This window comes from Musa acuminata, chromosome BXJ2-3 (genome assembly GCF_036884655.1).
Source record: "Musa acuminata AAA Group cultivar baxijiao chromosome BXJ2-3, Cavendish_Baxijiao_AAA, whole genome shotgun sequence".
In the NCBI taxonomy this organism is placed as follows: Eukaryota; Viridiplantae; Streptophyta; class Magnoliopsida; order Zingiberales; family Musaceae; genus Musa; species Musa acuminata.
The window spans coordinates 12,604,405-12,676,493 of NC_088340.1; positions in this window are offsets into that span (position 1 = coordinate 12,604,405).

Here is a 72,089-nt window from a genome sequence, read left to right on the forward strand (position 1 = left end):
CTGATCCCCATCAGACTCCTATGACGCTCAAAAACAATCTGAGACAACGACTTTGTCAGTGGATCTGCAATATTATCTTCGGATGGAACTCTTTCCACTACTACATCTCCTCGGGTTACGATCTCTCTTATAAGTTGGAACCTCCTCAGAACACTTCTGATGGGACCCGAGTTCCCTTATTTGAGTAATCACCCCATAGTTGTCGCAATATAAGGAAGTCGACTTGTCGCTATTTGTATCGACTCCCAAATCTGTGATGAAATTCTTCACCCAGACTCCCTCCTTTGCTGCATCCGATACAGCAATGTACTCCGCCTTTGTGGTCGAGTCAGCAGTGGTATCTTGCTTGGAACTCTTCCAGCACACTGCTCCTCCATTCAAGGTGTACACATACCCTGAATTCGACTTGCTATCATCGACATCAGACTGAAAACTTGAGTCAGTGTAGCCTTCAACCTTAAGGCTATTACCTCCATATTCTAGCAAAAGATCCTTAGTCCTTCTCAAGTACATAAGGATACACTTTATTGCTTTCCAGTGCTCCAAGCCTGGATCCGCCTGATACCTGCTCGTGACACTCAGAGCATACGCTATATCAGGCCTAGTACATAGCATGGCATACACGATAGACCCTATTGCTGAGGCATAAGGTATCATATTCATGTTTGCCCTTTCTTCTGGTAGTTTTCCATGTCAAACCTTTTGACAATGGTTTCTATGTACCTGGACTGGGACAAGCCAAGCATCCTCTTGGATCTATCTCTATAGATTCTAATCCCCAAGATATAGGATGCTTCCCCTAAGTCCTTTATGGAGAAGTGTCTAGATAACCAAGTCTTTACTGTGGATAGCATTCCTACGTCATTCCCAATGATGAGGATGTCATCCACATATAACACCAAAAAGGTAATAGCGCTCCCACTTACCTTTCTGTATACACAAGGCTCATCTTCGTTCTTAACGAAGTCATAAGATCTGATTGCCTCATCAAATCTTATGTTCCAACTTCGGGAAGCTTGCTTTAGTCCATAAATGGATCTAAGCAACCTACACACCTTATCTGGGCAGTTCTTGGACACGAATCCCTCAGGTTGCATCATATACACCTCCTCCTCCAGGTTCCCGTTGAGGAATGCGGTTTTCACATCCATCTGCCAGATCTCATAATCATAGTGTGCTGCAATAGCCAATAGAATTCTGATGGATTTTAGCATTGCTACGGGTGAGAAAGTTTCGTCGTAGTCAACACCTTGCCTTTGACGATACCCCTTAGCCACTAGCCTTGCTTTATAGGTCTCTACCTTTCCATCTACTCCGATCTTTTTCTTAAAGATCCACTTGCAACCGATGGGTACAATACCTTCGGGTGCATCAACTAGGTTCCAAACCTTATTGGAGTACATAGAATCCATCTCAGAATTCATGGCTTCTTTCCACTTCCCGGAGTCTATACTCATAATAGCCTCCTCGTAGGTCTGAGGATCAATATCCTCTATATCCTCTGCTCTAATATGTCCCACATATCTCTCAGGAGGATGGGATACTCTATCAGACCTGCGTAAAGTTGAAACTTGTGTATTAGATACCTGAACAGACTCGGGCTGTAGAGTGGTGCTTGAGCTTGGTTCCCTAACTTCGCTCAACTCTATCATTCTCCCACTGTCTCCGCCAAGAATGTGTTCCTTCTCAAGGAACACTGCTCTCTTAGCTACAAAGACCTTTTGGTCCTCGAGATGATAGAAATAATACCCACAAGTTTCCTTGGGGTATCCCACAAATTTACATCGCCCTGTCCTTGATTCTAACTTATCGGGGTTGTGTCTTTTAACATGGGCAGAGCAGCCCCAAATCTTAACTACTTTAAGATCAGGCTTCTTCCCTTTCTATATCTCATATGGTGTAGACACCACCTACTTAGTTGGAACTCTGTTCAGAAGGTAAGCTGCGGTTTCTAGGGCATATCCCCAGAATGAGATGGGTAGGTCAGCGAAACTCATCATGGACCGTACCATATCTAATAATGTACGATTTCTCCTTTCAGAGACACCATTGAGCTGAGGTGTATAAGGAGGTGTCCATTGGGATAATATCCCATGGTCCTTGAGGAAGTGAGTAAACTCTGTACTTAAGTACTCACCTCCTCGATCTGATCGAAGAGTTTTGATACTCTTTCCAGTCTGGTTCTCCACCTCATTCTTATACTCTCTGAATTTCTCAAAGGCCTCGGACTTGTACTTCATTAAGTACACATATCCATACCTTGAGAAATCATCAGTAAATGTAATGAAGTAGGAGTAACCTCCAATGGCATGAGTTGACATGGGTCCACACACATCACTATGTATGAGTTCCAACAACTCAGTGGCTCTCTCTCCAGTTCCACTAAATGGAGAGTTGGTCAGTTTTCCACGAATGCAAGGCTCACAAGTTGCATATGACACATAGTCGAATGGATCTAGATATCCATAATTTAGCAACTTTTGAATCCTTCTTTCATGGATGTGACCTAGCCTACAATGCCACAGGTATGCACTGTTCAACTCATCTCGTTTCCTTTTGGACACATTTATATTCATGATATGTGGAGTGGTGTCTAACATAAATAAACCATTATGCAATGTTCCTTTCGTGATGATCTTATCATCTAATAATATCGAACAACCATTGTTCTCAAAAACAAATTTATATCCACTAACTGTTAAACATGAAATGGAGATAATGTTTTTGATAATAGAAGGAACAAAATAACATGCATCTAATGCAATAAAAGCTCCACTAGGCAGATGTAGGGCGACCTCGCCAACAGCTAATACAGCAACTTTTGCTCCATTACCCATCTTGAGGTCCATCTCGCCTCTCTCTAGTCTCCTAGGCCTTGCCAGAACCTGCAACGAATTGCATATATGATAAGCACTACCGGTATCTAATACCCATGTGTTATCATAAGAGTCTGACAAATGGAGACTGATCATGAATGTACCTGAAGCTTCATCAAGCTTTTGTTTCGCCCTTTCTGCAAGGTACTCTTTGCAGTTTCTCTTCCAGTGCCCATCTTTACCACAGTGGAAGCACTGGCCTTTGTCCTTTGTTGGGTCTTTCTTAGCAACCTTTGCTTTACCTTGTTTGCCCTTGCCCTTTCCCTTCTTAAGGGACCTTTCTGCTTTCCTTTTCTTTCTGGTCTCACTAGTGTAGAGAACTGGCTTCTCTTTCTTAATAGTACTCTCTGCCTCCCTCAACATATTGAGGAGCTCTGGGAGAGTCACCTCAAGCTTGTTCATATTAAAGTTCATTATGAACTATGAAAAGGAAGCTGGTAGGGACTGAAGCACAATGTCCACACACAAGTTATCCTCTAGGACCATTCCTAGACCTGTGAGTTTCTCTATCCACTCAATCATCTTTAGGACATGGTTCTGAACCGGTGTCCCCTCAGTCATCCTAGCGCGGAAAAGGCTCTTGGATATCTCATATCGTTGAGTCCTTCCCTGTTCCTCAAACAATTTACGGACATATAGGAGAATGGATCTGGCATCCATCTTTTCATGTTGTCTCTGTAACTCTGGAGTCATAGAGCCCAACATATAGCACTGAGCAAGAGTGGAGTCATCAATGTACTTCACGTAGCGAGCGATCTCATCCTCGCTTGCCCCTTCTTCGGGCGTAGGCATCACTGTATCAAGGACGTACACGATTTTCTCCGCTGTGAGAACAATTCTCAAGTTACGGAGCCAATCCGTATAATTTGGACCAGTGAGGCGGTTGACATCAAGTATGCCACGTAAGGGATTTGAAAGCGACATTTTCTGAAAATAAAGATGTAGCAAAAATGAATAACATGCAGATTTTGCAAGAAATAAACTATCAAGATATGGACTTCTATCTTAATATGCTCCCACTATTTTACTAACGAGTCACGCGACACCCTCAGCACGTGAAACGGAAGTCTCCGGTAGACTTCTAGTGGGGATCAGGATCCAATCAGCGTCTTAGTGTAACCTCGAGGGACTCGACCAATCACACTAAGCCTAAAAGGTAGACAACTCTTGCCGATCACAACTCCTTGTGATTCCCGTCCTGTTCGGCCTCCGAATCACCATGGCCTCGAGGGACTCGACCAACCATGATGCTCGATTAAGTCAACACCTTCGTTACAAGATGAGTCTGATTTGATGATATACCCTCGAGGGACTCGACCAAGCATATCATGCCCTCAGGTCACCGGTGACATCTCTATGTCGTAAGCAAGATAGCGAATCGCGATATAGGTGAGTCTCGAGGGACTCGACCAACTCAACCTACACCGGGATTCGGTTCCTACTCATAACGATGGAAGGCCACGTGGGTCAATCTAATTGCCTCACGTTTACTGACTTAATATTATCGAGAGATGTTTCTATGATTTGGTCTCCTAATATGACATGTCACACATATACATATTTAATATATATCTACATCGCATGCAAATATATATACATATCTAGTATGTGTATAAGCAATCACACCAGATGATCATGGACCACAACCTAATATGATTAGGCCCGAGCCAGTAGGCCTAATCACTCACATCAAGATCTATGTGTGCAACGGTGCATCTCCATGCCTTGTGATCGTCCATCTCGTCCTCGTCGGTTCCGTCGACATCTTGATGCATCTCCATGCATCACGATCGTCCGTCTCGTGGGTCCCGCTATGGCTTCCACGCTCCCGCTGCGCCTCCTCATGTGATTACAACTTAATCATAGGCACGCAGGCCCGACAATAAACGAGAAATATAATGGAGGTTCGCAGACCTCAATAATAATAATCACAAGTACACACATCACACGGTCCATGATCATCCGTCCACTCATCATACATCACATGTATAAATAATCATCATCATGTAGGACTACTAGATAATAATAAAAATAATAATCAACTAAACCTTTTAATTAATTAATATTTTCTGAAATCAGGGATATATAGGGAATTTCTCAATTCCTAAGGGTATTTTCGTAATTTGGACAAAAGATAGAAACTGGAATTTCTCAAATTCCGAGGGGCAAAACTGTCTTTTGCACAGAAAACCCTAATACCCTTTCCCCTTTTCGCTGCTGCCGCCGCCGCCACCCTGCCGGCGGCGGCCTGTGCGGCGGGGCGAGGGCACTGCCCTCGCCTGCAGGCGGCACACCCGCTGGCGGCGATGCCGCTGCGGGTGGGCGCCCTCTTCGGGCGCCGCTGCCTCCGCAGGCGGTGCTGTCCCGCCGGGCGGCCGCCCCTATGGGGGGGGTTTCGCCCGCGGGAGCAGCGGCGGCAGGCGTCGCGCGTCGCTGCCCTGCGGCGGCAGGCGCCGCTTCCTTTCGGCGGTAGGCGCCGCTGCCCTGCGGCGCCTCTGCCCGTGGGTTGCCAGCCCCGCCGGCAGCAAGCCTGCTGCAAGCAGGCCGCCGGCCGGCTGCTGCAGGCACAGCGCTTGCGCATGCGCCGGCGCTGTGCTGCCTGGCTGCGGCTGCGGCTGCCGCTGCAGGTGGCTGCAAGCATGCAGATCGAGGGCAGCAACTGTTGTTGCCCTTCCTTGCTTTTGCGTCAACGATTTTGACGTCAATATTCTTCCTAAACACAACACACGCAGTTCAAAAACCAATCATTCGCACGAACAACCTGGCTCTGATACCACTGTTGGGAAATCATAGGGGGCGGCATCATATGCGCAGCGGAAGAACAAGAAAACAAAAATCCCCGATTCCCAAAAAGATGTTCATCGTCGTGCGAAGATTGGTGCGCAAAATCCGCAAAAACACAAAACTGCGTATAGAGATTGTGTTACCTAGGGAGATCGTATATCCCTGTTTCCTTGCAGATCCTTAGGAGAGGGTGAAGGAGGTCAAGCGTCCTCCTCTCTAGCGGTGATCCACACAGCAGGGTTGCGACGACGCTCCTCAAAACTCCAGGCCTACTCTGAGGTGGAGAGGGAGAGGAGAATAGGAAGGGCAAGCAAAGACTCTAGCCTATGAGGCTGTGAATCCCTCCTATTTATAGAGATCCCGTGTCAAAACCCTAATGGGTCCTTTCCCTAGTGGGTATTGGATCTGCATCCAATAAGACAAGGGCTCCGTCGGATATCTCATATCCGAACCTCTACTCATCGCAATGCCTACCATATGTGTGTGACCCTCTAGGCCCAATATCGAGCTGGCCGTGAGTCATACCTGTCAGAACTCCTTCTAACTCAGTGAATTATTATCTCTGTAATAATTCACTCGACTCATCGACTACGGAAGTACTAGGCCACTACGCCGTAGTCCCCAGACGATACAGGGGAATCCAATCCATTGGACCTGTCTGTCCTCAGTTACCATGTACCTATAGTCCCTCATCCATCTAATATCCCAGAGACCGTATATCGAGCATGGTGCTGTCAGACCCATACGGTTTCTACTCGAGTCTCGCTCTAATCGGATTCTCCCGGAGAACTCTTTCTCTCTCAACCCGAATGACCCTGGCCAGGGATTTGTCTGAGCAAGAACACATGGAATATTCCTCTCATGATACCGAGAGTGGATGATCCTCTATCGACACTCAATAGCCCTCGTAAGGTCGACTACCACTCCCAATGACCAGCTGTACTAGATCTGGGAACAGCCAAACCTATAAGTCTGGTATCAAAGAGTGGAGCACTCATACAGGACATCCTTGGTGTCTCAAGTCTAAGAACCAGATACACCACTAGGACTACGGAATCGTTGTCTGACAATAAGGCATCATCAACCATCCAGCATTCCGTAAGCGGATCAATCAGTGAACTCATTCTCCAATGAGCACCTGTACTGTATCCCTAGTGTCCCTACACGAGCAGCTATGAGACCAGCTGCATCCATCATATGGACGGGTATACAGCACACCAGTCTATCCGGTTATCACGATGTCCCTCTCGAGTAACCTATGACCGGGATTATTTAGGATATGTGTTTAAAGGTGAATCGATCTCATTATCGTGATCTCATCACGATCCGATTCCCATTGCACAAATCCAAGGACATCACAATATATATGCATTTATGCAATAGTTATAAAGTGATATACGCCAAAATATAATAAGCAAAAAGATTCTGTATCAAGTCACACGTGCCATCACTCACGTGATTGGCTTGCTGGGCACCTATGACTAGCAGTGTCATCACAGCCCTACTATGTGGAACACCGCTAGAGAGGAGGACGCTTGACCTCCTTCACCCTCTCCTAAAGATCTACAAGGAAATAGGGATATACGATCTCCCTAAGTAACACAATCTACTCTATATGCAGTTTTTCAGTTTCGCGGATTTTGCGCACCAATCTTCGCACGACGACGAACATCTCTTTGGGAATCAGAGATTTTGTTTTCTTGTTCTTCCGTTGCGCATCTGATGTCGCCCCCAAGATTTTCCAATAGTGGTATCAAAGCCAGGTTGTTCGTGCGAATGATTGGTTTTGAACTGCGTGTGTTGTGTTTAGGAAGAATGTTGACGTCAAAATCGTTGACGCAAAAACAAGGAAGGGCAGCAACAGTTGCTGCCCTCGATCTACATGCCTGTAGCCACCTACAGCGGCAGCCACAACCAAGCAGCATAGCGTCGGCGCATGCGCAAGCACTGTGCCTGCAGCAGGCTTGCGGCCGGCGGGGCTAGCAGCCAGCGGGCAGAGGTACCGCAGGGCAATGGCGCCTGCAACCGCTGCTCACGCGGCGTGACGCGCCGTAGGGCAGCGGCGCCTATGGCCGCTCCTCCCATGGGCAAAACCTCGGTGAGGCAGCACCACTTGCGGGCGCTGCCTCGCGGGCAGAAGCGCCCGTGGATGGGGTGGCACCCATAGGGGCGCTCGCCCGCGGGGGCAGCTCTACCCACGGGGGCGCCCACCTGCAGGGGCGGTGCCTCGGCCCCATTGCACCTGCCACCGACGGCAGGGTGGCTTAGGGTTTTGGGCAAAAAAGATAGTTTTACCCCTGTGAATTTGAGAAATTCCAGTTTCTATTTTTTGTACAAATTATGAAAATACCCCTATAAATTTAAAAATTCCCTATATATCCCTGATTTCATAAAATACTAATTAATTAAAAAGTTTAGTTGATTATTATTTTTTATCATTATCTAGTAGTCCTACATGATGATGATTATTTATACATGTGATGTATGATGTGTGGACGAATGATCATGGACCGTGTGATGTGTGTACTTATGATTGTTATTCTTGGGGTCTGCGAGCCTCCATTATATTTCTCGTTTATTGTCGGGCCTGTGTGCCTATGATTAAGTTGTAATCATATGAGGAGGCACAGCGGGAGCGTGGATGCGATAGCGGGACCCACGAGACGGACGATCGCGATGCATGAAGATGCATCGAGATGTCGACGAAACCGACGAGGACGAGATGGACGATCACAGGGCATGAAGATGCACCGTTGCACACATAGATCTTGATGTGAGTGATTAGGCCTACTGGTTCGGGCCTAATCACATTAGGTTGTGGTCCATGATCATCTGGTGTGATTGCTTATACACATACTAGATATGTATATATATTTGCATGCGATGTAGATATATATTAAATATGTATATGTGTGACATGTCATATTAGGAGACCAAATCATAGAAATATCTCTCTCGATAATATTAAGTCGGTAAACGTGAGGCAATTAGATTGACCCACGTGGCCTTCTATCGTTATAAGTAGGAACCGATTTCCAGTATAGGTTGAGTTGGTCGAGTCCCTCGAGACTCACCTATATCGTGATTCGCTATGTTGCTTACGACATAGAGATGTCACCGGTGACCTGAGGATATGGTATGCTTGGTCGAGTCCCTCGAGGGTATATCATCAAATCAGACTCATCTTGTAATGAAGGTGTTGACTTAACCGAGCATCATGGTTGGTCGAGTCCCTCGAGACCATAATGATTCGGAGGCCGAACAGGATGGGAATCACAAGGAGTTGTGATCGGTAAGAGTTGCCTACCTTTTAGGCTTAGTGTGATTGGTCGAGTCCCTCGAGGTTACACTAAGACGCTGATTGGATCCTGATCCCCATTAGAAGTCTGTCGAAGACTTTCGTTTCACGTGCTGAGGGTGTCGCATGACTCGTTAGTAAAATAGTGGGAGCATATTAAGATAGAAGTCTATATGTTGATAGTTTATTTCTTGCAAAATCTGCATGTTATTCATTTCTGCTGCATCTTTATTTTTAGAAAATGTCGCTTTCAAATCCCTTACGTGGCATACTTGATGTCAACCGCCTCACTGGTCCAAATTATACGGATTGGCTCCGTAACTTGAGAATTGTTCTCACGGCGGAGAAAATCGTGTACGTCCTTGATACAGTGATGCCTACGCCCGAAGAAGGGGTAAGCGAGGATGAGATCACTCGCTATGAGAAGTATATTGATGACTCCACTCTTGCTCAATGCTATATGTTGGGCTCCATGACTCCTAAGTTATAGAGACAACATGAAAAGATGGATGCCAGATCCATTCTCCTATATGTCCGAAAATTATTTGAGGAACAGGGAAGGATTCAGCGATATGAGATATCCAAGAGCCTCTTCCGCACTAGGATGATTGAGGGGACACCGGTTCAGAACCATGTCCTAAAGATGATTGAGTGGATAGAGAAACTCATAGGTCTAGGAATGGTCCTAGAGGATAACTTGTGTGTGGACATTGTGCTTCAGTCCCTACCAGATTCCTTTTCACAGTTCATATTGAATTTTAATATGAACAAGCTTAAGGTGACTCTCCCAGAGCTCCTCAATATGTTGAGGGAGGTAGAGAGTACTATTAAGAAAGAGAAGCCAGTCTCTACACTGGTGAGACCAGAAAGAAAAGGAAAGCAGAAAGGTCCCTTAAGAAGGGAAAGGGTAAGGGTAGACCAGGTAAAGCAAAAGTTGCTAAGAAAGACCCAGTAAAGGACAAAGGCCAGTGCTTCCACTATGGCAAAGATGGGCACTGGAAGAGGAACTGCAACGAGTACCTTGCAGAAAGGGTGAAACAAAAGCTTGATGAAGCTTCCAGTACATTCATGATCAGTATCCATTTGTTAGACTCTTATGATAACACATGGGTATTGGATACCGGTAGTGCTTATCATATATGCAATTCGTTGCAGGTTCTAGCAAGGCTTAGGAGACTAGAGAGAGGCGAGATGGACCTCAAGATAGGTAATGGAGCAAAAGTTGCTATAGTAGTTGTTAGCGAGGTCACCCTACATATGCCTGGTGGAGCTTTTATTGCATTAGATGCATGTTATTTGGTTCCTTTTATTATCAAAAACATTATCTCCATTTCATGTTTGATAGTTAGTGGATATAAATTAGTTTTTGAGAACAATGGTTGTTCGATATTATTAGATGATAAGATCATCATGAAATGAACATTGCATAATGGTTTATTTATGTTAGATACTACTCCACATATCATGAATGTTAATGTGTCCAAGAAGAAATGAAATGAGATGAACAATGCATACCTGTGACATTGTAGGCTAGGTCACATCCATGAAAGAAGGATTCAAAAGTTGCTAAATGATGGATATCTAGATCCATTCGACTATGTGTCATATGTAACTTGCAAGCCTTGCCTTCGTGGAAAACTGACCAACTCTCCATTTAGTGGAACTGGCGAGAGAGCCACTAAGCTGTTGGAACTCATACATAGTGATGTATGTGGACCCATGTCAACTCATGCCATTGGTGGTTACTCCTACTTCATTACCTTTACTGATGATTTCTCAAGGTATGAATATGTGTACTTAATGAAGTACAAGTCCGAGGCCTTTGAGAAATTCAGAGAGTATAAGAATGAGGTGGAGAACCAGACTGGAAAGAGTATCAAAACTCTTCGATCAGATCGAGGAGGTGAGTACTTAAGTATAGAGTTCACTCAGTTCCTCAAGGACCATGGGATATTATCCCAATGGACAACTCCTTATACACCTCAGCTCAATGGTGTCTCTAAAAGGAGAAATCGTACGCTATTAGACATGGTACGGTCCATGATTAGTTTCGATGACCTACCTATCTCATTCTAGGGATATGCTCTAGAAACCGCAGCTTACCTTCTGAACAGAGTTCCAACTAAGTCGGTAGTGTCTACACCATATGAGATATGGAAAGGGAATAAGCCTGATCTTAAGGTTGTTAAGATTTGGGGCTGCCCTGCCCACGTTAAAAGACACAACCCCGATAAGTTAGAATCAAGGACAGAGCGATGCAAATTTGTAGGATACCCCAAGGAAACTTGTGGGTATTATTTCTATCATCTTGAGGACCAAAAGGTCTTTGTAGCTAAGAGAGCAGTGTTCCTTGAGAAGGAATATATTCTTAGCGGAGATAGTGGGAGAATGATAGAGTTGAGCGAGGTTGGAGAACCAAGCTCAAGCACCACTCTATAGCCCGAGTCTGTTCAGGTACCTAATACACAAGTTTCAACTTTACATAGGTCTGATAAAGTATCCCATCCTCCTGAGAGATATGTGGGACATATTAGAGGAGAGGATGTTGAGGATATTGATCCTCAGACCTACGAGGAGGCTATTATGAGTATAGACTCTGGGAAATGACAAGAAGCCATGAATTCTGAGATGGATTCTATGTACTCCAACAAGGTTTGGAACCTAGTTGATGCGCCCGAAGGTATTGTACCCATCGGTTATAAGTGGACCTTTAAGAAAAAGATCGGAGTAGATGGAAAGGTAGAGACCTATAAAGCAAGGCTAGTGGCTAAGGGGTATCGTCAAAGGCAAGGTGTTGACTACGACGAAACCTTCTCACCCGTAGCAATGCTAAAATCCATTAGAATTCTATTGGCTATTGTAGCACACTATGATTATGAGATCTAGCAGATGGATGTGAAAACCACATTCCTCAATGGGAACCTCAAGGAGGAGGTGTATATGATGCAACCTGAGGGATTCGTGTCCAAGAACTGCCCAAATAAGGTGTGTAGGTTGCTTAGATCTATTTATGGACTAAAGCAAGCTTCCCAAAGTTGGAACATAAGATTTGATGAGGCAATCAGATCTTATGACTTTGTTAAGAATGAAGATGAGCCTTGTGTGTATAGGAAGGTAAGTGGGAGTGCTATCACCTTTTTGATGTTATATGTGGATGACATCCTAATCATTGGGAATGACGTAGGAATGCTATCCACAGTAAAGACTTGGTTATCTAGACACTTCCCATGAAGGACTTAGGGGAAGCATTCTATATCTTGAGGATTAGAATCTATAGAGATAGATCTAAGAGGATGCTTAGCTTGTCCCAGCCCAGGTACATAGAAACCATTGTCAAAAGGTTTGACATGAAAAATTCCAAGAGAGGTCTCATACCGATGAGACATGGGATATCGCTTTCTACGAGTATGTCCCCAAAGACTCCAGAAGAAAGGGCGAACATGGATATGATACCTTATGCCTCAGCAATAGGGTCTATCATGTATGCCATGCTATGTACTATGCCTGATATAGTGCATGCTCTGAGTGTCATGAGCAGGTATCAAGCGGATCTAGGCTTGGAGCACTGGAAAACAGTAAAGTGTATCCTTAAGTACTTGAGAAGGACTAAGGAATTTTTACTAGTATATGAAGGTAATAGCTTTAAGGTTGAAGGCTACACGAACTCAAGTTTTCAATCTGATGTCGATGATAGCAAGTCAAATTCAGGGTATGTGTACACCTTGAATGAAGGAGTAGTGTGCTGGAAGAGTTCCAAGCAAGATACTACTACTGACTCGACCACAAAGGCGGAGTACATTGCTGCATCAGATGCAGCAAAGGAGGGAGTCTGGTTGAAGAAGTTCATCACAGATTTGGGAGTCATGTCGGGTAGCGAGGAGTCGATCTTCTTATATTGCGATAACAATGGGGCGATTGCTCAAGCGAAGGAACTTAGGTCTCATCAGAAATCTAAGCATATTCTGAGGAGGTTCCACCTTATCAAAGAGATCGTAACCCGAGGAGATGTAGTAGTGGAAAGAGTTCCATCCGAAGATAACATTGCAGATCCACTGACAAAGCCGTTGTCTCAGATTGTCTTTGAGCGTCACAAGGGTCTGATGGGGATCGGACATATAGGTGATTGGCTTTAGGTCAAGTGGGAGATTGCTAGTTATAGGTACCCAGCAAGCCAATCATATGAGTGATGGCATGTGTGACTTGATACAGAATCTTTTTGCTTATTATATTTTGGCATATATCACTTTATAACTATTGCATATATGCACATATATATTGTGATGTCCTTGGACTTGTGCAATGGGAATCGGATCGTGATGAGATCACGAAAATGAGATCGATTCACCTTTAAACATATATCCTAAATAATCCCAGTCATAGGTTACTCGAGAGGGACATCGTGATAACCGGACAGACTGATGTGCTGTATACCTGTCCATATGATGGATGTAGCTGGTCTCATAGCTGCTCGTGTAGGGGCACTAGGGATATAGTACAGGTGGTCATTGGAGAATGGGTTCACTGATTGATCCGCTTATGGAATGCTGGATGGTTGATGATGCCTTATTATCAGACAGCGATTTTGTAGTCCTAGTGGTATATCTGGTCCATAGACTTGAGACACCAAGGATGTCCTGTATGAGTGCTCCACTCTTTGATATCAGACTTATAGGTTTGACTGTCCCAGATCTAGTACAACTGGTCATTGGGAGTGGTAGTCGACCTTACGAGGGCTATTGAGTGTCGATAGAGGATCATCCACTCTCGGTGTCATGAGAGGAATATCCTATGTGTTCTTGCTCAAACAAATCCTTGGCCAAGGTCATTCGGGTTGAGAGAAAAAGTGTTCTCCGGGAGAATCCGATTAGAGCGAGACTCGAGTAGAAACCATATGGGTCTGACAACACCATGCTCGATATACAATCACTGGGATATTAGATAGATGAGGGACTATAGGTACACGGTAACTGAGGATAGATAGGTCCAATGGATTAGATTCCCTTGTATCGTCTGGGGACTACGACGTAGTGGCCTACTACGTCCGTAGTTGATGAGTCGAGTGAATTATTACAGAGATAATAATTCACTGAGTTAGAAGGAGTTCTGATAGGTATGACTCACGGCCAGCTCAATATTGGGCCTAGAGGGTCACACACATATGGTAGGCATTGCGATAAGTAGAGGTTCGGATATGAGATATCCGACGGAGCCCTTGTCTTATTAGATATCCAATAAGCCCCTGAATTATTGGATCCCATGGACGAGATCCAATAAGAGCCCATGAGAGATTATTGGATAGAGATCCACTAATCTAAAAGGCTTAGGTTATTGGATGCAGATCCAATACCCACTAGGGGAGGATCCATTAGGGTTTGACAGGGGACCTCTATAAATAGGAGGGATTCAGAGCCTCATAGGCTAGAGCCTTTGCTTGCCTCTCCTATTCTCCTTTCCTCTCTCCACCTCAGAGCAGGCTTGGAGTTTTGAGGAGTATTGTCACAGCCCTGCTGTGCGGATCACCGCTAGAGAGGAGGACGCTTAACCTCCTTCACCCTCTCCTAAAGATCTGCAAGGAAACAGGGATATACGATCTCCCTAAGTAACACAATATACTCTATACGTGATTTTTCAGTTTCGCGGATTTTGTGCACCAATCTTCGCACGACGATGAACATCTCTTTAGGAATCGGGGATTTTATTTTCTTGCTCTTCCATTGTGCATCTGATATCACCCCGAAGATTTCCCAACAAAAGCACACAAGCACAAAGTATTCAAAAGTGAGAAAACGCTGCTGCAATCTCTTTAGAAGTTTCCTCCTCTACTCTAAGTTTAGAATTCTGTAAGAGGAGTGTGAGTGCTTGCAAGGGTTGTCTCCTAAACCCGTGAAAAGGAGAAGAAGGTTGTAAAAGGTGGTTGGTCTTCGCCTATTGAAGGAAGACCTCTAGTGGACGCCGGTGACCTCGTCGGAGGAGGAAGCCGAAAGTGGATGTAGGTCACGCTGACTAAACCACTCTAAAATTTGGTTTGCATTTCTATTGTTGTCATTTACATACTGCAAACTACTTTACTTAGTCACTATGCTTCCATATGCTTTTAAGTTAAATTTCTGAAATCGTTTTCAACGTAAACAGATTTTATCGTATGAAAGTTTTTAAAGACGTGATTTTTTTGCTGTGCTAATTCACACCCCTTCTTAGTGCCGACCTCTTAATCCTATTAGGGGGGTGGGGGGGGTGAATTAGTGCAGCGGTAAAATAACGTCGGTTTCAGAAAATTCTTTTATACATTGAAAACCGAGTTCGGAAAGATAGCTTGAAAGCGTATGCAAGTGTAGGCATAATAAAAGCACAGTAAAGAGGAGAGACAATTTGCTATAAAAGTAAAACGCTCAAAAGAAATGCAAACCAGATTTTTATATTGGTTCATCGTCGTGACCTACATCCACTCTGCCGATTCCTTTTCCGTCGAGACCACCGGCATCCACTATCTTTCTTCCTTCAATAGGCGAAGACCAACTACCTTTTACAACTCGATTATCCTTTTACCAGGTTTAGGAGATAACCCTTACACCCCTACTTGCTCCTCTCTCAAACTATTCTAACACTTAGAACTTTTGAGAGGAGTTCACACAAGATTGCAGCAGCGTTTCTTGTTGAATCTCGGATTTTGATGATGAAGTCAATTGTCATTTGTTGATCTAATCTATATGTTGAGAAAAGTGTACAAGATTAACTATGATGGCAGTAAGAAATGCAGTAGGTGTTATGCCGGAGTCAAGATCAAGATCAGTTGGGAGTTCGAGAGTTCGTCGGAAGTTCGGACGTTCGTCAGAAGTTCTACGGGAACCAACCGAGAAGTCCAGGAGCTTGCCATAGAAGCTCATTGGAACTCACCAAGAGGATCATCGTGAAGTCCAGGAGCTTGCCAAGAGTCCGCCGGAGCATTGCCGAGAGTTCGTCGGATGTTCACCGGAAGTACGTCGGAAGCTCGCCGAAAGAAGCAAGTGACGTGCAAGGATCGGAGCGGCACTAAGAGAGGGGGGGGGGGGGAATTGGTGCAGCGGATTGAAACTTGTAAGTTTGAAATCGATTTTGTAAATGTGTAGAGATTTCGATTCGACGAAGGATGACTTAGTAAAAATAGCTCGAGTAAAGGAAGGAGATGAAAACCGAAAGTTTGCTGCTAAGTAAATAAATATTTTAGAAAGTTAAACACTCACACATTCAAGGAACATCGTAATTTAAAGTGGTTCGATCAAATGACCTACATCCATTTACGAAGCCTTGTTCGATGAGGCTCCCAACTTCCACTAGCAAATCACTTTGAAGGAGAAGGACAAATACCTCTCTTACAACCATTTACAAGTGGTTCATACAGATTTTCAAAGAGAAAGAGAGAGGTGAACGCTTAAGCTATTAAAAATAAGACTTGCTAAAGACTTTGCTAAGGCTTTATCTCAATCTCTAACTTCTCAAAGGTTATATTCTTTGCTGAGAATTGAGTGGTATTTATAGACCCCAAGAGGATTCAAATTTAGGCTCCAAATTTTGAATTTCTTTGGGTTCTCGGAGCAGGCGGTGCCATCGCCTGTCGGTAGCAGTGCCACTGCCTGTCAATGTCACATTGACCGTTTACTAGCGGTGCCACCACTTGTAGGTGGCGGTGCCACCGCCCGACCTTTCGGGTGTTGGGTGGTGTCATTGCCCAGTCCGGCGGTACTATCGCCCGATCCTTCGGGTTTTGGCTGGTGCCACCGCCCAATCTGGTGGTGCCACCACCCGTCCTTACGGGTCACTAGTTGGGCTCCAAATTTGGCCCAAACTAGTTCATATTAGGGCCTAGTTGGCCCCTGACCAGGTTATAGGATTTACTCTTAATCCTAATCCTAATTACATGCAAACTATAAAATTAAGACATAGTCCTAAGCAGGTTTTTAATCGGCAACGTCGAGTTTCCTTCCGGTGAGCTTTCCGGCGATCTTCTGGCCGACTTCCGATACACCCTCGGATTTCTTCCGGCGGACTCCCAGCAAGCTCCCGATCTTGTGGCGAGTTCAACGAGTCTTTGGCAAGTAGCCAAACCTTCTCAGTGATCTCCGTGAACCTCCGACGATCTCTTCGGTGGACTTCCAAAAACTTCAGCAAGTCCTCGATTTCTTCTCGGTTGGTTCCGACAGCACTTCCGACGAATCTTCGGACTTTCGGTGGACTCTCGAACACCCATCGAACTTGACTCCGATAGACTTGCTTTTATGTCTTCAAGCTATCGTAGTTAATCTTGCACACTTAAAACAAAACTTTGATCGAGACAATTAATCCTAAGCAATTAATCAAGTTGTCCGGCATGTCATTGGTCCCTCGACGCTTCGTCCGATTCTTCGGCACATTATCCTCTCTTGTGACCTATTGCCCAATCGGCCAGTTGACTCCGCAACTCCGATAGCCTTGGCACAATCTCCGCTCTTCTTGGCCCGATGCCCGAATCCACGGCCCGAAGCCTTCTGTCGATACGTCGATCGATCCACCGGCTTGATGTCTAATCTTCTGACATGTTCTTTCGGCGCAATATGATTTTCCTGCTTTAATTATCTCATCCTGATCGAAGTATCCTGCGTCACTCAAAACGCAGATTAAATCATAAACACATATCAAGTGGTTTCATCATCAAAATATAAGATTCAACAATCTCCCCCTTTTTGATGATGACAACCACTTGATGACGGAGTTAACCTTAACTCCCGGAGTTTAAACAAACTCCCCCTATCAATTTGGCTTATTGATAGAAACTCTTGGATTCAAAACTCCAAGCAACATGTCATCATAAACTTATGCATAACATGTCATGTCATCATACTTCTCCCCCTTTGTCATCAACAAAAGAGAGAAGTTCCAACTCTTATGTGTTTAGAGATAAAAAGTTCAAATCATTGCATAATAAACATAGTATCAAATTTTTATCATCATGCAATCTAACAATTAAAGATGTACAAGTTTAGCAACTGTTTGCTTCTCTTTAGGCTATAAGCTTACAATTTTTACAATATGCAAGTTTTGCTAAATAAAGCTAGCAAAAATTTCAAAAGCAAATGCAAGATAGCTTTCTTGTGTAAGCTCATGATTCTTGCTTCCTATTGCAATGTGCAAGTTGCAAGTTTTGCTTCTTGAGATAGGCAAGATAGTACTTTTGTAATTTTTGTTTCTTAAGATAGGCAAGCTTGTGATGTTCAAGATAGCAAGTTCTTTCTTCTCTTTTGAGAAGTGTCATTTTTGCTTCTTTAGCAAAATGTCGAACTAGCAAGAGACAATGTTTTACATGAGGCAAGCAAACAATTTGACAAGTGTTACATTTGCATCTTCTCTTTAGATGTGCAAGAAGGTGATAAGACCCTAAAGTCTTATCGTCGCTTTGATACCAAATGATAAGACCCTAAAGTCTTATCGTCGAAGAAAGGGGAGAAATGGGGACGATAATGATCACTTCGAGGGGATCAGCCTCCTTGATCGCTTCGAGGGGATTGGCCCTCCTTGATCACTTCGAGGGGATCGGCCCTCCTTGATCACTTCGAGGGGATCGGCCTCCTAGGGTTTGTCAAAAGACAGAATAGTATTTTTTATAGATTACTGAAAAAAATAGTTACATCCCTATTTATAGAGTTCCACCTAAAGTCCATTATGACTTGAACTCTAATAATAAATAAATATTAAATAAACCTCTACTTGACTCTAATTGAATCAAACCGACTCAATAAATAATTGGACTAAACAAACTCAATAAACATTATTCAAAAGCTCAGAAAAAGGTTCCTAACAGTTCCTCCCTCTTCAAATCAGCCTTGTCCTCAAGGCTGAGCAGCATCAATCTCGGGGAGCTTATCTTTTAGCACTTCAGTCATAGGCTATATGCAATGCATCACAACCCGTTGATCAAGTATGGTCTCCACTTTTTGACAATGTAAGCAATAGCTCGATCTTTTAGTGTAGTAATCGTTGCAAGAAATTCCTGGCTTTTACTATCATAAGTTAAAATATGTCCATCAGCTTCGAATATATCATAGCCTTCAATGTGGTGGGCTAATTGGGCTGCAACTTTCCTGTCCATAAAATTATTAGTGCTATTTGTATCAATCAAAATAGTGACAGGTTGATGCTTCAAAGTTCCTCCGATTTTCATAGTTTGTGGGTTAGTGTAGCCAGCCAATGCATGCACTGTATGTGTGATGGCTTCAATATCTTCATTAGTTTTCATACCTTTATGATCGGAGTCCAACTCTTTTACTTCTGGTTCCTCTCTAATTAGCTCAATCATCAGAAGTTGCCCTTGTTTACATTAGTGCTCCATACTCCATTTTTCATCATAGTACAAATCCCTTGCTGATCTTTCCTTGCCAATTTTTTTCTCATGTAGATTTGCAAATGAGATCGCAGCTATCATAGTGCGGGGTTGACGAGCCTTAACTTCACATCGGATCTCTGGAATAAGCCCTTCAATAAATGTATCCAAAAGTTATCGGTCTGACCAATCTCTAGCTTGATTTGACAAATTTTCAAACCTACTCTGATATTCTAACACTGTAGAAGTTTGATGAATTTGGCAAGCTGGCAATCAACATTCTCATATTCGAATGGGCCAAAGCGAACAAGAAGTCCTCTTTTGAACTGCTCCCACGAAGGAACTCCGTGGAAAGTTTCATACCAATCGTACCACTGGAGTGCATCTCCCTCGAGCTGGATTGAGGCCACTTCTACCTTGGATTCTTCTGGGGTTCTGTGAAAATGGAAAAAATTTTCTGCCTCAGAGATCCAATTAGTCAGATCTCCATCTTTCCATCTCGAAAATTCCATCTTCATGTGTGAGTAATTTGTGTCACAATCTTGGGGTCCTATATTTTCAAATTTGTGCAACGTAGAACTTGAGCCCCCATTTTGTTGAAATTTGCTAAGACTCTCCAGTAGGCTCTTTTTGAAATCATTAAGTGTTTCTTGCAGTCGATTCTCAATTCTGATTTCCAATGCTTCCATTTGTGCTTTCACCGAGTTATCAGTGGCCATTGCGTAAGACTACAAATCTATAATCTCAACTTCTATTTTTGGTGTCGGTCAAGGGCATCAACACTGTCGATGCGAAGTTGCCGAGGAGGTGGACGCCAAGGGTAGTGTTGTGGTCGCTGCGTTGGAGGAAGAGTAGCTGCCCTGTGTTTGTGTCACTACGTGAGATGAGAGCACCAAGGCTGAAAGGCGACGGTTGCGACTGTTGTGACCCAAGGAAGTAATCGCCGAGCAGCCGTGTTGAGGCTGTGATGATGGCAACCGACAACTGTAGCAACGGAGGCAGAACAAGAGGGAGGTGGCGTTGAAGCGACCGGGGTTGAGGCTGCAGTGGTGGCAACCGGCGGCTGCAACAACGATGCAGACCAAGGGGGCTGCAGCAACGGTGCAGATCGAGGGGGTTGAGGTGAAGGCTGCGGTGGCTGGCAACAGCAGTCGTTGCTGGCCGGAGTGCATCGACGGCGGTGGAGAAGGAGGCAGCGAGGGTCGTGGCAGGCTGGGCGGCGAGCGGCGTCGTTGCTGGCTGGGCAACAGTGGCGATGGTGGTGGCAACCTATGTTCGCAGCAGCAAGGGGATCCGCGACTGCGGCAGCAAGGGGACCCGCGACTGCGACGGTGGTAACTACCCTGTTTCGGTCACCACGGATGCAGAGCAAGGGGAAGCAGCAGCTGGGAAGCGAGCGGGAGCAACGGTTGGGAGGCGAGCGACGATCGTCGCACGGGGGAGCAGCGGATGGAAGGCGACGGCGACGGCGCTTGAGGCGACGACGATGGCTGGAAACAAGGGCAGCATATGTGAGTTGCCCGTGATTGCCTTATTTCGGTTATAAAAGATGCAGAGCAAGGGGGAGTGGCGGTAGTCGTTCTCGCCCGAGCCAGGGGGGCGGCGGTGATTGATCGGTCGGGAAACAGTGGCGGCGGTGGAGAAGGAGTTGCCCTGCAGTGGCGGTGGAGAAGAGGAGCAAGGCTGCAGCGGAGTGGGACACTGGCAGCGTCGTCTCTTGGCAGCGGTGGTGGCTCAGGTGGGAGGCGGCGGTGGACTCTGCCAAAAGTGGGGCAGAGTCGGTTGCTGGCCGGAGAGCAGCGACGGGCGATGGGTGAGCTGGCCGGAAGTAGGGGTGTGTGGCTGCGGTTGCTGCTTCTTCTTCTCTCTTTCTTTCTTTTTCTTTCTTTCTTTCTTTCCCTTTTCCTTTTTTTTTTTAGGATAGCTATGACAATACTGCAGAAAGAACACCAAGGATCGTCGCTCTGATACCAAATGATAAGACCCTAAAGTCTTATCGTCGAAGAAAGGGGAGAAATGAAGATGATAATGATCACTTCAAGGGGATCGGCCTCCTTGATCATCCTTGATCACTTCGAGAGGATCGGCCCTCCTTGATCACTTCAAGGGGATCGGCCTCCTAGGGTTTGTCAAAAGACAGAATAGTATTTTTCATAAATTACTGAAAAGAAGCAGTTACATCCCTATTTATAGAGTTCCACCCAGAGTCCATTATGACTTGAACTCTAATAATAAATAAATATTAAATAAACCTCTACTTGACTCTAACTGAATCAAACCGACTCAATAAACAATTGGACTAAACAGACTCAATAAACATTATTCAAAAGCTCAGAAAAAGGTTCCTAACAGAAGGTAAGTAAGTTTTTGCATTTTCTTGACTTGTGCAAGCTAGCTAATTTCTCTTTGAGATGACCCTTTACATCAATTCAAGATAGCATATTAGCATCTCTTTCTCCCCCTTTGTCATTGGCAAAAAGAAAGGAAGACCCTTTACATCAACTTTTAAATCATGACAAAGGTAAGTATCAATCTTATTTGTGCATCATTATGTTTTCAAATTAAAATATGCACAATTTCAAAACTTTACATTTGTATCCTTACTGTTAGGATCGGAGCGACACTAAGAGGGGGGAGTGAATTAGTGCAGCGGATTAAAACGTCGATTTTGACAAATCTTTCGTACGATAAAAATCGAACTCGAAAGTGCTTAACTTGAAAGCGTATTCGTAAAGTTGTGCAGCAAAGGTAATGAGGAAATAAAGCATGTAAGAAGGTTTGCAGTAATGTAAATAGCAATAATGAAATGTAAACCAGAGATCATGCCGATTTTAAAGTGGTTCGGTCAAATGACCTACATCCACTTGCGAGGCCCTCTTCGATGAGGCTCCCACCTTCCACTAGCAAATCTCTTGAAGGGGAAGGGCAAATACCCCTCTTACAACTCTTTACAAGCAGTTCACACTCTTACAAATTTTCAGCAAGAAAGAAGGAGGTGAACACTCTAGCAAATTGAAAACAAGACTTGCTAAGACTTTTCTAAGACCTTTCTCTCAATCAATTGCTTCTCAAAAAGTTGTAATCTCAGCTGAGATTTGAGGTGTATTTATAGGCCTCAAGAGAATTCAAATTTGGGCTCCAAAATTTGAATTCTCTTTGGTTCCCGATGTCGGCAGTGCCACCGCCTGTCAGTGTCTGACACTGACAGTGGACTGGCGATGCCACCGCCCAGCCAAGCGGTGCCACCGCTTGGCTCTCGGGTGCTGGGTGGTGCCACCACTCAGCCAGGCGGTGGCACCGCCCAGTCTGGCGGTGCCACCGCCAGACCCTTCGGTTCACTAGTTGGGCTTTAAATTTAGCCCAAACAAAGTCTAATTTTGGGGCTAGTTGGCCCCTAACCAGGATATAGGATTATCTTTTAATCCTAATCCTAATTACATGTGAACTAAATAACTAAAAACATCCCATGCAAGTTTTCAACCGCGAACTTCGAGTCTTGTTCCGGTGAGCTTTCCGACGAAATTCCGGCGGACTTCCGATATGCCTTCGGATTTCTTCCGACGAACTCCCAGCAAGCTCCCGATCTTGTGACGACTTCAACAAGTAGCCGAGCCTTCTCAGTGATCTCCGCGAACCTCCGACGATCTCTTCGGCGAACTTCCGACAGGTTTCCGATTTCTTCTCGGTTGGTTCTGGCAGCAACTCCGACGATTCTTCGGACTCTTAAACATCCATCGAACTTGACTCCGGTATTCTTGCTTTATGTTTTCTGGTTATCGTAGTTAATCCTGCACACTTAACTCAATAATATGGATTAGATCAATTAACCCATCAATTGATTTTATCATCAAAATCCGAGATTCAACAATCTCCCCCTTTTTGATGATGACAATCAATTGATGACGGAGTTAAACATAACTCCCCATATCTATATGCCATATTATGAGAAGATAAAAACACTTGAATTCCATCCTATTGAATTCAAGCATAAACCGACAAGTTCTAACCGTTGAACTTATCGTTATTCTCATTAAGCATAAGTAAATACGAAACTTCGATGAAAATTATTTTTAAGTCAAATGATAAGGGTAATTTTTACTACAACAGGAGATAAAGATTTTCAACATGAATTTCATGATATAGATGTAAGGCATGCTTTCAATATGATCAATCAATCTTGCGATATTCTCAAAGATTTTGCAAGGCATATAAGACATTCGTATCACACAAGCTTTTGCAATTCATATAAGTCATGCTATCAAAATGGTATAAGTCATCACTTAGTCATCACTTCTCCCCCTTTGTCATCAACAAAAAGGGAATGAGACTTGAAGCACATAATTTGTGATTATAACATCAGGAATTCAGCATTGATCATACAAAAATTCATCATTCAAAATTAAGTATGCTAAAATATTTACCCAGAGTTCATCTTAAAGGAAAATTCAGCATTCATCCATTTTATCAAATCTCTTCTTTCTATAAATAATAAAAATTGTAGGTGTACAAAGAAGAGATGGTGATTAAAAAAAAATTTCAAGTAGTAACTCCAATAAGTCAAGATCATAATTCAAATACAAACTCATTCAAATTCAAATCGTCAACTTGAAACTCATAATCAAGCCATCAAAATCAATTTCGAGATTCACAAAATATCATAAATCATTAATCTTGACCAGATGGGAGTGGTGTTTGACTCAAGATAGGATAAGGTAATTTAACATGTTATTTAGAATCAAAAGAGAAGGATCAAATCCACCGAGGAACGGAGAGAGGATGAAAAACTTTACGGAAACTCCATTCAAACAAGTTTATTCTTAGGGACAATTTAACATACCTAATTCCCTTCTAATGAATTCAAATTGGTCTTCATTCAAAACTTTTGTAAATATATCTGCTAATTGATGCTTTGTGTCAATGAATTCTAGAACAACATTATTGTTAAGGACATGATCGCGTATGAAATGATGCCTAACGTCGATGTGCTTAGTTCTAGAGTGCTGAATTAGATTTTTAGTAAGACATATGGCACTAGTATTATCACATTTTATGGGAACATTTTTGAAGTGAAATCCATAGTCTTCTAATGTATTTTTCATCCAAACAACTTGTGCACAGCATGCACTTGCAGCAATGTATTCGGCTTCCGCTGTAGATAGTGCAACTGAATTTTGTTTCTTGGAAGTCCAAGAAACAAGTGCATGTCCTAAAAATTGGCATGTTCCAGATGTACTTTTTCTATCTATCCTGCATCCGCCAAAATCGGCATCTGCATAAGCTATTAAATCGAATTTTTCAGATTTTGGATACCACAATCCAAAATTTGGAGTTCCTTTAAGATACCTAAATATTCTTTTAACATTCTTAAGATGAGATAGTTTAGGATTAGATTGAAACCTAGCGCAAAGTCCTACACTAAACATAATATCCGGTCTAGTCACGGTGAGGTAGAGTAGACTATCTATCATCCCCCTATATGTTTTTTGATCGAAATTTTCACTATTTTCATCCATATCTAACTTAGTCGAAGTACTCATAGGGGTGTTTATTACTTTTGAATTATCCATGTTAAATCATTTTAACAATTCTAATGTATATTTAGATTGGTTAAGAAATATACCATCACTAAGTTGTTTGATTTGTAATCAAAAAAAAAAAGTTAATTCACCCATTAAACTCATTTCAAATTCATGACTCATACATTTGGCAAATGATTTACATAGTGATTCATCCGAAGAGCCAAAAATAATATCGTCAACATAAATTTGCACAATAAGAAAATTATTTTCAAAATGTTTGATAAACAATGTAGTATCAACCTTGCTTTTGGTAAAATTATTTAAAATAAGAAAGGAACTAAGCCTTTTATACCAAGCTCTAGGAGCTTGTTTCAAGCCATAGAGAGCCTTAGTCAATTTGAATACATTATTAGGAAGAAGAGAATTTTCAAATCTGGGAGGTTGTTCGACGTATACTTCTTTGGAAATAAAACCATTCAAGAAACACTTTTGACATCCATTTGAAACAATTTAAAATTATTACTACTAGCATAGGCAAGGAGCATCCTTATTGCTTCTAATCGAGCCACGGGAGCGAAGGTTTCTTCGTAATCGATACCTTCTTCTTGGTTGAAACCTTTGGCCACTAATCTAGCCTTGTTTCTAACCACGATACCATTTTCGTCTTGCTTGTTTCTAAAGACCCATTTAGTACCAATGACTAAATGGTCACCAGGTCTAGGAACAAGCTTCCATACCTTATTCCTCTCAAATTGATTTAATTCCTCTTGCATTGCAATAACCCAAAAATCATCTTTTATGACCTCGTCAATGCATTTAGGTTCGATTTGAGAAAGGAAGGCGGCGTTAGCACAAAAATTCTTGAAAGAGGAACGAGTTTGAACCCCTTTTGATGTATCTCCTATAATTAGCTCCTTTGGATGAGCATCTATATATTTCCATTCCTTGGGTAAGGAAATTTCGGAAAAAGGTGCATCCAAGTTGCTATTTTGAGAAGGGGGTTCATTTAAATTCAAATTATCAAAACCAAGATCATCATCAAAATCATTTTTCTTTAAATTAGAAATTTCATTAAAAACTACATGAATAGACTCTTCTATTACTAAGGTTCTTTTGTTAAAAACCCGAAAAACCTTAGAAACAGAAGAGTAACCAAGAAAGATGCCTTCATCGGATTTAGCATCAAATTTTCCTAAGGCATCCCTTTCATTCAAAATAAAGCATTTGCAACCGAAAACTATAAAATAGAAAATATTTAGTTTTTTGTTATTCCATAATTCATAGGGAGTTTTTGATAGGGATAGTCTTATTAGGACCCTATTCATGATGTAGCAAGCCGTATTTACGGCTTCGGCCCAAAAATACTTGGGTAGACTATGTTCATTTAACATCATTCTTGCCATTTCTTGTATGTTTCTATTTTTTCTTTCAACTACTCCATTTTGTTGGGGATTCCTCGGAGTGGAGAAGTAGTGATTGTATCCATTAACTTCACAAAAATTTTGAAAGTCACGGTTTTGAAATTCGCCACCGTGATCACTCCGAATTGATGAAATCATGAAACCTTTTTCGTTTTGAGTGAGTTTACAAAATTTAGAGAAACACTTGAAACAATCACTTTTGTGAGCTAAGAAATAGGTCCAAGTGTATCTAGTATAGTATTCCACAATTACAAACGCATATTTGCTTCCTCCTAGACTTGTTGTGTCAATTGGTCCAAATAAGTCCAAATGAATCAATTGTAATGGTCTAGTGGTGCTAATTTGAGTTTTCGGTTTGAAACTAGTTTTTATTTGTTTACCTAGTTGACATGCATCACATACTTTGTCCTTAATAAACTTTATATTTGGAATTCCTCGCACTAATTCTCTAGATGAGATCTTAGATATTAGTTTCATGCTTGCATGGCCTAGTCTCCTATGCCAAAGCCAAGCATTATCATTTAAAGCGGAGAAGTACATTTCATTACTTAGTTCATCAAGGTTGATGGTGTAAATATTATTTTGTTTTAATGCAATCATAGTTATGTTATGGTTTGGTTTTTCAATAATACACACATTTGATTCAAATCTAACGATATAACCTTTATCGCATAATTGACTAACACTCAAGCGATTATGTTGTTGAATCTCAGATTTTGATGATAAAATCAATTGATGGGTTAATTGATCTAATCCATATTATTGAGTTAAGTGTGTAGGATTAACTACGATAACCAGAAAACACAAAGCAAGAATACCGGAGTCAAGTTCGATGGACGTTTAAGAGTCCGAAGAATCGCTGGAGATGCTGCCGGAACCAACCGAGAAGAAATCGGGAACCTGTCGGAATTTTCAGAAGTTCACCGAAGAGATCGTCAGAGGTTCACGGAGATCACCGAGAAGGCTCAGCTACTCGTTAAAGTCATCACAAGATTGGGAGCTTGCTGGGAGTCCGTCGAAAGAAGTTCGTCGGAAAGCTCGCCGGAACAAGACTCGACGTTCGCAGTTGAAAACTTGCTTAAGATGTTTTTAGTTATGTAGTTCACTTGTAATTAGGATTAGGATTAAGAGATAATCCTATATCCTGGTTAGGGGCCAACTGGGCTAAAATTAGACTTGGTTTGGGCTAAATTTGAAGCCCAACTAGTGAACCGAAGGGTCTGGTGTCAGACACTGACAGGCGATGGCACCACCACTGACAGGCGGTGGCACCGCCAGCATCGGGAACCTAAAGAGAATTCAAATTTTGGAGCCCAAATTTGAATCCTCTTGAGGCCTATAAATACCCCTCAAATCTTAGCTGAGATCACAACTTTTTGAGAAGCAATTGATTGAGAGAAAGGTCTTAGAAAAGTCTTTGCTAGTCTTGTTTTCAATTTGCTAGTGTTCACCTCCTTCTTTCTTGCTGAAAATCTATAAGAGAGTGAACCACTTGTAAAAAGTTGTAAGAGGGGTATTTACCCTTCCCCTTCAAGAGATTTGCTAGTGGAAGGTGGGAGCCTCATCGAAGAGGGGCCTCGCAAGTGAATGTAGGTCATTTGACCGAACCACTGTAAAATCGGCGTGATCTTTGGTTTACATTTACTTATTGTCATTTATATTACTGCAAACCATTTGCACTTTAATGCTCTACCTCTTTATCTCCGTCTTACTTATCCCTTCAAGTTAGAACGCAATCGAAACAGTTTCAAATGAAAACGTTGCTTTTATCGTACGAAGTTTCCAAAAGTGTTTAAATCGTCAAAAGTTTATCGTACTTTACCGCTGCACTAATTCACCCCCCCTCTTAGTGCCACTCCGATCCTAACAATTGGTATCAGAGCTAGGCTCACTCTCATATTTGGTTTGATACCCAAGAGAGATGGCTTACTCCGGCATACATGAGGGTCATTCTATCACACGTCCACCCTTGTTTAATGGGTCGGATTATACTTATTGGAAGACTCGTATGAGGATCTTCCTCATTTCTATGGATTTCGAGCTTTGGACTATTGTTGAAAACGGATTTAAAAAATCTTCTCTTTCGATGAGCGAATGGAATGAATCGGAGAAGAAGGTTTTTGCTTTAAACGCAAAGGCTATGAATGCCTTGTTTTATGCACTAGACAACAATGAATTTAATCGTGTTTCAATTTGTGATTCGGCTTTTGATATTTGAAGAACTCTTGAGGTCACTCATGAAGGCACTAGCCGAGTGAAAGAGTCCAAAATCAACATCCTTGTGCACTCTTACGAATTTTTCCGAATGAAACCAAGTGAGTCCATCGAAGACATGTACACCCGGTTCACGGATGTCATCAATGGACTCAAAGCTCTTGGTAAAGATTTTACTAACTTTGAACTAGTAACTAAAATCTTAAGATCCCTCCCTAAAAGTTGGGATCCAAAAGTTACGATAATTCAATAGGCTAAAGACCTTAAAACATTCCCTCTTGAAGAACTTATTGGGTCTCTAATGACCTACGAAATGACATGTCAAGCTCATGACGAGCTCGAGAACCCCCTTCCAAAGAACAGGAAGGATATGGCACTCATATCACAAGAAGACCACTTGAAAGGAACATCAAGTGATGAGGATAGTGACAATGACATTGCACTTTTGACTCAAAAATTTAAAAAATATTTAAGAAAGAACATATTTAAAAATAATATAAAAAATAAATTCGAACATAAGAAGGACCAAGTGATTTGCTATGAGTGCAAAAAACCGGGACACTACAAGAACGATTGTCCTCAAGCCAAAAAGAGAACATCAAAGAAGAAGGCGCTCAAGGCAACGTGGGATGATTCAAGCGCGTCCGAAGAAGAGGAGTCCAACACCGAGCAAGTTGCTCATTACGCCCTAATGGCCATCGGAGAAGAGGTAACGGATTTAATTGATGCAGATTTACCTTATCATGAATTATTAAATGCTTTCCATGAGTTATTTGATGAATGTAAGACAATTAGTAGAAAATACAAATTGCTAAAAAAGGAGCATGATAGTCTCACTTGTGATATCGATAAATTAAAAACTGAATATCATGATAGTTTAGCTCCATGTATAAAATGTCATGATATAGAATCTCTCCAAAAGGAGAACTTGCTACTTAAGGACACCTTGAAGAAATTCGAGGTTGGTAGCAAATCTTTGAACATGATCCTTACAAATAAGGGTCACGTTCCTAAAAGAAGTCGAATCGGATTTGTGAGAAGTCCTCACCAAAATCCAACCACCTTCATTAAAAGTCCCGTCTTACATGTTCGGCACCAATGCAATTGCAACTTTTGTTGCAAATATGGACATAAAACTTATAAATGTCCATTCAAGAAAATTAGTCCGAACAAACTAATTTGGGTTCCTAAAGGAACCATGATCAATTCTATGCAATATGATGAACAAGTTAAATCAGTTTTTAAGGCACCCAAAAGAAAATGGGTACCTAAAAATTAATCCCTTCTTGTAGAAACATACACCATCACAAGCTAGGAGCAAGAGATGGTATCTAGATAGTGGATGCTCAAGACATATGACTGGAGATCCATCTCATTTCTCTATGCTCACTAGCAAAGAAGAAGGGTACGTCACCTTCGGAGACAACAACCAAGGCAAAATCATTGGCAAGGGAACCATAGGTAACAAATTAAAATTTTCTATTGATGATGTCTTACTGGTTGATGGATTGAAACATAATCTCTTGAGTGTTAATCAATTATGCGATAAAGGTTATATCGTTAGATTTGAATCAAATGTGTGTATTATTGAAAAACCAAACCATAACATAACTATGATTGCATTAAAACAAAATAATATCTACACCATCAACCTTGATGAACTAAGTAATGAAATGTGCTTCTCCGCTTTAAATGATGATGCTTGGCTTTGGCATAGGAGACTAGGCCATGCAAGCATGAAACTAATATCTAAGATCTCATCTAGAGAATTAGTGCGAGGAATTCCAAATATAAAGTTTATTAAGGATAAAGTATGCGATGCATGTCAACTAGGTAAACAAATAAAAACTAGTTTCAAACCAAAAACTCAAATTAGCACCACTAGATCATTACAATTGATTCATTTGGACTTATTTGGACCAATTGACATGACAAGTCTAGGAGGAAGCAAATATGCGTTTGTAATTGTGGATGACTATACTAGATACACTTGGACCTATTTCTTAGCTCACAAAAGTGATTGCTTCAAGTGTTTCTCTAAATTTTGTAAACTCACTCAAAATGAAAAAGGTTTCATGATTTCATCAATTCGGAGTGATCACGGTGGCGAATTTCAAAACCGTGACTTTCAAAATTTTTGTGAAGTTAATGGATACAATCACAACTTCTCCACTTCGAGGAATCCCCAACAAAATGGAGTAGTTGAAAGAAAAAATAGAAACCTACAAGAAATGGCAAGAACGATGTTAAATGAACAAAGTCTACCCAAGTATTTTTGGGCCGAAGCCATAAATCCGGCTTGCTACATCATGAATAGGGTCCTAATAAGACCATCCCTATCAAAAACTCTCTATGAATTATGGAATAACAAAAAACCAAATATTTCCTATTTTAAAGTTTTCGGTTGTAAATGCTTTATTTTGAATGAAAGGGATGCCTTAGGAAAATTTGATGCTAAATCCGATGAAGGCATCTTTCTTGGTTACTCTTCCGTTTCTAAGGCTTTTCGGGTTTTTAACAAAAGAACCTTAGTAATAGAAGAGTCTATTCATGTAGTTTTTAATGAAATTTCTAATTTAAAGAAAAATGATTTTGATGATGATCTTCGTTTTGATAATTTGAATTTAAATGAACCCCCTCCTCAAAATAGCAACTTGGATGCACCTTCTTCCGAAATTTCCTTACCCAAGGAATGGAAGTATATAGATGCTCATCCAAAGGAGCTAATTATAGGAGATATATTAAAAGGGGTTCAAACTTGTTCCTCTTTCAAGAATTTTTGTGCTAATGCCGCCTTCCTTTCTCAAATCGAACCTAAATGCATTGACGAGGCCATAAAAGATTATTTTTGGGTTATTGCAATGCAAGAGGAATTGAATCAATTTAAGAGGAATAAGGTATGGAAGCTTGTTCCTAGACCTAGTGACCATTTAGTCATTGGTACTAAATGGGTCTTTAGAAACAAGCAAGACGAAAATGGTATCGTGGTTAGAAACAAGGCTAGATTAGTGGCCAAAGGTTTCAACCAAGAAGAAGGTATCGATTACGAAGAAACCTTCACTCCCATGGCTCGATTAGAAGCCATAAGGATGCTCCTTGCCTATGCTAGTAGTAATAATTTTAAACTATTTCAAATGGATGTCAAAAGTGCTTTCTTGAATGGTTTTATTTCCGAAGAAGTATATGTCGAACAACCTCCCGGATTTGAAAATTCTCTTCTTCCTAATCATGTATTCAAATTGACTAAGGCTCTCTATGGCTTGAAACAAGCTCCTAGAGCTTGGTATGAAAGGCTTAGTTCCTTTCTTATTTTAAATAATTTTACCAAAGATAAGGTTGATACTACATTGTTTATTAAATATTTTGAAAATAATTTTCTGATTGTGTAAATTTATGTTGACGATATTATTTTTGGCTCTTCGGATGAATTACTATATAAATCATTTGCCAAATGTATGAGTCATGAATTTGAAATGAGTTTAATGGATGAATTAACTTTCTTTTTAGGATTACAAATCAAACAACTTAGGGATGGTATATTTTTTAACCAATCTAAATATACATTAGAATTGTTAAAACGATTTAACATGGATAATTCAAAAGCAATAAACACTCCTATGAGTACTGCGACTAAGTTAGATATGGATGAAAATAGTAAAAATTTTGATCAAAAAATATATAGGGGAATGATAGGTATTCTACTCTACCTCACCGCGACTAGACTGGATATTATATTTAGTGTAGGACTTTGCGCTAGGTTTCAATCAAATCCTAAATTATCTCATCTTAAAAGTGTTAAAAGAATATTTAGGTCTCTTAAAGGAACTCCAAATCTAGGATTGTGGTATCTAAAATCTGAAAAATTCGATTTAATAGCTTATGCAGATGCCGATTTTGGCAGATGCAGGATAGATAGAAAAAGTACATCCGGAACATGCCAATTTTTAGGACATGCACTTGTTTCTTGGACTTCCAAGAAACAAAATTCAGTTGCACTATCTACGGTGGAAGCCGAGTACATTGCTGCAAGTGCATGCTGTGCACAAGTTGTTTGGATGAAAAATACTTTAGAAGACTATGGAATTCACTTTAAAAATATTCCCATAAAATGTGATAATACTAGTGCCATATGTCTTACTAAAAATCCAATTCAGCACTCTAAAACTAAGTACATCGACGTTAGGCATCATTTTATACGCGATCATGTCCTTAACAATGATGTTGTTCTAGAATTTATTGACACAAAGCATCAATTAGCATATATATTTACAAAAACTTTGAATGAAGACCAATTTGAATTCATTAGAAGGGAATTAGGTATGTTAAATTGTCCCTAAGAATAAACTTGTTTGAATGGATTTTCCATAAATTTTTTCATCCTCTCTCCGTTCCTCGGTGAATTTGATCCTTCTCTTTCGATTCTAAATGACACGTTAAATTACCTTATCCTATCTTGAGTCAAACACCGCTCCCATCTGATCAAGATTAATGACATTTTGTGAATCTCGAAATTGATTTTGATGGCTTGATTATGACTTTCAAGTTGACGATTTGAATTTGAATGAGTTTGTATTCGAATTATGATCTTGACTTATTGGAGTTACTACTTGAAATCTTTTTTTTTTTTTAATCACAATCTCTTCCTTGTACACCTACAATTTTTGTTATTTATAGAAAGAAGATATTTGATAAAGTGGATGAATGCTGAATTTTCCTTTAAGATGAACTCTGTGTAGATATTTTAGCATACTTAATTTTAAATAATAAATTTTTGTATGATCAATGCTGAATTCCTGATGTTAAAATCACAAATTATGTGCTTCAAGTCTCATTCCGTTTTTGTTGATGACAAAGGGGGAGATACCATCATATGTCTTGAGCATAGAGAAATGAGATGGATCTCCAATCATATGTCTTGAGCATTCACTATCTAGATACCATCTCTTGCTCCTAGCTTGTGATGGTGTATGTTTCTACAAGAAGGGATTATTTTTAGGTACCCATTTTCTTTTGGGTGCCTTAAAAACTGATTTAACTTGTTCATCATATTGCATAGAATTGATCATGGTTCCTTTAGGAACCCAAATTAGTTTGTTCGGATTAATTTTCTTGAATGGACATTTATAAGTTTTATGTCCATATTTGCAACAAAAGTTGCAATTGCTTTAGTGCCGAACATATAAGATAGGGCCTTTAATGAAGGTGGTTGGATTTTGGTGAGGACTTCTCACAAATCCGATTCTACTTCTTTTAGGAACGTGACCCTTATTTGTAAGCATCATGTTCAAAGACTTGCTACCAACCTCGAATTTCTTCAAGGTGTCCTTAAGTAGCATGTTCTCCTTTTGGAGAGTTTCTAGATCATGGCATTTTATACATGGAGCTAAACTATCATAATATTCAGTCTTTAATTTATCGACATTACAAGTGAGACTATCATGCTTCTTTTTTAGCAATTTGTATTTTCTACTAATTGTCTTACATTCATTAAATAACTCATGAAAGGCATTTAATAATTCATGATAAGGTAAATCTGCATCAATTAAATCCGTTACCTCTTCTCCGATGGCCATTAGGGTGTAATGAGCAACTTGCTCGGTGTTGGACTCCTCTTCTTCGGACGTGCTTGAATCATCCCACGTTGCCTTGAGCGCCTTCTTCTTTGATGTTCTCTTTTTGGCTTGAGGACAATCGTTCTTGTAGTGTCCCGGTTTTTTGCACTCATAGCAAATCACTTGGTCCTTCTTATGTTCAAAATTATTTTTTGTATTATTTTTAAATTTGTTCTTTCTTAAATATTTTTTAAATTTTTGAGTCAAAAGTGCAATGTCATTGTCATTGTCCTCATCACTTGATGTTCCTTTCAAGTGGTCTTCTTGTGATGTGAGTGTCATATCCTTCCTGTTTTTTGGAAGGGGGTTCTCGAGCTCGTCATGAGCTTGACATGTCATTTCATAGGTTATTAGAGACCCAATAAGTTCTTCAAGAGGGAATGTTTTAAGGTCTTTGGCCTCTTGAATTGTCGTAAATTTTGGATCCCAACTTTTAGGGAGGGATATTAAGATTTTAGTTACTAGTTCAAAGTTAGTAAAATCTTTACCAAGAGCTTTGAGTCCATTGAAGACATCCGTGAACCGGGTGTACATGTCTCCGATGGACTCACTTGGTTTCATTCGGAAAAGTTCGTAAGAGTGCATAAGGATGTTGATTTTGGACTCTTTCACTCGGCTAATGCCTTCATGAGTGACCTCAAGAGTTCTCCAAATATCAAAAGCCGAATCACAAATTGAAACACGATTAAATTCATTTTTGTCTAGTGCACAAAACAAGGCATTCATAGCCTTTGCGTTTAAAGCAAAAACTTTCTTCTCCGATTCATTCCATTTGCTCATCGGAAGAGAAGATTTTTGAAATCCGTTTTCAACAATAGTCCAAAGCTCGAAATCCATGGAAATGAGGAAGATCCTCATACGAGTCTTCCAATAAGTATAATCCGACCCATTAAACAAGGGTGGGCGTGTGATAGAATGACCCTCATGTATGCCGGAGTAAGCCATCACTCTTGGGTATCAAACCAAATATGAGAGTGAGCCTAGCTCTGATACCAATTGTTAGGATCGGAGCAGCACTAAGAGGGGGGGGTGAATTAGTGCAGCGGATTAAAACGTCGGTTTTGACAAATCTTTCGTACGATAAAAATCGAACTCGGAAGTGCTTAACTTGAAAGCGTATTCGTAAAGTTGTGCAGCAAAGGTAATAAGGAAATAAAGCACGTAAGAAGGTTTGTAGTAATGTAAATAGCAATAATGAAATGCAAACCAGAGATCACGCCGATTTTAAAGTGGTTCGGTCAAATGACCTACATCCACTTGCGAGGCCCTCTTCGATGAGGCTCCCACCTTCCACTAGCAAATCTCTTGAAGGGGAAGGGCAAATACCCCTCTTACAACTATTTACAAGCAGTTCACACTTACAAATTTTCAGCAAGAAAGAAGGAGGTGAACACTCTAGCAAATTAAAAACAAGACTTGCTAAGACTTTTCTAAGACCTTTCTCTCAATCAATTGCTTTTCAAAAAGTTGTAATCTCAGTTGAGATTTGAGGGGTATTTATAGGCCTCAAGAGGATTCAAATTTGGGCTCCAAAATTTGAATTCTCTTTGGTTCCCGATGCCGACGGTGCCACCGCCTGTCAGTGTCTGACACTGACAGTGGACTGGCGGTGCCATTGCCCAGCCAAGCAGTGCCACTGCCTGGCTCTCGGGTGCTAGGCGGTGCAACCGCCCAGTCTGGCGGTGCCACCACTAGAACCTTCGGTTCACTAGTTGGGCTTTAAATTTAGCCCAAACTAAGTCTAATTTTGGGGTCAGTTGGCCCCTAACTAGGATATAGGATTATCTTTTAATCCTAATCCTAATTACATGTGAACTATGTAACTAAAAACATCTCAAGCAAGTTTTCAACCGCGAACTTCGAGTCTTGTTCCGGTGAGCTTTCCGACGAACTTCCGGCGGACTTCCGATATGCCTTCGGATTTCTTCCGACGGACTCCCAGTAAGCTCCCGATCTTGTGACGACTTCAACGAGTAGCCGAGCCTTCTCGGTGATCTTCGCGAACCTCTGACGATCTCTTCGGCGAACTTCCGACAGGTTCCCGATTTCTTCTCAGTTGGTTCCGGCAACAACTCCGACGATTCTTCGAACTCTTAAACGTCCATCGAACTTGACTCCGGTATTCTTGCTTTATATTTTCTGGTTATCGTAGTTAATCCTGCACACTTAACTCAATAATATGGATTAGATCAATTAACCCATCAATTGATTTTATCATCAAAATCCGAGATTCAACACTTACTTCATGCATTATACAAATAAATTAATCACTATGGGCATATCATACATGATACATCATTTTGGTATCAAATCATAGCATTTATCAATATTTTGATCATGATACCAAGCATTCATCATTTAGAGCATTCATGATACACATTATATGCAAATATCATCACAATAAAAAGCAATTGCATGCATAATTTTAAATCATAAATGTTTCAAATCATGATGATATTAATTTATCAAACTGCATCCTACCATGCATGATCAAAACTTCTCTCCATTTGTATTTCATGCATAATTTCATTTCATCACATTAGGAATATCAAGAAGAATTAATTGGATAATGAGATAAATATTTTATGAATACACAGAATTGTATAAAAATCATATCATAAGTGTTTCATGCATTCATATCATCACATGAAGGAATATAAACAAAAAATTGTTGATGAGATATTACTTCATGAATACAATAAAATTCATATAGCATATCATGGTTTATTAGAATTAGTCTTCTTTTTAGTGAATAGCAAAAATAATAGTAGGAGAGCAAGATCTCAATTCATGCATATCAAGTATTCAATCATCAAAATCATGATTCATCTAGAAAATTCTCCTCTTTAAATATTCAAATAGAGAATCATGATGAATAATCTTGATTTACATAAAATTTCAAAACATAATTATCAAGATCATGAATACTAAAAGACCATGAAACATTTCGACAAATCTCCTTTTAAATAGAAAACAATCTTAATTCATTCAATAGAAAATTCAAATTATAATTACGAGAAATCAAGATCATGATTTCAATAAAACCTATTAAATTCAAATCATTTTCTTAATCCATGAGATTCATAAAAATAATACAAATGGACTCATCAAAGTCAATACGATAGAGAAAAATGATTTTCAAGAAAAATACTTTTCTCTATTTAGTTGTTTCATATAAGCATGCCTTTATCCTTTTTGTGCCAAAAAAAAAAAAAATATATATATATATATATATATATATCATCAATAATTTAGGATCAAAAAATAAATTTTGTCACAAAAACCATCAAGATTCTAATTATTATTTCAATCTACACATCATGAGAACAATAAATTTGCACTATAGACAATCTCATGTTTTATCATTCAAGGTAGCATATATTTTTGCAATTAGCAAGCTAACAATTTCCTTATTCTTTTATAACAGTGATTCAATCATATCATGCCATAAACATATCATAATTACAAAGGAGTATTGAATTATAAAGAAAATCAATTTATGCATAAAATGTTCCAAGTATCAAGGTACATTTTCTCAAATCGTGGGTATCAAAAAATCAAGAGAAAACAACTTAATTATTCATTTTTAAAAATATTCTCTTTGATAAAAACGAGAGAATCATGATTAACAATCTTAATTTATAAAATGAATACTCAAGTTATAATTTTGAAAAATCAAGAGAAACCGTGATTCATTTTAACAAATCTCCTCTTAAATAAATAATGTAAAGAATTCTTTGGAAATCATGAAAAAGATAGAATTCATTTAATCTTGTAAGAGAACAAGACATTAATTCATGCATATAGAATCTTGACTTAAGCATAAGAAATCTCAATTTATAAATTTCAAAAAATCAAGATAAAGCTCATTTAAATCATCAAATCAAGATCATTTTCAAGAGATTCACAAAAGTGATACAAATAGATTCATTAATTTCTCTTTTTGAAAAATCGATAAAGTCAAAAAAATAATTTTTTTAAGAAGAAACCTTTTCACTTTTTAGTTGTTTTAATTCATGCGATTTATTTCATACATGCATATTCTTTTCTTTTCTAGCAAATAAAAACATGCATCAATGTTTAGGATCGAAAAAAATATCACAAAAATCATCATGTATAACTTTTAAAATCTCATGCATCAAATCGTCAATCATGGTATCAAAACATTTAATATTTTCATTACATTATTATGCATTGGTTTCATTGAACATAATTTTGAATGATTCTTATAGATAACTAAAACTTCTTTAGTTTTAATTTATATGATTGACTTTATATTAGCATGCTCAAATTTTGTTCTTATGTTAAAACTATACATCATGTTTGAAAACCAAAGACAAGGTTCATAAAAAAATCATTAAGCCTTCCATACAAAAGCCATGCATCGTCATTGAAAATCAATATGAAAATCATCAAAATACACATTCTTGCTTCTCAAGCACATATGTAAGATTAATCTTACTAGGTGTACAAGCATTAGATTTATATCTAACATTTTATTGCAGTAACATAAAATATATAATTTTTATTGTCATTTTCAAAATTACGAGCATGATCATATTTTTGCATTTTTATTTTTAAACATTTAATTTTTAAGAAAATTGATTCAAAACTAAATTACAAAAAAAATGCATTATGAAAAGCATTATGTAACTTCAAAGTAAATTAGGGGGATTTCGATTACCTAATCATTGAAAGCGGTTAAGACGTAGTTTGCCACCTTGCCTTTGTTGATTTTCTCCTCATCTTCGGAGGAGCTCGATTCATCCCAATTTGTGTTCTTTTTCTTGCGTTCAAAGCAAGTAGTTCCATTCTTTTTATTCTTTAATTTTTGTTTCATTAACTTTTTAAATTTCTTTACAAGTTCAAATTCACCATCACTTGAGCTTATGCTCAAGTGGTCTTCATATGTTCTATGTCCCAAATCCTTCCTGTTCTTTGGAAGGTTGTTTTATTCATCATGTTCATCATGAGCATTATGCACTATTTCATATGTCATTAACGAACCAATTAGTTCTTCAAGTGGTAAGTTATTTAGGTTTTTAGCATCTTCGCAGTTACTTTTGAATTCTAATTTTTAGAAAGAAAACGCAAAATCTTGTTTATAAGTTCAAAATCCGAAAAACTTCTACCAAGTGCTTTTAAATCATTGACGACATCCGTAAAATGGGTGTACATGTCAACAATGATTTCGCTTGGTTTCATTCGAAAGAGTTCAAAATCGTGCATTAAAAAATTGACCTTTGAAACCTTAACACTACTTGTGCCTTCGTGTGTGGTTTCAAGAAAGTGCCAAATATCGAAAGTCATTTCACACAAAGAAACCTGATTAAACTCCATTTTATCTAAGGCACAAAATAGAGCATTCATAGCTCTAGCATTTAAAGAAAAATTTTTCTTCTCCAAATCATTCCAATCTTTCATTGGAAGAGAAGACCTTTTAAAGCCGGATTTGACAATATGCCATAAATTCAAATCCAAAGAAAGTAAGAAAACTCTCATTCGAGTTTTCCAATAAGTGTAGTCCGTCCTATTGAAAAGGGGAGGACGAATGAGAGAGTAACCCTCTTGAAAGCCGAAAAGAGCCATTTCTGTTTGGGTGTTAAACCAAAGTAGAAAACCATGGCTCTGATACCAATTGTTAAGATCAGATCGGCACTGGGGGGGGTGAATTAGTGCAGCGAATTGAAACTTGTAAGTTTGAAATCGATTTCGTATATGTGTAGAGATTTCAATTCGACGAAGGATGACATAGTAAAAATAGCTCGAGTAAAGGAAGGAGATGAAAACCGAAAGTTTGCTGCTAAGTAAATAAATGTTTTAGAAAGTTAAACACTCACAAATTCAAGGAACACCGCAATTTAAAGTGGTTCGGTCAAATGACCTACATCCACTTGCGAAGCCTTCTTCGATGAGGCTCCCAACTTCCACTAGCAAATCACTTTGAAGGGGAAGGACAAATACCCCTCTTACAACCTTTTACAAGTGGTTCACACTCTTACAGATTTTTAAAGAGAAAGAGGGAGGTGAACACTTAAGCTATTGAAAATAAGACTTGCTAAAGACTTTGCTAAGGCTTTATCTCAATCTCTAACTTCTCAAAGGTTGTATTATGTGCTGAGAATTGAGGGGTATTTATAGACCCCAAGAGGATTCAAATTTGGGCTCCAAATTTTGAATTCCTTTGGGTTCCCGGAGCTGGCGATGCCACCACCTGTCAATGTCACATTGACCGTTTATTGGCGCTGCCACCGCCCGACCTTTCCGGTGTTGGGCGGTGCCACCGCCTAATCCTTCGGGTTCTGGGCGGTGCCACCACCCAATCTGGCGGTGCCACCGCCCGTCCTTATGTGTCACTGGTTGGGCTCCAAATTTGGCCTAAACCAGTTCATATTATGGCCCAATTGGCCCCTAACCAGGTTATAGGATTAACTCTAAATCTTAACCCTAATTACATAATTACATGCAGACTATAAAATTAAGACATAGTCCTAAGCAGGTTTTTAACCGGCAACGTCGAGTTTCCTTCCAGCGAGCTTTCCGGCGATCTTCCGGCGGACTTCCGATACACCCTCAGATTTCTTCCGACGGACTCCTAGCAGGATCCCGATCTTATGGCGAGTTCACCGAGTCTTTGGAAAGTAGCCAAACCTTCTTGGTGATCTCCGCGAACCTCCGACGATCACTTCGGTGGACTTTCGAAAACTTCAGCAAGTCCCCGATTTCTTCTCGGTTGGTTCCGGCAGCACTTCCGACGAATCTTCGGACTTTCGGTGGACTCTCGAACACCCATCGAACTTGACTCCGGTAGACTTGCTTTATGTCTTCATGTTATCATAGTTAATCCTGCACACTTAAAACAAAACTTCGATCGAGATAATTAATCCTAAGCAATTAATCAAGTTGTCCGGCATGTCATTGGTCCCTCAACGCTTCGTCCGATTCTTCGGCACATCGTCCTCTCTTGCAGTCTATTGCCCAATCGGCCAGTTGACTCCGCAACTCCGATATCCTTGGTGCAATATATGCTCTTCTTGGCCCGATGCCCGAATCCATGGCTCGAAGCCTTCTATCGATACGTCGACCGATCCACCAGCTCGACGTCCAATCTTCTGACATGTTCCTCCGGCCCAACATGATTTTCCTGTTTTAATTGTCTCATCCTGATCGAAGCATCCTGCGTCACTCAAAACGCAAATTAAAACATAAACACATATTGATTGGTTTCATCATCCAAAATCCAAGATTCAACAATCTCCCCCTTTTTAATTATGACAACCAATCGACGATGGAGTTAACCTTAACTCTCGGAGTTTAAACAAACTCCCCCTATCAATATACCATATTGATAGAAACTCTTGGATTAAAAAATCCAAGCAATATGTCATGATAAAATCATGACATATAACCAACATACTTCTCCCCCTTTGTCATCAACAAAAAGGAGAAGTACTATAATCAAGTATTTGTGATATACAAGTTCAACTTATTGCATGAAAAACATAATATCTATTTTTATCATCATGCAAGTTTGCTATCATCATAGATATACATGGTAGTACGAGAGCAAGTTTACAATATACAAGCTAGCAAAATTTTTTCAACATTTTAAGACACACAAGCTAGCAATTTTGAGATGTTCAAGAAAGCAACTCTTGCTTCTTGAAATATAAGTTTTGCTAGATGTGCAAGTTAACTTTTTACTTTTTGAGATAGGCAAGATAGCATTCCTTGGTGATGTTCAAGATAGCAATTTTTTTTTTTTAGAAGTACAATTTTTGTTTTTTTTCTTAAATTGTGAAAGTTAGCAAATTAGCTTTCTAGCTTGTTTTGCTCCCCCTTTGTCATTGTCAAAAAGAAGGGAAGACCCTTTACATTAATTTCTAAATTAAGACAAAGATAAATAGCATAAATAAAAATTTAAGTCTTGAATGTCAAAATAATTATTTTATCATAAATATTTCATCATTGCGTGCATCATTATCATACGTTAAAGTATTGCATGCATAATACTAAATCATTATATATATTTTCAAAACATATAAACTCATCATTATATGCATGATTCCAAATCATCATTCATATTATTTCAATCATTGTTTCAATCATCACTATAACTCATCATGCACAAAATGTAAAATCATCTAACATGATACAAATATTTATTTTCAAAATATTTATCACTATTTTCATGTATGATAATAAAGTATTCATGATACCGAACATTAAATCAACATTTTTAAGTATTTATCACTTCATGATTGTTGGTACCAAACATTTATTATTTAAAGCATTCATGATACACATCATATGCAATACATCACATACATCATCATAATAAATAGCATATGCATTATTCCAAATCATAAATATTTCAAATCATCATGGTATTAATCTATCAAATTGTATCCTGCCATGCATGATCATAACTTTTCCTATTTTATCATTGTAAACAAGAAAGAATAAGGGAAGAACAAAATAGTACAAAATATTTCAATTATTTCAAGGCATACAAGCCATAAATCCAACGGCATCATGTCATGAAAGATAAGACCTCTTGAATTACAAAAGACATGATTCATTTTATCAAATCTCTTCTTTTTATAAATAACAAAAATTGTAGGTGTACAAAGAAGAGATCGTGATTAAAAAAAATCTAAGTAGTAAATCCAAGAAATCAAGATCATGATTTGAATACAAACTCATTCAAATTCAAATCATCAAATTCATCAAAATCTCAACATTACTTTCAAGAGATTCAAAATGGTATACATAGATTTATCATAATAATCATCAAGATCAATAAGATAGAGAAAAATAATTTTCAAAAAAAATATTTTTTTCTTTTTATTTGTTTCAATTCATATGATTTTATTTCATTTATGCCAAATAAAAATATGTATCATGTTTAAAACCGAAAGTGTAAGATTTATTATGACAAAGATCAATAAGACACTTTCATTATGGTAAAAATCAATAATCTGTAAATCACAAGATTCATTATGTATAATTTCGAATTATAAAACCATTAAACATGATTTCAAATCAATATGCTCAAGTTTTTTTGTATGAAAACATACATCATACTTAAAACCGAAAATATAACATTTCATCAAGATAAAAATCGATAATCCATAAATTACTTAAAAATCACCATGCATAATTTTTAAATTTATTAAGAATGATGCATGACATTAAAACATGGTTTTGAAATAGTTAATATTTTCATTACATAATTTCATCATTATGCATCATCATATTTTCAAATTTGAACATTCACAATTTCAAAACCATACATTTCATTTTTCGTGCATGATACAAATAAATCAATCATCATTATGAGCATATCATACATGATATTCAAGCATTTATGATACATCATTTTGGCAGCATAATCATAGCTTTTCAATTGATTGTATCTAAATGTCAAAGTTCATTACATCCTATCATGCATGATCATTAACTTCTCATTTGTATTTTTTGCATAATTTCATTTCATCACATTAGGAATATCAAGAAGAATTAATTGGGTGATGAGATAAATATTTCATGAATACATGGAATTGTATAAAAATCATATCATGAGTGTTTCATGCATTCATATCATCACATCAAGAATATCAAAAAGAATTTTGGTGATGAGATGCATAAATAGTGAATATAAATTTTGAATATCAAGAGACGTAATATGATTCTTTTTTAATAACTCAATAGTGAAAAGAAAGAATCATAATAGAAAATCTTGATTTATAAAATAAAATTTCAAGTTATAGTTTTCAAAAATCAAGATAAAAATCGTGATTAGATGAAACTCATTCAAATCATCAAAATCATCAAAATTACTTTTAAGATGATCAAATAGATTCATTAAAGTCAATAAGATAGAGAAAAAGAATTTTTAAGAAAAATACTTTTCTCTTTTTAGTTGTTTCAATTTATGTGATTGATTTTATATTAGCATGCTCAAATATTTGTTCTTATGTTAAAACCATGCATCAACGTTTAGGATCAAAAAATAAATTTCATCGTGAAAACCATCAAGATCAATAAACCATAAAAATCATCATGTATAACTTTAAAATCTCATACATAAAATCGTCAAATCATGGTATCAAAATTTCAATATTTTCATTATAACTTTATGCATCATTAAGTATACAATCATTAAGCATGACACTTACACTATTTCATATAAGCATGTCTATTTTATTTATGTCAAATCAAAACATGCATCATTTTTTAAACCGAAAAAGTCACTTTTATTATCGTGAAAATCGATAATTCATAAATCAGATCATTATGCATTATTTCGAAAGAAAACTCATTAAGCATGATCATTATGCATTACTTCAAATCAAACATGATTTTATTTATTTTCAAAATATTCATTAGACATTCAAGGCAAAGAAATCATTAAACAGAAAGCATATTCATCAATCATGGTTTCATTGAGCATAAGGTATTTTCAACTAAAATCATTTTGTTATTTGTTGTAGTCATGCATTTTTCATTTTAGGTGAATCTATCTTTTCATGCTTAGTTTTCCATACAAAAGCCATGCATCATCATTAAGCATGATATTAAACTTCTTAATATTTTCATTAAGACATCAAGCATAGTTTCAATCAAAATCGAAAATCATCAAGATACATATTTTTTTCTTCCTAAGAAAACAAACATATGATCATTAGATTTAAATCTAACATTTTATTCCATTAACATAAAACATACAATTTTCATTATTATTTTCAAAATTATGATCATGATCATATTTTTCCATTTTTAATTTTTTAAACATGTAATTTTCAAGAAAAATAATTATTCTAAAAAAAAAGAAAATACATCATGGAAAACATCAAGTAAATTCAAAATAAATTAAGGGGGTTCGATTACCTCATCAGAATTATTTATAGTTCCTTTAGGAACCCATATCAACTTATGTAGACTAATTTTCTTAAATGGACATTTATAAACAACATGTCTGGATTTACAACAAAAGTTGTATTTCTAATGAAGTGAAACATGTAATGTGGGTCCTTTAATGAAGGTGGTATGATTTTGGTAAGATCCTCTCACAAAACCAATTCCACTTCTATTTACGACGTTACCCTTGTTTGCAAGGATCATGTCCAAGCCTTTGCTATCGACCTTAAACTTGTTTAAGGTCTCTTTAAGTAGCAAATTCTCATCTTTTATTACTTCTAAGTGTTCACACTTAGTGCATGGAGGAGTTTGAAGATTATCAAGCTTATTTTGTAGTAAGACATGCTCTTTCTTTAATAGATTGAACTTCTTACTAATAGTTCTACACTCATCAAATAATTCGTGAAAAGCGATAGAAAGTTCATCGAAAGATAAATCTTTATTAATTAAATCACATACCTCTCCTCCTAAAGCCATTAGCGCGAAGTTTGCCTCCTCTTTGTTACTAGCTTCTTCATTCTCGAAATCACTTAGAGTCGTCCCAAGTCGCTTTTAAAGCTTTCTTCTTCTTCGGTTGCTTCTTCTTAGCTTGGGGGCATTCATTTTTGAAGTGCCCTAGCTTCTTGCATTTGTAGTATATTACTTGGTCCTTTTTATGTTCAAGTTTATTTTTTGTGTCATTTTTAAATTTGTTCTTTCTTATAATTTTTTTAAATTTTCAAGTTAAAAATACAATGTCATCGTACTGTCCTCATCACTTGACGCTCCTTTCAAGTGGTCTTCTTGTGTTCTAAGTGTCATATCCTTCCTATTCTTTGGAAGGGGGTTCTCAAGCTCTTCATAAGTATGGCACATTATTTCGTAGGTCATAAGCGATAGAAGATAAGATTTCCCCAACTATACAAGGAAATCTCTCTATTCTGTTGAGGAAAATCCTCCATTCTATCGAGGGAAATCCTTCTTTCTAATCTGTATAAATAAGATAGGGACATGTTAATGTATTTAAGCTTTTTCACTTCTTCAATAAAGCTTCTTCAATATTGTTCTTATCGTTTCATCAATAAGAGACCCAATAAGTTCTTCGAGAGGAAATGTTTTAAGGTCCTTAGCCTCTTGAATGACCGTAACTTTTGGATCCCAACTCTTTGGAAGGGATCTTAAAATTTTAGTTACTAGTTCAAAGTTAGAAAAACCTTTACCAAGAGCTTTGAGTCCACTGATGACATCCGTGAAACGAGTGTACATCTCTCCGATGGACTCATTTGGTTTCATCGGAAAAAGTTCGTAAGCATGCACAAAAATGTTGATTTTGGACTCTTTCACTCGGCTAGTGCCTTCATGAGTGACCTCAAGAGTTCTCCAAATATCAAAAGCCGAATCACAAATCGAAACGCGATTAAATTCATTTTTGTTAAGTGCACAAAATAAGGCATTCATAGCCTTTGTGTTTAAAGCAAAAACCTTCTTCTCCGATTCATCCCATTCGCTCATCGGAAGAGAAGATTTTTTAAATCCATTTTTGACAATATTCTAGAGTTCAAAATCCATGGAAATAAGGAAGATCCTCATACAAGTCTTCCAATACGTGTAATCCGACCCATTAAATATAGGCGGACGTGTAATAAAGTGACCCTCTTACATGCCAAGGAAAGCCATCTCTCTTGGGTATTAAACCAAATATGAGAGTGAGCCTTGCTCTATTACCAATTGTTAGGATCGGAGTGGCACTAAGAGGGGGGGGGAGGGGTGAATTAGTGCAGCGGATTAAAACTCGTAAGTTTGAAATCGATTTCGTAAATGTGTAAAGATTTCGATTCAATGAAGGATGACTTACCTAAAATAGCTCGAGTAATGGAAGTCAAGAGTAGGGAGAAGAAAACCGAATAGTTTGCTACTAAGAAGATAAGTGGTTCAAAAAATTAAACACTCACACATTCAAGGAACACCACAATATAAAGTGGTTCGGTCAAATGACCTACATCCACTTTCGAAGCCTTCTTCGATGAGGCTCCCAACTTCCACTAGCAAATCACTTTGAAGGGGAAGGACCAAATACCCCTCTTACAACCTTCTTACAAGTGGTTCACACTCTTACAGATTTTTCAAAGAGAAAGAGGGAGGTGAACACTTAAGCTATTGAAAACAAGACTTTGCTAGAGCTTTTTCTCACTTTCTAACTTGTCTATCTCTGCTAAGAATTGAGGGGTATTTATAGGCCCCAAGAGGATTCAAATTTGGGCTCCAAATTTGAATTGCTTTTGGGTTTTCCGGTGCTGGCGGTGCCACCGCCTATCAGTGTCTGACACTGACAGTGTACTGGTGGTGCCACCACCAGACCTCTCGGGTTCTGGACGGTGCCACCGCTCAGTCCAGAAGTGTACTAGCGGTGCCACCACTAGACCTCTCGGGTATTGGGTGGTGTCATCGCCTGGACTGTTCCAGCTCATTGGTTGGGTTCCAAACTTGGCCCAAACCAATCCAAACTCGGGCCTAATTGGCCCCTAACTGGGTTATAGGATTAACCCTCAATCCTAACCCAAATTATATGTATACTACGAAATTAAGACATAGCCCTAAGCAAATTTTAATGGCAACGTTGAGTTTCCTTCCGGCGAGCTTTCCGGTGAACTTCCAACGGACTTCCGATACACCCTCGGATTTCTTCCGGCGGACTCCCAGCAGGCTCCCAGTCTTGTGGCGAGTTCAATGAGTCTTTGGCAAGTATCTAAACCTTCTTGGTGATCTCCTTGAACCTCCGACGATCTTTCCAGCGGACTTTCGAAAACTTCGGCAAGTCCTCAATTCTTTCTCGGTTGGTTCCGGCAGCACTTACGACGATTCTTCGGACTTTCGGTGGACTCTCGAACACCCATTGAACTTGACTCCGATAAACTTGCTTTATGTCTTCATGGTATCGTAGTTAATCCTGCACATGTAAAACACACTTCGATCTAGACAATTAATCCTAAGAATCTAATCAAGTTGTCCGGCATGTCATTGGTCCCTTGACGCTTCGTTCGATTCTTTGGCGCATCGTCCTCTCCTGCGGCCTATTGCCCAATTGGTCAATTAACTCCGCAACTCCGATATCCTTGGCGCAATGTCCGCTCTTCTTGGCCCGATGCCCGAATCCACGGCTCAAAGTCTTCTATCGATACGTCGACCGATCCACCAGCCCGACGTCCAATCTTCTGACATGTTCCTCCAGCCCAACATGATTTTCCTGCTTTAATTGTCTCATCTGTTAGGATCGGAGCGGCACTAAGAGGGGGGGGTGAATTAGTGCAGCGGTGAAGTGCGATAAACTTTTCATGATTTAAACACTTTTCGGAAACTTCGTACGATAAAAGCAACGTTTTCGTTTAAAACCATTTCGATTGCGTTTTAACTTGAAGAGATAAGTAAGACGGAGACAAAGCAGTATAGCATTAAAGTGCAAATGGTTTGCAGTAATATAAATGACAATAAGTAAATGCAAACCAGATATTACGCCGATTTTACAATGGTTCGATCAAATGACTTACATCCACTTGCGAGGCCCCTCTTCGATGAGGCTCCCACCTTCCACTAGCAAATCTCTTGAAAGGGAAAGGTAAATAACCCTCTTACAACTTTTACAAGCGGTTCACTCTTACAGATTTTCAGCAAGAAAGAAGGAGGTGAACACTAGCAAATTGAAAACAAGAAAGGCAAAGACTCTTCTAAGACTTTTCTCTCAATCACTTACTGCTCAAAAAGTTATCTTCTCAGCTGAGGCTTGAGGGGTATTTATAGGCCTCAAGAGGATTCAAATTTGGGCTCCAAAAATTTGAATTCTCTTATGTTCCCGATGCTGGCGGTGCCACCGCCCAGCCAAGCGGTGCCACCGCCCAATGCTCGGGTGCTGGGCGGTGCAACCACCTAGCCTAGGAGGTGTCACCGCCCAGCTCTCGGGTGCTGGGCAGTGCCACCGCCTAGGCCAAATCAGCTCACTGGTTGAGCTCCAAACTTGGCCCAAACCAGTCCGAACTCGGGCCCAATTGGCCCCTACTTGGGTTATAGGATTAACACCTAATTATAACCCTAATTAACGTGCTAACTACGAATTTAAAGACATTTTCTAAGCTATTACAAAGTTCATAAGTCAAGACTTCTTCCGGCGAGCTTCCGGCGAACTTCCGGCGGTCTTCCGATAAACTCTCGGAAACTATTCTGCGGACTCCCGGCAAGCTCCTAGACTTCACGATTTGATCTTGGCGAGTTCCGATGAGCTTCTTCGGCAAGCTCCGATCTTTCTCGGCGAGCTCCGCGAACTTCCAACGAACCTTCCGGCGAGCTTCCGAAAAACCCTTCGGCAAGCTCCCTACTCATTCTTGGCTAGTTCCGGCAGCATTCCCGACGAACCTTCGGACTTCCGTCGAACTCTCGAACTCCCAACGAATCTTTCGCGCTTGACTCCAGCACTTTGTTTCACTTTATGTCTTCATCGTTATCGTAGTTAATCCTGCACACACAAACCAAAACTCAACTCCGATCTAGACAATTATTACAACGCAAATTGACATTCTGTTGCCCGGCATATCATTGGTTGGTGCTTCGTCCGATTCTTTGGTGCATCGTCCTCTCTTGTGGCTTGTTGCCCAATCGGCGGTGGACCTCCGCAACCCCGATATCCTTGGTGCAATTTCGCACTCCTTGGCCCGATGCCCGACGTCCGAAGCATTCAGCCATCCAATATCCTGACGTGATCTCTTCCGGCGCAACGTCAATTCCTCCTGCGTCAACTGTCTAAACCTGATCGAGTAGACCTGCATCGCTCAAAATGCAGTTTAAATCATAAACACATATCAAGTGGTTTCATCATCAAAATACGAGATTCAACAATCTCCCCCTTTTTGATGATGACAACCACTTGATGACGGAGTTAACCTTAACTCCCGGAGTTTAAACAAACTCCCCCTATCAATATGTCATATTGATAGAACCTTGAATTCGAACTGAATTCAAGTCATTGCAATATTCATCATGAATACTTGCAACACATCATCATGAACATATGCATATTATGTCATCAACATACTTCTCCCCCTTTGTCATCAACAAAAAGGAGAAGTACAACTATTCTTTGTGTTTGTAATATAAGTTCAACTCATTGCATGAAAAACATAATATTAAGTTTTATCATCATGCAGTTTTGAAGCTAGAAAATTTAGCAAGTAATGCATCATGCTTAGGACATTCAAGCTATCAAGTTTTAGATATGCAAGTTTTACAGCATACAAGATAGCACTTTCGGTAATGTTCAAGATAGTAAGTTCTACATCATGCAAGCTAGCAATATTGAGATGTTCAAGAAAACAACTCTTGCTTCTTAAAATATGCAAATTTGTCAAGTTTTGCTAGATGTGCAAGTTAGCATTTTTGCCTCTTAAGATAGGAAAGATAGCACATTTGCTTCTTTTGAGATAGCAACTTTTTGCTTCTCTTTAGACTACAAGCTAGCAATTTTTACGATATGTAAGTTTCACAATATACAAGCTAGCAAAAATTTCGAAAGCAAATGCAAGATAGCTTTCTTGTGTAAGCTCATAATTCTTGCTTCCTATTGCAATGTGCAAGTTGCAAGTTTTGCTTCTTGAGATAGGCAAGATAGCACTTTTGCAATTTTTGTTTCTTAAGATAGGCAAGCTTGTGATGTTCAAAATAACAAGCTCTTTCTTCTAGAAGTGTCATTTTTGCTTTCTTTGCAAAATGTAAGCTAGCAAAATGTTTGAAAAAGTGATCAAGTTTTGCAACATACAAGCTAGCAAAAATGCCAAACTAGCAAGAGATAATGTTTTACATGAGGCAAGCAAACAATTTGGCAAATGTTACATTTGCATCTTCTCTTTTGAGAAGTGTAATTTTTGCTTTCATCTTGAATTGTGCAAGCAAGTTAGTTTGCCTCTTTTCATGATGTCCACGTTAGAAATTCTTGCTCCCCTTTGTCATTGTCAAAAAGAAGGGAAGACCCTTATATCAAATTTCATATTATGACAAAGGTAAGTATCATTCTTATTTGTGCATCATTATATATTCAAATTAAAACATACACAATTTCAATAACCTTATTTTTCATGCACAATACCGAAAAATAAATCAATTATCATTAATAAGCATATCATACATGATACTCAAACATTAAAATTTTCAAGCATTTATCAACATGTTGATCATGATAGCAAACATTCATTATTTAAAGCATTCATGATACACATCATATGCAATAAATACATCATGTACATCATTATCATAAGTATTGTATACATCATTTTAACTTTATGAATATTTCATCATTGCATGCATCATACCAAAACATTTCAAGCCATGCAAGCCATAAATACAAAGAAATCATGTCATGAAGGATAAAATCATTTGAATACCAAAAGACATGATTCATATAGTAAATATCTTCTTTAAATAAAATATCAAGAAAAATCATAGGAGGACAAAGAAGAGATCTTGTTTTAAAAGAAAAATCAAGTAATAACTCCAAGAACTCACAAGGAAAAATCATGATTCATTTAGAAAATCTCCTCTCAACAGAATATCAAGTAAAATCGTAGAAGATCGATTAATGAGAAATTTTGATTTATAATAAAATCTCATGTATCGAATGTCGAGAAATCAAAATGATGAATTATATAAAAAAAATATCATAAGTTATATTCAAGAGAAAAATCATCATTCATTTTCAACTTATTCAATTTGTCACATCAATATTTCTTAGATATGCATGATACCAAAACATGGTTTTAAATTTTTAACATATAACATGCATAAATTGAAAGGAGAAGGGAAGAATTCAAACGTACAAAGATTTCAACCATCTCATAAACAAATGTAAGACCAAGTTATGAATCCAAAATTCCATGAATCAAAATGATCATCAAAGGTAATCTCATGTTATTCCAAGAAATCAATATCATGATTTTGATAAAACTCATTTCAAATTTAAATCATCAAAATCATCAAAATATCAACATTACTTTCAAGAGATTCAAAATGGTATACATAGATTTATCATAATAAACATCAAGATCAATAGGATAGAGAAAAATAATTTTTCAAAGAAAAAATATTTTCCTCTTTTTAGTTGTTTCAATTCATATGATTTTATTTCACTTATACCAAATAAAAACATGTATAATGTTTAAAACCGAAAGTGTAAGATTTATTACAACAAAGATTAATAAGGCACTTTCATTATGGTAAAAATCAATAATACATAAATCACAAGATTCATATGCATAATTTTGAAATTTATTAAGCATGATCATTATGCATGACACTAAAACATGGTTTCAAAATGTTTAATATTTTCATTACATCATTATGCAATGGTTTCATTGAACATAATTTTGAATGATACTTATAGATAACTAAAACTTCTTTAGTTTTAATGTTTAATTTTGAACATATTAGCATGCTCAAGTTTTGTTCTTATGTCAAAAACATACATCATGTTTGAAAACCAAAGACAAGGTTTAAAAAAAATATCATCAAGCCTTCCATATAAAAACCATGCATCATCATTGAAAGTTAATATGGAAATCATCAAAATACACATTCTTGCTTCTCAAGCACATATATATGATTATTTAAATCTAACATTTTATTCTATTAACATAAAACATACAATTTTCAAGAAAAATAATTATTCAAAAGAAAAGAGAAAATGCATCATGGAAAACATCAAGTAATTTCAAAATAATTCAAGAGAGTTGAGTTACTTACCTTGTAGTCGAAGCCCGTCAAAGCCCAATTCTCCGTTTCACCTTTGGAAGTTCTTGATTCATCCTTGGTTGCCTTCCTCTTCTTTGGCCTCTCCCTCCATTCAAGTTCATTATTTATTTTAGATTTTTGTTTAATAAACTTATTAAGATTTAGTGTTCAAAGTTTAAGTTCATCATTGTCCTCATCACTTGAGTCATTGCTCAAGTGGTATCCATTTGTCCGGAGTTCCAAATCCTTCCTGTTCTTTGGAAGGTGGTTCAAGTGTTCATTGTGTTCATCATGTGCATTGCACACCATTTCATATGTCATCAATGAGCCGATAAGTTCTTCAAGTGGAAAAATATTTAAATCTTTTGTTTCTTGTATTACCGTTACTTTTGATTCCCAAGCTTTAGAAAGTGATCGTAAAACTTTACTAACAAGTTCAAAATTCGAGAAACATTTGCCAAGAGCTTGTAAACCATTGACGATATCCGTAAAACGGGTGTACATGTCAACAATGGTTTCGCTCGGCTTCATTCGAAAAAGCTCGAAATCATGCATTAAAATGTTAACTTTAGAGTCTTTGACTCTACTAGTTCCCTCGTGCGTGATTTCAAGTTTACGCCAAATATCAAAAGCCATTTCGCACATAGAAATCCGATTGAACTCATTTTTGTCTAAAGCGCAAAATAAGGCATTCATAGCCTTTGCGTTTAAAGAAAAATACTTCTTCTCCAAATCCGACCATTCGTTCATCGGTTTAGAGGGAAGTTGAAAACCATTTTCAATGATATTCCACAAATCCAAATTCATAGAAATCAAGAAAACTCTCATTCGAGTTTTCCAATAAGTGTAGTCCAATCCGTTAAACAACGGTGGACGAAAAACCAATAAGCCCTCTTGAAAGCCATGAAGAGCCATTTCTCTCGGGTGTAAATCCGAAATGAGAAATACCGGGCTCTGATACCAATTGTTAGGATCGGAGCGGCACTAAGAGAGGGGGGGGTGAATTATTGCAGCGGTGAAGTGCGATAAACTTTTCACGATTTAAACACTTTTCGAAAACTTCGTACGATAAAAGCAACGTTTTCGTTTAAAACTGTTTCGATTGCGTTTTAACTTGAAGAGATAAGTAAGACGGAGACAAAGCAGTATAGCATTAAAGTGCAAATGGTTTGCAGTAATATAAATGACAATAAGTAAATGCAAACCAGAGATTACACCGATTTTACAGTGGTTCGGTCAAATGACCTACATCCACTTGCGATGCCCCTCTTCGATGAGGCTCCCACCTTCCACTAGCAAATCTCTTGAAAGGGAAGGGTAAATAACCCTCTTACAACTTTTACAAGCGGTTCACTCTTACAGATTTTCAGCAAGAAAGAAGGAGGTGAACACTAGCAAATTGAAAACAAGAAAGGCAAAGACTCTTCTAAGACTTTTCTCTCAATCACTTACTGCTCAAAAAGTTGTCTTCTCAGCTGAGACTTGAGGGGTATTTATAGGCCTCAAGAGGATTCAAATTTGGGCTCCAAAAATTTGAATTCTCTTATGTTCCCGATGCTGGCGGTGCCACCGCCCAACCAAGCGGTGCCACCGCCCAACGCTCGGGTGCTGGGCGGTGCAACCACCCAGCCTAGGAGGTGTCACCGCCCAGCTCTCAGGTGCTGGGCGGTGCCACCGCCTAGGCCAAATCAGCTTACTGGTTGAGCTCCAAACTTGGCCCAAACCAATCCGAACTCGGGCCCAATTGGCCCCTACTTGGGTTATAGGATTAACACCTAATTATAACCCTAATTAACGTGCTAACTACGAATTTAAAGACATTTTCTAAGCTATTACAAAGTTCATAAGTCAAGACTTCTTCCGGCGAACTTCCGGCGGTCTTCCGATAAACTCTCGGAAACCATTCTGCGGACTCCCGGCAAGCTCCTAGACTTCACAATTTGATCTTGGCGAGTTCCGATGAGCTTCTTCGGCAAGCTCCGATCTTTCTCGGCGAGCTCCGCGAACTTCCAACGAACCTTCCAGCGAGCTTCCGAAAAACCCTTCGGCAAGCTCCCTACTCATTCTTAGCTAGTTCCGGCAGCATTCCCGACGAACCTTCGGACTTCCGTCGAACTCTCGAACTCCCAACGAATCTTTCGCGCTTGACTCCATCACTTTGTTTCGCTTTATGTCTTCATCGTTATCGTAGTTAATCCTGCACACACAAACCAAAACTCAACTCCGATCTAGACAATTATTACAATGCGAATTGACATTCTGTTGCCCGGCACGTCATTGGTTGGCGCTTCATCTGATTCTTCGGTGCATCGTCCTCTCTTGCAGCTTGTTGCCCAATCGGCGGTTGACCTCCGCAACCCCGATATCCTTGGCGCAATTTCGCTCTCCTTGGCCCGATGCCCGACGTCCGAAGCATTCAGCCATCCAATATCCTGACGTGATCTCTTCTGGCGCAACGTCAATTCCTCCTGCGTCAACTGTCTAAACATGATCGAGTAGACCTGCATCGCTCAAAATGCAGTTTAAATCATAAACACATATCAAGTGGTTTCATCATCAAAATACGAGATTCAACATCATCCTGATCGAAGCATCATACGTCACTCAAAACACAGATTAAAACATAAATACATATTGATTGGTTTCATCATCAAAATCTGATATTCAACACGTTGAGCATGATCCTTGCCAACAAGGGTCACGTTCATAGAAAAGGCGGAATCGGATTTGTGAGTAGCTCTCACCATAATCCAACCACCTTTGTTAAAGGCCCTACCTTGCATGTTTCACCCCAAAAGAAATATAACTTTTGTTGCAAACTTGGATATATAGCTTATCATTGTCCATTTAAAAGTGTAGTCCACACAAATTGATTTGGGTTCCTAAATGAACCATAAAGAACTCCATGCAAAATAATAAGTTATTGAGGCACACAAAATAATAGTCCACACAAATCGTTCCTAAAGGAATGATCAGTTTTTGAGGCACCCAAGGTCAAATGGGTACCTAAAAATCATCTTCTTTTGTAGAAGCGTATACCATCACAAGCTAGGAGCAAGAGATGGTACCTTGATAGTGGATGCTCAAGACATATGACCGAAGATCCATCTCAATTCTCTAAGCTCGCTAGCATAGACGAAGGATATGTCACATTCGGAGACAACAACAAGGGGAAATCATTGGCAAAGGAACCATAGGTAACAAATCCAACTTCTTTATTGAAGATGTATTGTTAGTTAATGGCTTAAAACATAACCTTTTGAGCATTAGTCAATTGTGTGATAAAGGATATATTGTTAAATTTGAATCTAATGCTTGCATTATTGAAAAACAACACAAAAACACATCTATGATTGCATTAAAATAAAATAACGTACACACCATCGATATTAATAATCTTTGCAATGAAATGTGTTTTTCGGTTTTGAATGACAATGCTTGGCTTTGGCATAGGAGATTAGGTCATTCTAGTATGAAACTAATCACCCAAATTTCATCTAAAGAACTTGTAAGAGGAATTCTTCATATCAAGTTCATCAAAGATAATGTGTGTGATGCATGTCAACTAGTAAAACAAATAAAAGGTAGCTTCAAACCTAAGAACCAAATAAGCACCTCTAGACCTTTGCAATTAATCCATATGGACTTGTTCGAACCAATTTCTACATCAAGCCTAGGAGATAGCAAATACACATTTGTCATCGTGCATGATTATAGTAGATACACATGGACTTATTTTTTAGCATACAAAAGTGAATGCTTTAGGTATTTCTCTAAGTTTTGTAAACTTGTTCAAAATGAAAAGGGTTTTATGATTTCATCAATTCGAGGTGATCACGGTGGTGAATTTCAAAACCGTGATTTTCAAGAATTTTGTGAATCTAATGGATACAACCACAACTTCTCTACTCCAAGAAATCCTCAACAAAATGAAGTAGTAGAAAGAAAGAATAGAAATTTATAAAAAATGACAAGAACCATGTTGAATGAACATAGCATACCCAAATATTTTTGGGTCAAAGCCATAAACACGGTATGCTATGTCATGAATAGAGTTCTAGTAAGACCCTTACTCACCAAAACTCCTTATGAGTTATGGAACAACAAAAAACCTAATGTTTCATATTTGAAAGTTTTTGGGTGTAAGTGTTTTATCTTGAATGAAAAAGATGCATTAGGAAAATTTAATGCTAAATCCGATGAAGAAATTTTTCTTGACTATTCTTCTATTTCTAAAGTATTTCGTATATTTAATAAAAGAACTTTGATTATAGAAGAATCCATTCATGTTGTTTTTAATGAGGTTTCCGAAATTAAGAAAAATGATTTTGATGATGATGTTAATTTTGATGCTTTAAATTTAAATGAAACCCTTTCTCCATCTAGCAACTTGGATGCATCTACTTCCGAAACATCCTTACCCAAGGATTGGAAGTATATATATGATCATCCTAAGGAGCTAATCAATGGAGACACATCTAAAGGGGTTCAAACTCGTTATTCTCTTAAAAATTTTTGTGCCAACGTCGTTTTTCTCTCCCAAATTCAACATAAATGTATTAACAAAGCCATGAAAGATGATTCATGGATTATCGTAATGTAAGATGTGTTAAATTAATTTGAGAGAAATGAGGTGTGGAAGCTTGTTCCTAGGCCAAATGACCATATAGTTATTGGTACTAAATCGGTCTTTAGAAACAAGTAAGATGAATATGGTATCGTGGTTAGAAACAAGGCTAAATTAGTGGCCAAATGTTTCAACCAAGAAGAAGGTATCAATTATGAAGAAACCTTCGCTCTTGTGGCTCGATTAGAAGCCATAAGGATGCTCCTTGCCTATGCTAGTAGTAATAATTTTAAGTTGTTTCAAATTAATGTTAAAAGTGTTTTTCTTAATGGCTTCATTTCCGAAGAAGTTTATGTTGAACAACCTCCCGGATTTGAGAACAATAGTCTCCCTAATCATGTGTTTAAATTGATTATAGCTCTCTATGGTTTAAAACAAACCTCAAGGGCTTGATATGAGAGACTTAGTTCATTTTTTATTGAAAATAATTTCTCTAAAGATAAGGTCGATACTATATTGTTTATCAAAAATTTTAAAAATAATTTTATTATTGTTCAAATTTATGTTGATGATATCATTTTCGGTTCTATGAATGAATCTCTTTGTGAATCATTTGCTAAAAGTATGAGTCTTGAATTTAAAAAGAGTTTGATGGGGGAATTAACTTTCTTTTTGGGCTTACAAATCAAACAACTAAGTAATAGTATATTTCTTAGTCAAACAAAATATGCCATAGCAAATCTAAAAAGGTTTAATATGGATAGCTCAAAGGCTATCAATACTTCTATGAGCACCTCCACTAAGTTAGAAATTAATGAAAGTGGAGAAAGCTTTGATCAAAAAGCTTATAGGGGTATGATAGGAAGTTTACTTTATCTCACCACAACTAGACCGGATATCATGTTTAGTGTAGGACTTTGTGCTATGTTTCAATCTAATCCTAAGATATCTCATCTTAAAGCAGTTAAGAGAATACTTAGATATCTTAAAGGAACCACAAATCTAGGATTATGGTATCCAAAATCTGAAAACTTTAAGTTAATTGCTTATGCTGATGCGGATTTTGCTGGATGTAGATTAGATAGAAAAAGCACTTCCGGAACATGTCAGTTTTTAGGACATGCACTTGTTTCTTGGTCATCTAAGAAACAAAACTCGATTGCACTATCTATAACCGAAGCATAGTATATTACTGCTAGTGCATGCTGTGCACAAATTATGTGCATGAAAAATACTTTAGAGGACTATAAGATTCAACTTAAAAATATCCCCATAAAGTGTGATAATACAAGTGCAATATGTTTAACAAAGAATCTCATTCAACACTCTAGAACAAAACATATTGACATTAGGCATCACTTTATATGAGATCATGTCACTAATCATGATGTAATCCTAGAGTTTATCGATACAAAATATCAATTGGCCAATATTTTTATAAAACCATTTAATTTTATTAGAAGAAAATTAGGAATGTTAATTTGTCCGAATGCATGAATCTATCAAATTTTGGTTTCGGACTTTCTTGATTCCTTAATCACTCACTTAAATTCGATGCTAAAAATTTTATGAAACAAATTTTACATGATGATAAGATTGTGTGCCTCAATAACATGTGTACTTTGATGTTGGAAATTTTGTGCCTTGATGCTAAAAGTTTCCATGATGATAAGCATGTTATATCATGTTTACTTTCATGATTGAGATTTCTATTGAAATTTGAGAAGTTTTAATCATACATCGGATTCTTAATCTTTGAGTACTACGAAGCACTAATGATTTTGCCTCATGCAAGTAGTTATGAAAAGCTATGATAAAACACTTTATAAATGCATGAATTTGATGTATATTTTCTTTCCGGACTTTCTTTCACTTAATGTATTTCTTGAATGGAGCTTTCTTGAGTCTATGCCATATCAAGTTTATTTCATATCCATGCTCCACCACTTAATGACTTTTGATACATGGAATTAATTGACAAATGCATCTCTCATAGATTTATCTCTTATGAATTTTTAAATTGAGAAATAGATTTGATATGATGATTCTTTCACATGAATTCCTTCTTGATGAAGGAAGAATTTTTTATTGAGATAAACACTTGCAAGGATTTAATTTCACATGAATATCTTAATCCCTGTGAAAAATGAAGCATGATTTAATGAAACTCTCTTATCATTTTTAACTTCATTCAAAGTTGGTTCTTAATGGTTTTTCCTCCTTACTTTCCTCCTTCGGACAAAGCTTTGATGATAAATAAAAGGGAAGAAATAATGAATGCTATCTCCTTAATGTTGAGAACTTTTGAATGATACCATGTCATGAACGCTTGAAATATAAATGATATAAATTTCTTTACAAAATTGAAATATGACATGAATATTTACCACACTTACATATATTGTTGAATTGTTCTCCTTTTTGTTGATGACAAAGTGGAAGAAATTATACCAAAATTTGGTAAATTGATGATAAATGATGCAATTTGATATGTTTTCATTATGATAAGATATCTAGAGCTGAACTTACAATTTTACAAATTGATATCTTGCCATAGAATGAATTGCTATAATTGTTATCTTTCATATTTAAAATATAAGACTAGAAAATGGATGTCATGCCTTGACATCATTTTCAGAATATTACATCATGATAGAAATAATGATGTGTATATTGATAAGTTTAAATGAACTTAACTTATCAATATGTCTCTTGAATTCAAAGGTTTTGAATTCAAGAATGACTTTTCTCAAGTATGACATATAGATAGGGGGAGTTAAGGTTAACTACGTCATCAATTAATTGTCATCATAAAAAAGGGGGAGATTGTTGAATCTCGGATTTTGATGATGAAATCAATTGTCATTTGTTGATCTAATCTATATGTTGAGAAAAGTGTGCAGGATTAACTACGATAGTAGTAAGACATGTAGCAGGTGTTATGCCGGAGTCAAGATCAAGATCATGTTGGGAGTTCGAGAGTTTGTCGGAACTCCGGACGTTCGTCGGAAGTTCTACGGGAACCAACCGATAAGTCCAGGAGCTTGCCATAGAAGCTCGTTGGAACTCGCCAAGAAGATCGTCATGAAGTCCAGGAGCTTGCCGGGAGTCCGCCGGAGCATTGCCGAGAGTTTATCGGATGTTCGCCGGAAGCTCGTCGGAAGAAGCGATTGACGCACCGGAACACAAATTGCAGTAATCATATCTTAATTATCATAGTTAGAGTATAGATTAAGTTAGGATTGGGAGGTAATCCTACTAACTTAATTAGAGGCCAATTGGGCCCTTAATAGACCTAAATTGGGCCGAATGGAACAGCCAATTCGGCCCCTGAATTCTTGGCCGGCGGTGGCGCCGCATGGGAGACTCAGTCTCCTAAGAATTCTGGGCAGTGGTACCGCCCCTATCAGGCGGTTGTATTGCCGGCAGTTATTACTGCCAATGGTGGTATCACCCCTGTCAGGCGATGGTACCACCGGAGCTCGGTCTCTGAGCTTTGTCAGGTGGTAGTACCACCCAGACTGGGCTGTTGTACCACACAGTGTCAGATGACAGGCGATAGTACCACCCAATAATGGCGGTGGTATCGCCAGAACCCAGAAAATCTAGGATTGGACACTTTTAGGCTCTATTTTTGAAGTCATTGGGGTCTATAAAAACCCCACCCTTTCTTGCATGAAAGGGTACGAAACCTATTGGCAAATCTTGAGTTCTTGAGCCTTAAAGTGTTGTAAAAGCTAGAGTTCTCCTCCAACTTTTCTAAGTGTTGAGATCATTCAAGAGAAGAGTGAAACTTGTGAGGGTTGTCTCCTAAGCCCGACAAAAGGAGAAAAGCTGTAAAAGGGTGGTTGGCCTATGCCTATTGAAGGAAGGCCTCCAGTGGACGCCGGTGACCTCGTCGGAGGAGGATGCCGAAAGTGGATGTAGGTCACGTTTGACCGAACCACTCTGAAACTCGGTTTGCATTTACTTTGAGCAACTTTCTTTTATAGCAAACTGCCTCTCCTCCTTACTGTGCTTTAACTACATCTACATACACTTTGACGTATATATCTTCTGAGATCGGCTTTAATCGTACGAAGACTTTATGAAAATTGGTGCGCAAAAACCTACGAAATCAAAAACTGCACATATAAGAAAGATGCATTACCTAGGGAGATCGTATATCCCTAAAAATATATTGATATGTAGGAGAGGAAGAAGGAGGTCAACTATTCTCCTTGCTAGTAGTGATCCACATGACAGGGGCTGCGAGATCGCTCATTAAATCACTGCACAAATCTCTTTCTCGTGCACACCATGCAATCAAGAAAGGGATACCCTTTATTTCTGTCCACACACCCCAAATAGAGGCTGCAAGTTGATGAGGAGAAGGGAGGAGAATAGTAGGTGGCATAAAAAAAAAACCTAGCCTATGGCCTTTTGGTTCTCTTCTATTTATAGAGGCTCATTGTCAACTTAAACATAATGGATCATGCCCTATTAAGTACTAAATCTTCATCCAACTACCCAAGATTATTAGATTAGTGGATCTCTATTCAATAATCTCTTATTGGCTCTTATTAGATCTCATCCCATAAGATCCAATAATTCAAAAGCTTATTGGATATCCAATAAGATAGGGGTACCGACGGATATCTCATATCTGAACCTCTACTCGTTGCAACACCTACCATATGTGTGTGACCCTCTAGGCCCAATATCAAGCTGGTCATGAGTCATACATGTTAGAACTCCTTCTGGCTCAATGAATTATTATCTTCATAATAATTCACTTGACTCATCGACTACGAATGCACTAGGCCACTACGCCGCAGTTCCCAAATGATACAAGGGAATCTAATCATTTGGACCTATCTGTCCTTAGTTGTCATGTACATATAGTCCCTTATCCATCTAATACCTCAGAGATCATATACCAGGCATGGTGCTATCAGGCTCATACGATTTCTACTCGAGTCTTGATCCAATCGGATTCTCTCGGAGAACGCTTTCTCTCTTAATCCAAATGATCATGGCCAGAGATTTTCCTAACTAAGAACACATAGGATATTTCTCTCATGACACCGAGATTGGATAATTCTCTATTGATATTCAATAGCCCTTGTAAGGTTAGCTGCCACTCTCGATGATCGGTTGTGCTAGATTTGAAACTTTCAAGCCTATAAGTCTGGTATCAAAGAGTGAAGTACTCATACATGATATCCTTGGTATCTCAAGACTAAGGACTAGATATACCACTGGGACGACAGAATCACTATTTGACAATGAGGTATCATTAACCATCCAACATTTTGTGAGCGGATCAATCGGTGAACTCATTCTTCAATGAGCACCTGCATTGTATCCCTAGTGTCCCCACATGAGCAGTTATGAGACCAATCGTCTCTATCATATGGATGAGTGTATTATTACACCAGTCGATCCGGTTATCTCAAAGTCCCTCTCGAGTGACCTATGATCGGGAATATTTAAGGTCTATGTTTAAAGGTGAATCGATCTCATTATCATGATCTCATCATGATCCGATTCCTATTGTATAGATCCACGAACATCACAATATATACAACATGCAAGATAAAGTGTTAAAATGCTAGATGATGTAATAAGCAAAAAGAATGCGTATCATGTCACACATATAATCACTTATGTGATTGACTTGTAGGACACCTATGACTAGCATTTACAAACTTAGGATTTAAATTAATTATGTATAAACCATCGCACAAAATTCCAGAACCAATTTTTATTGAATCATAAAATATATTGAGTTTAACATTATCAAAAGAAAGACAATATCCTAATTTATCAATTCTAGATAGGGAATTAAATTTCTAGAAATAGTAGAAACAAAACATGTGTTAGTAAGATCCATCAGATAACCCGTCTCTATATGTAGGCGATAAGTCCCCATTGATATTACTTTCGCTTTGAGACAATTTCCCATAATGATGAATCTTTTATGTTCTTTTGGTTTCCGGATTGAAAGAAATCCTTACATATTATTAGTAACATGAGTTGAAGCACCAGAATCAATTAACTAAGTATTAGAAGAAACTTCTATAATATTTGATTCGAAATATACAAAGGTCGAGTTCATACTTTTCTTTTTAAACTAAGTCTTGCATTTAACACAATCCTTCTTTACATGTCCTTTTTTGCCACAAAAGAAACACTTTACTGTAATAGCTTTCTATTCATTAGTCTATTTAATATTTTCAAACCTGACAAATTTCTTTGATAGATGATGTTTTAATTTCTTTTCTTGTTACCAGCTCCTTATGTAGTAGTCATAACATTATATGAACTTTCATGCCTTAATCTCAATTTTTCCTGAACACACATACTAGTTAATTCATTCAAGTCTCACTTATCTTTATTTGTATTGTAGTAAATCTTGAATAGGCCAAACTAAGAAGGAAGAGAATTAAGAATGAACTGCACGAGGAAAGACTCATCAACACGTTGAATCTCGTATTTTGATGATGAAACCAATTGATATATGTTAATGTTTTAATCTACGTTTTGAATGACACAGGATGCTTCGATTAAGATGAGATAATTAAAGCAGGAAGAACCATGTTGTGACAGAGGAACATGTCAGAAGATTGGACGTTGGGCCGGTGGATTGGTCGACGTATCGATAGAAGGCTTCGGGCCGTGGATTCGGGCATCGGGCCAAGAAGAGCGGATATTGCACCAAGGATATCAGAGTTGTAGAGTCAACTGGCCGATTTGAATCAACTTGAAGCCTATAAATACCCCACTCATCCCTAGTTAAAGCACACAAGCACAAAGAGATTAAAAGAGAGAAAACACTGTTATGATCATAAGTGTATTCCCTTCTTTAGCTTAAACTTAGATTTCTGTTTAGAGAGGAGAGTGAGTGCTTATAAGGGTTATCTCCTAAACTCGGTAAAAGGAGAAGAGGGGTGTAAAAGGTGATTGGCCTTCGCCTATTGAAAGAAGGCTTCTAGTGGATGCCAGTGACCTCGTCGGAGGAGGAAGTCGAAAGTGGATGTCGGTCACGTTTACCGAACTAATCTAAAACTACTGTGTTCTCTGGTTTGCATTTCATTCTTGCTATTACCTTACTGTAAACTTCCTTAAGTGCTTACTGCCTTCAATTCATTACGTACACTTTCAAGTTAAGTTTTCGAAATCGGTTTTTTATCGGAAATAATTTTATTGCAATGAATTTTTTGAAGAAGTGATTTTTACCGCTGCACTAATTCACCCACCCCCCTCTTAGTGCCGACCCCGACTCTTGATCCTAACAATTGGTATCAAAGCCTCATGATTTCTCATTTGGTTTAACACCTAAGAGAAATGGCTCTTTTTGGCTTTCAAGAATGTCACTCTCTCATTCGTCCTCCCTTTTTCAATGGGACGGACTACACTTATTGGAAAACTTGAATGAGAGTTTTCTTACTTTCTTTATATTTGAACTTATGGAAAATTGTCAAATTCGGTTTTAAAAGGTCTTCTCTTCCAATGAAAGATTGGAATGATTTGGAGAAGAAGACGTTTTCATTAAATGTTAGAGTTATGAACTCTCTATTTTGCGCCTTAGACAAAAACGTGTTTAATAGGGTTTCTACTTACGAAATGGCTTTCGACATTTGGCATATTCTTGAAACCACTCACGAAGGCACAAGTAGATTAAAAGATTCGAAAATCAACTTTTTAATATAAAACCAAGCGAGACTATTGGAGACATGTACACCCGTTTTACGGATGTCATCAGTAGTCTAAAAAAACTTGGTAAAAGCTTTTCGAATTTTGAACTTATTAACAAGATCTTAAGATCACTTTCTAAAACATGGGAATCAAAAGTAATGGCAATACAAGAAATAAAAGATTTAAATATTTTTTCACTTGAAGAACTTATCTGTTTATTAATGACATATGAAACGATGCACAATACACATGATGAACAAAACCACTTTTCAAAGAACATGAAGGATTTGGTACTTAGAATATTTGAAGACTACTCGAGCATAAGCTCAAGTGATGGTGAACATGAACTCCTCACTAATAAATTTAAAAAGTTCATGAAACAAAAATTAAAGAACAAAAAAAATGCAACTACTTACTTTGAACGCAAGAAGAAGAACATAAATTGGGATGAATCGAGCTCCTCCGAAGACGAGAAGAAAATCAACAAGGCGATGTGGTAAACTATGCCTTAACCGCTTTCAACGATAAGGTAATCGAAATCCCCCTAATTTATTTTGAAATTACTTGATGCTTTTCATGATGCTTTTATTTATTTATTTTTGTTTAAAATAATTATTTTTCTTAAAAATTATATGTTTAATAATGAAAATACAAAAAATTAGAAATTTTGAAAATAATCATGAAAATTACATGTTTATGATAAACAAAATGATTTTGATTAAAAATGCCTTATAAAATCATGCTTGATGTTTTAATGGTGTAATAATACAATAAAATGATAGATATAAATCTAATGCTTGTACACCTAACCAGATTAGTTTAAGAAACATTATTGTGTATCTTGATGATTTCATGATTTTGATTGAAGATGATTTATGTTTAATGAAATCATGCTTGACGATTTTATTCTATGCATGAGACTTTGAAGTTATTCATGATGAAATGTTACTTTTTTTGTTTTAAACAAGATGGATGGTTTTCATACAAAAACTTGAGCATATTGATTTGAAATCATGTTTAATAATTTTATAATTCATGATGAATCTTACGATTTATGGATTATCGATTTTTACCATAATGAAAGTGCCTTATTGATCTTTGTTGTAATAAATCTTGCACCTTTGGTTTTAAAAATGATACATCCTTTTATTTGGCATAAATGAAATAAAATCATATGAATTGAGATAACTAAAAAGAGGAAAGGTTTCTCCTTGAAAAATTTATTTTTCTAACTTTATTGATTTTTTCAAAAAGGAGATTAGTGAATCTATTTGTAGTACTTTTATGAATCTCTTGAAAATGATCTTGATTTGATGATCTAAATTTAAATGAGCTTTATCTTAATTTTTTAAAATTTATAACTTGTGATTTCTTATGCACGAATCAAGATCTCCTATGTTTCTTTTATCCACTTATAAAAAGAGATTTATTAAAGTAAATCATGTCTTATGATATTCATGAAAAATTAAGACATTATGCATGAATCGAGTTCTCATGAGAATCTATTTACGTTGTCTTCATTAAGTTTTCTTGAAAAGATGTTGATGATTTTGATGATTTAAATTTGAATGAGTTTTATCAAAATCATGATCTTGATTTCTTGAAATTACATTAAATTTTTTTTATCAAGATCTCTTTTTTGTACACCTACAATTTTTTTTGTATTCTATTTAAAGAAGAGATTTATATATGAATCATGTCTTTTAGTATTTAATTGGTCTTATCCTTCATGACATGATTTCTTTATATTTATGGCTTGTATGGCTTGAAATATTTTGGAATGATGCATGTAACACTATGATTTTTCCCTTAGATAAAAATGCATGCTACACTATGATTTTTGAAATAATGTGAAAATTGATAATTATCATTTTCTGAAATAATACTCTAAAATGATGATTTGGAATCATGCAATGATAATTTTATATTTTATATACATGATAATTTTGTATTATGCATGTAATACTTTAATTTGTGATAATGATGCATACAATGATGAAATATTCATGATAAAATAATTGTTTTGATATTCATGAGTTGAATTTTTATCTATGTTATTTACCTTTGTCATAATTTGAAATTTGATATAAAGGGTCTTCCCTTCTTTTTGACAATGACAAAAGGGGAGCAAAACTTGCTAGAAAGCAAATTTGCTAGCTTGCACAATTCGAAAAGAGGCAAACTTGCTAGTTTGCTAATCTCAAAAAGGAAGCAAGAAGTGTTATCTTTCAAATCTCAAGAGAAGCAATGTTTGCCAAGTTACACATTTCAAAAAGAGGCAAAATAGTCCATCTTGCACATTTCAAAAGATGTAAAATTTTGCTAAATTTTTTATGTGTAAAATTTGATAGCTTGCATACTATAAATTTGCATACCAAAAGTTCTATCTTGCCAATCTCAAGATGAAAAATATGCTAACTTGCACTTTGCAATGACAGTAAAATTGCTAGCTCAAACATTGCAAAGGAAGCAAAAATTGCTAGCTTGCAACTTGCATATTTCAAGAAGCAAGTGTTGCTTTCTTGAACATCTCAAAACTGCTAGCTCGCATATTCTAAAATGTTATAAAATTTGCTAGCTTGTATGTTGTAGAAATTGTTATCTTACTACTTTGCATATCCATGATGATAGCAAAATTGCATGATGGTAGAACTTGAAGATTTATTATGCAACGATTTGAAACTGTTATGTCAAACACCTAGAAAGTGGAACTTCTCCTTTTTGTTGATGATAAAGGGAGAGAAGTATGTTGATGTTATGCATGATTTGATCATGACATGTTGCTTGGATTTTTGAATCCAAGAGTTTCTATCAATACGGCATATTGATAGGGGGAGTATGTTTAAACTCTGGGAGTTAAGGTTAACTCCGTCGTCGATTGATTGTCATCATCAAAAAGGGGGAGATTGTTGAATCTCGTATTTTGATGATGAAACCAATTGATATATGTTAATGTTTTAATCTGCGTTTTGAGTGACGCGGGATGCTTCGATCAAGATGAGACAATTAAAACAGGAAGAACCATGTTGTGCCGGAGGAACATGTCAGAAGATTGGACATCGGGCCGGTGGATTGGTCGATGTATCGACAGAAGGCTTCGAGCCGTGGATTCGGCCATCGGGTCAAGAAGAGCATATATTACGCCAAGGATATCGGAGTTGCGGAGTCAACTGACCGATTGGGCAATAGACTACAAGAGAGAATCGGACGAAGCATCGAGGGAACCAATGACATGCCGGACAACTTGATTAATGCTTAGTATTAATTGTCTAGATCGAAGTGTGTTTATACATGTGCAAGATTAACTATGATAGCAAGGCATGAAGCAAAATGAAGTCCTAGAGTCAAAGACGCGATTCCATTGGGAGTTTGAGAGTTCATTGGAAGTCCGGACGTTCATCGGAAGTTCTGGAGGAACCAACCGAGAAGTCTCAGAGCTTGCTAGAGAAGCTCATTGGAACTCGCCAAGAAGATCGTCGTGAAGTCCAGGATTCGTCGGAAGTTCGTCAGAAGCTCGCTGGAAGAATAGACATATGTACTTGTTTTGCTTAGCAAATGTCTTAGGATTTCATATTTAGCACGTAATTGGGCTTGGATTTGGGCCGACCCAATTAGAGGCCAGCTAGGCCCATGTAAGAACCATGTTTGGCCCAATAAGAAACCCAAATAGTGCCCCATGAAGTCTCACCATCGTGGCACAATCTTCGAGACTGTGTCAGGCGGTGGTACCGCTAGTCTGGGCGGTTGTACCACCCCTAGCAGAGTGTCAGGCGGTGGTACCGCCCAGCACTACCCCCCAGGCGGTGGTACCGCCAGACCTAAGCGGTGGTACCGCCTAGGGCAGTGTCAGTGTCGACTGACACTGGGTGGTGGTACCGCCCGTGCCCGGGGAATCCGGGATGGAAAAGTTTTAGGCTCCAAGTTTGAATCAACTTGAAGCCTATAAATACCCCTCTCATCCTTGGTTAAAGCACACAAGCACAAGAGATTAAAAGAGAGAAAACGCTACTGCGATCATAAGTGTATTCCCTCCTCTAGCTTAAACTTAGATTTCTATTTAGAGAGGAGAGTGAATGCTTGTAAGGGTTATCTCCTAAACCCGGTAAAAGGAGAAAAGGAGTGTAAAAGGTGATTGGTCTTCGCCTATTGAAGGAAGGCCTCTAGTGGACACCGGTGACCTCGTCGGAGGAGGAAGCCGAAAGTGGATGTAGGTCACGTTGATCGAACCACTCTAAAACTGCTGTGTTCTCTGGTTTGTATTTCATTCCTACTATTACCTTACTGCAAATTTCCTTAAGTGCTTACTGCCTTCAATTCATTACGTACGCTTTCAAGTTAAGTTTCCAAAATCGATTTTTCGTCGAAAACGGTTTTATCGCAACGAAGTTTTTGAAGATGTGATTTTTACCGCTGCACTAATTCACCCCTCCCCCCCTCTTAGTGTCGACCCCGACTCTTGATCGTAACACAACATTTATGCCTAATGCTTTATGTTTTGCAACTTTATCAGCCATATTGAGGATATGATCCTGAATTCCTCGAGTGTCATCATATTGAGTCGTATTCAGTTCTTTCATTAGTGTGTCAACTAATCACTTATCAACAGATTTAAATCTGTCTTTAATAACATTTAAATATTCTTATGCATTAGTTGCAATCGGTAATGAAGTCTTTATATTATTTACAATTGTTATTCTTATGAATTTTTAACTAAGCATATCAAATCTTTCTCAAGCCTTCATTTCATTAACTTATTCCATAGTACTTTCATCAATCAAGTCTGTGAGCTTTTCAATAAGCAATGCTAAATCAAGATCTAATATACCTAATGTGAATTGCACATGCTCTAACCATTATGAATAATTTGATCCAAATAATACAAGGACATTTGAAGCATAATAATGTATGGACGAAAGTACCATTGTAAAAATATAAAATAACATTAATACTTTAAATTTTTTATAATATGATGAATAATTGATATCATCCATATTTTACCTTTGGGTGAAATATTGACTATTCACTTAAGATCATTTATGGAGGACTGAAACCATCCTTGTGGAATAGTATTGTTACCTTTGGGTATACAACCCGAAACTACAAAGATATTCAAAATAGTATCATCCTACCCCATCACATAATTATTTGAAGTAGATTCTACTTTGGGATTATCTAAACTTTAATATCATTTAAGGTTATTATGTGTGCCATTAAGATAATTATCTAAATCTTCAATAATATTCATGTGTGTCATTATGAATATTATTTCTTTAATATCATTTAATACTAATTTCTTAATATTATTTTATAAGTTATTGATCTAGATCACTTTGGTAGCTATAAGACTAATACAATAATATAAAATATAATTTAAAATATCCTGTAAATGATAAAACTTTTATTATAATTTACATCCCATAAATTTATCATCCCAAACCACTGTGGCAGCTACCGCTTGAATAAAATATAGGAAGATGAATTACAAATAATATTTATCAAATTTCTTTAATCTAATTTATGTAGAAACAATTAAATAATAAATATAATAATTATTTAATATTAATCAACAAAAAGAAAAAACTCATATGATAATTGTAATTATGATAACACATAAATAATGAAGGATCTTTATGTGAAAGATAAATATTATTTCATAATTTCAAACATATATATATGAATAAATCATGTAATCAATAAATCATATGAGAAAATTATAAAAAAATCATAATTTATATTTTTTTATAATTTCTGCATAAAATCTTAAATTAAACCAATCAATTTTATTTACTTTGGGCAAGCCTAGAATTATGCTAAACATAAGCCCAATTAAACAAGTCGATCAAAATAAAAAATTGATCAAAATTTAATTCTTTCTAAATTTGATCGATATTAAATTCAATCAATAATTAGTCAAAATATAGTCATGATCAAATTTAATTAAATTATATTGATCAATTTTATAATTAAGGATATAAATAAAAAATTCTCAATTTCATAAGGGTAAAATAGTAAATTTATTGATATGACATAAATTGAAATTATGAGATTTCTAAAGGACATAATTATCAAAAAGATTAAAATAGAATTAATAGAAATTATAGGGGTAATGATGTATATTTTTTAAAACCCTAAGGGGTAGATCGACCACCACCTCTACGTGCGGCGGGCACCACTAGTGTGGCCACTACTTGCGGGTGGTTACTACTTATGTGACTGGCGTTTGGGCGTGGCCTCTACTTGTGCGAGGCTACCACTAAGACTCGGCTACTATCCGTGCACTATCGTCACCTAGACGAGTCTACCGCCTATGCGTGGTTGCTACGTGGACGCGACCTTTGCCTGCATGAGGCTACCGCTTAGACGCGGTTGCTACTCCCGCGTTGCTACTTGTGCGTGACTACTGCGATGTGCAGTTAATCGCGTACAACTCGTCGCTTAGCGGTTGCCTACGATCGTTGTTGCTGCTGTGGTGTGCATGCTGCCTAGCGGCTATATGCAATGAGGTTACTACGATTACCACCGACAGCGATGTTGCATAATGATCATCATTGCTTTGCGATCATTGAAGATCGTGTTCCAAAGAAGCTAACATCACTTGCAAGCAGGCAACAAGACGGAGTATATAGGAATTTAGATTGATAAAATATACGGATCATTGAAGCATCATAAACAAATAACAGATTTAACGTATTTGATCTCAGGAACCTAGGCTTTGATATAAATTATAAGCATAAAATTTATAATATGTTATAAATTACATGGAAAGCTTTATGTTAGGATTGAAATCAAATACTATTAAGATCATATTCACGATGCATAGCTTTTGATGTCATCTGAAAAAGATCCCTATCTGATCCGTAAAGATTGGAATGATGATTAGATTCGAAAGAGATAAAAAAGAAGCGGAGCCCGAAATCACGAGAAATGGGAGCGGAAGTAAACCTCGAGAAGAGTTGATGACACGGAAAAGAACAAGAGGAGCCGTGGGCTCGTTTTGGTTTTCTCTTCTATTTCTTGCAGCCCAACGGCGGCTAAGGAGTTTAATCCATGTCGATCGATCTGTCAACGCGTGTCAAGAAGAATTGCCCACGGTCGCCTAGCCCGTTCCTAAGCGAACACAAT